Genomic DNA, 69,255 nt, shown 5'->3' on the forward strand with positions numbered 1-69,255 from the left:
GACAACCTGGGATAACAGCGCTACCACAATACTGGAATGGGACGGTCTTGGCTTACTAATTAGGTCATTTTGGTTCGGGAGTAACTTACCGACGGGGCAAGAGGGGAGTCGAGCTTCAATGGTGCCCAGGCTATGAGGCTTGGTCTGCGTACCCCTCGAGGTGGGTACCATCGTTGCATTGCCTGAATCCTTAGGGGTTACACCTTACCAACGTGTCCTTTGTAACGGCCTCGTAGTGGGTTTGCTAGTCATCTCACCTAAGGAAGTGTGATGAACAACTAGCGTAGCTCACGACTTGTGGGTAAAGATGTGCAACCTCTGCAGAGTGTAAAACTGGTATACTAGCCGTGCTCACGGTCATGAGCGGCCCAGATCCAACTTTTGATTAGTGGGGTTATCTCCTTCCGACGAGGGGGGTGCCTCTCGGGATTACCTTGGTGGTTTCGGTTTGGTTCTCAGTAGTAACATGATTAATTTTGATTAATTACTATATAACTGGGTTTATGGTAATTCATCAACTTGTAGTTAATAGCTTTAATAAAATTTTGTCAAGACTTAAAAGCTAATGCAGTCAGTCAGTCAACCTTAGAGCCTCATAGTTTGTGTTATACTTGTTGAGTACAAGTTGTGTACTCACTCTTGCCTACTCTACTCTTTTTCCTCTTGGGGATACTTTACTGCTGCTCAGTTCCTGCCGACGCGAGGGAGTTCGCTCAGCGCTACCAGGACTACGAGGACTTCTAGGCGTTTCGTCTCCCAGTCGACATCCCTGTGGCGCCCTGCTTCCGAGAGACTTCGTATATGTTTTTACGCTTCCGCATACTCTGTATCAGACATTTTGTCATTAATATAATAAATAACATTCGTATTCGCTTTATTATATCTTTTTACGTGATATGTGCTGTGATATACTGTTCATTCTGTTGTATATACGTGTGACTTGATCCTGGCACGTATATGATTGCTCGGTTTATGTCCTTTTATAAACCGGGTGTTACAATATATCATGTGCTATATCTGAAAGAACATCTAGACTCATTTAGTTGTTGGTTGATTAATGACATATGGTTTAATAAGAATGATTAGAAGGTATCACAGCTGATATATACATGAGCTAAGTCAAGGATATGAAAGTTGAAAAGCGGCTATTCATTTAATATTTTATCTTTTCAAATTGAGTTTAGGAATGTCATACTATCAAGATGGACATGAACTCTTACAATTTTCTCAAGATGTAATCCTATGTTAATTTTTTTTTGCAGAATCAATCGATTGGGGGGGTCAAATGAGCCTCCGGACGAGCATTCACCGGCACCGGCAGTGTCGCAGTGGCCACCTAGCTGATTTAGAGTTGTTTATGATATTTGTTCTATAGACTTGTTGTTGGACTAGACTTGTTTAATTAGTTAGACTTGTGCTTGTTGAACGTTACACTTATGGCATTGATGTTGGACTTATACTATTTGTGATATTCGTGCGACGTAACGTGAGATATTTGTGTTATTATGTGATGGATGTGACTTATATATACTATATTGCTTGTATAGAATGTATATATGCTTTCTTTGTGATGATGAATATAGTTATTACATAAAAAAATAGAAAAAATACAAAAAAACAACAAGCTTTGCCGAGTGTTTTTAGTCTGACACTCGGCAAATCAACCATTTTTCTATTTACTGGAAACAGATTTGCCAAGTGTAATTACCTAGGCACTCGGCGAAGTTTGAAACTTCGCCGAGTGCCAGACGCGTGGCACTCGGCAAAGATCCAAACTTCGCCGAGTGCCACGCGTCTAGCACTCGGCGAAGTTTCAAAGTTCGCCGAGTGCTGCAGATCTGGCACTCGGCGAATTTTGGATCTTTGCCGAGTGCCACGAGTCCGGCACTCGGCAAAGTTCCCCTCCCCGTCCTGTCCCGTTTCTTTTTTTTTTTGCCGAGTGCGGCGTGGCACACGGCAAACGTTTGCCGAGTGCCCGAGAAAAGGCACTCGGCATAGCCGGCTTCGCCGGTAGAAGGCCGTATGCGCTTCGCCGAGTGCTACACTCGGCGACTTCTTTGCCGAGTGTTTTCTTGTCTTTGCCGAGTGTCTCTGGCACTCGGCAAAGTAGGCGAGTCCGGTAGTGAGCAATATAGCGCAAATGGTTACAGGCTTACAACACTTGTATTATTTCAAGGCAGTGCAACTAATAAAGCTCAACAAAAATGCTATGTTTACCGGCTAAACCCTCTGTAAATAGATAGCTGAAAACCACATACTTTTTTCTTTCTTTCTTTCAGGGTAGTACTTTGATTGTGACACGAGTTACTAGAGCAAAAGCAGCAAGGACACATTTTTCAGACAAAAACCTTTTTTTTACTCGGAATAGGATTTCATTCAACCGAAAGCTCGGTACAATCACCCGCTGCCTGTTTGGAACCAAATTTTTTTCAGAAATCCCTATCACATCAAAAGAAGTCTTACTATTTTATAATATTAAATAAAATCTATTTATAAATATTTTTTGACATCTGAGTGTTTTTTTGCGAGACGAATCTAATGAGCCTAATTAATTCATAATTTACTACAGTGATGCTACAGTAACCATCCGCTAATCATAGATTACTATACCTCATTAGATTCGTCTCGCAATTTAGCTCCAAGGTTCTGCAGTTAGTTTTATAATTAACTTTTATTTAATACTTCTAAATACTAAAAATTCCAGGGACTTCAAAAAAATCCCTAGAACCAAACAACCCCCAAGTTCTCTAGACCCTCCGGTACACTGTCCCAAGACAGGACGACAGACGGATCACACGTACAACCTCGAGCAGCAAGCTCATGAGCGACGCTATTACAAAGACGAGGACAGTAATTAATAGAAAAAGAGGTGAAGTGAGCTGCAGCCGTCGCCTTGATCTCATGCACTAGTCCCCCCGTCGGCGCCAACGAGAAGTCCGACCCACCGATTGCCAGCTTAAGTAACATAGAGTCTGTCTCTGCTATCACCGTAGACATTCCCCGTTCTGCAGCAGCCCTCACTCCAGCCAAACACCCCAGCACTTCAACGTGAAGGGCGTCCAAAGCATTTGGGACAGGCCCGGCACCTGCATGGATTACTCTCCCCTCTGAATCTCTGATGACAAAACCCCATCCTCCCTTTCTTGTGGTTGGGTTGTAAGCGCCGTCAGAGTTGATCTTTAGCATGTCTCCAGCAGGTCTCGTCCACTTCTTCCGTTGCACTGGGCTGCTAGTGTTCCCTTTTTTCGACATGTTCAAAAATTCCTCCACCTGGGCTCTGATAATGAAAGTGATCACTGCTGGGTCCCTGCTTCGTTCTCCTTCCCTGATACGATTTCTCTCCAACCACCAGTGCCAAAGCAGGAGCACCACTGTTAAAAGTTCTTTTTCCTCCAACTCCCAGATCGCCAACAGCATCTCCCTAGCTGAAGGTAGCTCTGCCAAGCGACTACGCAATTGCTCTAGGTTCAGATCTTGCCATAAACATTTCACAAACTTACACTTACAGAACAGATGGCATCCATCTTCATCAAGTCTGTTGCAAACCACACATCTGGTGTCTATTTCCATTCTTCTTCTTTTCAGATTAACTCTTAAAGCCAGGCTATTATGACCTAGTCGCCATAAGAAGTGTTTGATTTTACCCGGGCAATCCAGCTTCCAAAGTTTCTTCCACACTATGTTCTCCCTATTTTCCTCCTGCGAACTAGAAGAGCCAATTCTCCCATCTTCCAGCCATAAGTTTTCCCTGTGAACCTTATAAGCTGATCTGACCGAGAATAAACCCCTACCATCAAAGTGCCATGCAATGACATCGTCCATGTCCTGGTGGACTGGAATTGCCTTAATAATTTCAACATCCTCCTCCCAGAAAGTTTGTTCCAGCAGATCATGATCCTCTTGGTATCCATGGATCTGCCCATATGTTAACCTTTTCTCCTACTTTGCAAGCTGACCAACCTCTAGGGCAGGTCAATTCCTACCTGCAGCCTGCAGGAACCTGCCCAATTATTGTCCTTGTTTCATCAGTGGTCCACAGTTCTAACAATAGTGTTGTTATCCAGATCAGAATTTATGGTTTGTGGTCTATGAAACTTGCAAGATATACAGAATTTCATTGACCGACCAATGCCCAATGATAGCAGTAGTAGTATTAAAAATGGAAGTGTGTCTGGCTGGAATTGAAGAAGTAGCTGTGTGCTTGCCAACCACCTTGTTCCATCGGTTGGAAATCAACAATGCAAAATGGAAAATGAAACAATTCATTTTTTCAAACATTAAAAAGAAATCACATCTTGATTCTTGCCTCCCGTTACAAATTTTTAATAGACATGTGAAACAATTGGTACCGACATTTTAATTTTCCTTACAATGGCAAACTTGGTTGCCAGATATTGTATCTTATTCGATCCAGATGATGGACTTCATCGGAGATATAGAAAATAGAACCTTAAATTGTCAAAATGAAACAAAAATGCGGCAATAACAAACTCTTCAGTAGGCATTTCAGGATACAGCCTTTTCCTTGTTCATGCTTTGTCTGCTTCCCTGTTTTCCAACTATGCCAACTAAATTGACATGAGGAACCCACCATGACCCAAGAACAGGTAAGACTAAAGATCTGAGCTCCAGCTCACCACCAGATTGCACTACTTTTTTTTTGTTAGTTTGTTTACGACTCCAGATTGCATTATTGTCTGAACTTTCAAGCACTCGGCCTTGCAGTCCGTACTTGTCCATGATAATCTGCCAAGGATACCTAATTCTGGTCTGACTGATGGCCCTACACATGTACTTATAATTAAACATTAACCAAACATTCTTCCAAACAAAGCAATCCTACGTGAATAATCATGTGGGAAAAATAAAAAAATTGATGTTTTTTTTGCAATGTGGTCCTTTACCATTTTCATTTCAAAAGGACCTTATCCAAGCATCAGTACATATGCTCCTCGAAGATAATAAAGGTGCAAAGTGGACGTAATGTGCAGTGATATTCCTTGCTGAAACCGCGTGGTTAGGAAGTTTCCTTTCACCTTTTAATGGTTCGAATGAAAGGAACCTCCTGGTTTAAAGGTGATGCCAAAGTAAGCAGGTTATGTGCACGGCTAAAAGAATTGGAGTAAACTTTTAATTAATCTATGAGAATTGGAGTAGTGCTAGTGGTTAGATAACTCTAATCGATACTCCGCCCCAGATAAAGATATGATGCTTGATGCATTACTATACGAATATTTTGTAACTTAACAAAAATCTGAATGCCCGTTGACTTTACTAGGGTGTGTATTGTCAAAACCGTATTTGAAAACATTTCTAAATGCATGTTCAGGCCATGTTTAGTTCCCAAAATTTTTCACATGCATGGAGCATTAAATGTAGTTGAAAAATAATTAATTATACAGTCTAACTGATTAGCACGAGCTGAATCTTTTAAGCCTAATTAGTCCATAATCGAACATTATTTGTCAAGTAATAACGAAATGTGCAACAATACCAAAATTCAAACTTTTTCACCAACTAAACACACCCTCAGTTCATTAGGAATATTTTGCAATTCTAATCAGTTTATTAGGCGTCGACTGTACTCAAAACATCTCTAAATGCCTGTTCAATTTATTAGGATGTGTGATGTCGAAACAAGATTTCCATCGCAAGAAACTATCATTTTCCGCCCTCTTCCGGGGTTAACGATGCGGCCGGACAAAAGCCGAGGGGTTCGAAATTTGAAATGCCTTGTGGACCAGGGCGAGTACGACCGGTCCGGCGTCTAGCTCCAACCTGCCTCCAAAAATTCCCCATGAACGTGACTAGTGTTCAACGCTACACTGGGGAGGGCAAAGCAAAAACATCTTTCAAGCACTGAAACTTTCAGATGTGACCCTTGTGAGCATACCTGCATGCTACTACCTATTACGAGTACTGCTTAATTTGAACTGAGAAAAGGTACTAGCAGCAAAATATCTTTGAAGGCGTGCGATTTAGCCAAGTGCAGCGCATCGTCGAACTTTGCCGTTTACATATATTTTCCAACTTTTTCGAGTGTTGAGATTTACTTCAAGAAATAGGGTGGTCCCGACATCGTATCATTCCACTCTTGGACCTGCTGTTTGCTTGCTTTCGTGGAACGCTTATCGATCTTTGTCTGAGGGTGTGTTTAGTTTCCACAAAATTTCCAAATTTTCCATCGCATCCCCTATCACATCGAAATATTAAATATAGCAAATGACTCATGCATGGAGTACTAAATGTAGTTAAATAAAAAACTAATTGCATAGTTTTAATGTACGTTGCGAGACGAATTTTTTGAGCCTAGTTAGGTTATGGTAGGACAATATTTACCACAAACAAACGAAAATTGCTACAGTGTGCTACAGTGACTGATGCGATTTTTTCTCCCACCTTTTCCCCTCATCTAAGCACAGCCTGAATGTATTTCGTTTTTTTTCCTGGGGTTTTGTCTGAAACTCTGAACGTGTTCCTCTGCTCCTTGTTCGCGATGTAGACTACTCGTGCGTCCCCACGTGCCAGGCCGTTGGAGCAGTTTCCCACCCACCATGGCCGCAGCTACCCCGCTTCCTCCACCTGCACACGCCTCGCTCCTCCCCACGCCTCTCCGGCACCGCGGCGACTCGATCATCGCATTCGCATGGTGCATGGTGCCAAGTTTTTTTTTTGTTTTTGAAAAGATGGAGGCAAGTTTTTTTTCTTTTTTTTTTTTGAAAATGAATGGAGCCAAGCCTTGCCGTCCTCCCCAGCAACAACCCACGACTTGGGCAACAGCACGTAGGCGACGTGCAATTCGACGAGCGTGTAGGATTTTTTTTCTATTTCGTTTAGAGTTCAAAAAAATCCAAACCGCTCCTAATTAATTACTCATACAGTGCTAATACAAGTGGCAAGAATACCAGTAATTAATAAAAAAACGAAAATGAGATATTTTGGCGAAAGGAAGAGGCGCTAAACTTGCAGGCGTGGAGGACCCCGACCGTAAATACGGTTAAATAAAGGGCGGATTTAAAAACACCGGATTAATTAATCGGCTAATCTCTCTCTCTCTTCCCCACCTCTTTCTCTCTCACCACCCTCCCCCCCTCGCGGCGCGGCCTCGCTAGTCGCTCCCCACCTCGTTCCCTCCTCCCTCCCTCCACGGCTCCACCTCCCCACCCTTCTCGCTCCGCCCCCCACGCGTCGACGGCCGCCGCGGGAGAATCCCGAGGCCGGGATCGGACCCCCGCCCGCTCGCCGGACTCGCAGCCTCGGCCCTCGCTCTCCGCCTCCGCGCCCAGGTTGGTGGGCCGCGCCGTCCCCCCACCCCCTCGCCATTCTCTCGAGATGGGCGCGAACGCCTCGGTTCCTGGCCCCGCGTGTTTCCCTCTCGCCCGTCCTCCTTTCTTCCTTCCCGTTTGCGTCCGCTGCGGAGTTGCTCGGCCTGTAGCTTTTGTTGGTAATCTCTTCGTTTGATCTCTCTGTGCTGTTGTTGTTTTTTTTTTATGGATGGATTTGAGGGTGAATGTGTCGGTGCTGCGTGTGGGTGTAATTTGCGCGCTGCTATAGAGATTCCAGGTTTTCGTGGCGCGGGATTGCGGCGTTGTTTGATTTCGTTGTCTTTCCTTTTCTCTATCTGTCGCTTTTATTTTTCCCGGATTCGCTGACGAGATCACGAGCTGATTGCCCAATTCGCAGGTCCAATTCGCCCCGCGGCGTAGGAATCCCGTCCTAGATTCGATCGAGCGGCGGCAATGCCGGACTCCGCATAGCCGGGAATCGGGCGCTGACAGGCACCGCGGCGCCGAGACGAGATGGGCCGTTCCGGCGGGCGGCGGCGGGACCGCATGCGATGGAGCAAGCTCTACACCTTCAACTGCTTCCGGGGCCACCACGGGGAAGCCGGCGCCGAGGGGCCCTCCTCCGACGGTGCCGGCGCCCTCCGCGGGCCGGGGTTCTCGCGCGTCGTGCACTGCAACAACCCCGGCCTGCAGAAGCCGCTCAAGTACCCCACCAACTACATCACCACCACCAAGTACAACATCATCACCTTCTTCCCCAAGGCCATCTTCGAGCAGTTCCGGCGTGTCGCCAACCTCTACTTCCTCCTCACCGCCATCCTCTCGCTCACCCCAGTGTGCCCCTTCTCGGCCGTCAGCATGATCGCGCCCCTAGCCTTTGTTGTCGGGCTCAGCATGCTCAAGGAGGGGTTGGAGGACTGGCGCCGATTCATCCAGGACATGAAGGTGAACAACCGCAAGGTCTCCGTGCACAAGGGTGATGGTGAATTCGTGTATCGGCACTGGGAGGAACTTTGCGTCGGCGATGTGGTCAAGGTCGAGAAGGGCCAGTTCTTCCCTGCTGATTTGCTGCTGCTGTCCTCGAGCTATGAAGATGGCATTTGCTATGTTGAGACGATGAACCTGGATGGCGAGACGAACCTCAAGGTGAAAAGGTCACTTGAGGCCACGCTGCCGTTAGAAGAAGACGAGTCATTCAAGGATTTCCAGGCAGTGATACGCTGCGAGGATCCCAACCCGAGCTTGTACACATTCACTGGTAACTTTGAGTATGAGAGGCAGGTGTACGCCCTTGACCCGTTTCAGATACTTCTCAGGGACTCAAAGCTAAGGAACACATCCTTTATCTATGGAGTGGTCATCTTTACTGGCCATGACAGTAAAGTCATGCAGAATTCAACTGAGTCACCATCCAAGAGGAGCAGGATTGAGAGGAAGATGGATTTAATCATATACATTCTGTTCACTGTGCTCGTCTTGATATCACTCATCAGTTCAATCGGTTTTGCTGTGAGGATCAAGTTAGATTTGCCTCACTGGTGGTACTTGCAGCCACAGAACAGCAATAAATTGGATGATCCATCACGCCCTGCTCTTTCTGGGATATTCCATCTAATCACAGCACTCATTCTTTATGGGTATCTGATTCCAATCTCACTGTATGTCTCAATTGAACTCGTAAAGGTATTGCAAGCACATTTCATCAACCAAGATATTCATATGTTCGATGAAGACACTGGCAATACTGCTCAGGCCCGTACATCAAACTTGAATGAGGAGCTTGGCCAGGTTCATACAGTCTTATCGGATAAAACTGGCACTTTGACCTGCAATCAGATGGACTTCTTGAAGTGTTCAATTGCTGGAGTTTCATATGGTGTGGGTTCAAGTGAAGTTGAAATTGCCGCTGCAAAGCAGATGGCATCAGGTGCTGATGAAAATGACATGCCTTTACAAGATATATGGGAGGAGAACAATGAGGATGAAATCGAGCTGGTAGGAGTCAACTTTAGTGTTGGGAACAACCGAAAACCCTCCATTAAAGGCTTCAGTTTTGAGGATGACCGTCTCATGCAAGGGAACTGGACCAAGGAGCCAAATTCTTCCACACTTCTACTCTTCTTCAGGATACTTGCTCTGTGTCACACAGCGATACCAGAGATAAATGAGGCAACTGGTTCTATTGCCTATGAAGCAGAATCACCTGATGAGGGTGCTTTTCTTGTGGCGGCCAGGGAATTTGGGTTTGAATTTTTCAAGCGAACACAATCAAGCGTCTTTGTCAGGGAGAAACACACTTCTTCACATGGCACAATTGAGAGGTTACACACCAGTATTTGCTATTCTGTATGTGCTAATTTGTTCCTGTTCCTTATTATTTATTTGTCATAATGCGTAAGTATAATTTTAGGGAGTTCAAGATTCTCAATCTATTGGAATTCAATAGCAAAAGAAAACGGATGACAGTAATTCTGAAGGATGAAGATGATCAAATTCTTCTTTTTTGCAAAGGAGCAGACAGGTAGGACTTCTCTACCAGTTTTTATTTCCTTTGGTGATGCTTATATATGAATTTAGCTAAGCCTCAGGCCATCTGCATTCATATTTTGATGTTTTATTTGTTAAAGTGATAGCTTAAGTCCATCTTAAGTAGAAAATAAAAATAAAAAAAACTCGACCTGCGAGGGAAAAAAATGCCCCCATGGCATTGCACTAAGAAGAAAGAAATCTCAGCCCAAGCCAGCCGATAAAAACCCCGAACCCCGGCTTTACCCTATATGGCCGCACCGTAACCTGTGCCGACCACGACCCACTGGGTTAGCGACAACTGGAACTACCCCTGGTAGGAAGGCCCAAACCAACCACATGTGCCACAGGCCGGCGACCTGCCACTATTTTTTAGGTTGCCAGCGATTTTTTTTCCTGCCACCAGGATTTGAGCCCTAGTTGGTGTCTTAACTGGGAAGCTTACCACTACACTACAGGAGTGTTGGCTCTTAAGTAGTAAATTGTACATTTGATTACTTAAAAGGTTCTGTCAACATGTTTGGCTGTCTATATTTGCTACTTTTCACCTCAGCTTGACTATCCTTTGCTTGTTCTTTGTTCCCAATGAAACAGCATCATATTTGATAGACTGGCCAAAAATGGAAGGATGTATGAAGTTGATACGACCAGGCATCTGAATGATTATGGTGAGGCAGGCCTGCGAACATTAGCTTTATCATATAGGGTGCTTGAGGAATCAGAGTATTCTTCTTGGAATGCTGAGTTTGTTAAAGCAAAGACCTCTATTGGGCCTGATAGAGAGTTGCAACTTGAACGAGTCTCTGATTTGATTGAAAGAGAGTTGATCCTTGTCGGTGCAACTGCAGTAGAGGACAAATTACAAAAAGGGGTAAGAAATATTGATGGACATTTCACATGCTATTAATTGCTTTGAGTTTTTCTAATTTCCGTGTTATGCCATGTGCTGTATTCAGGTTCCTCAGTGCATAGATCGTTTGGCGCAAGCAGGTCTCAAGATCTGGGTTCTGACAGGTGATAAAATGGAAACTGCAATTAACATCGGGTATGCTGCTGCCAAGTGGAAAATTTTCCTACACAGAACTATTAGTTGTGAATAATAGTTTATGATGTTTCCTTTTCTTTTTCAGATATGCATGCAGTTTGTTAAGGCAAGGCATGAAACAGATATGTTTGTCTATACCCACTGGTGATCAGGTAGCCCAGGATGCAAAGAAGGTATCTTTGCACAACTTTTTTTCTTCTTTTTACTGTTGTTTCTTTTTCACTGTACACGGCTTTAATCTACATGGTAATTCTGTTTATGATGGGCTTTGATTTCATCTTTGACAACTGAGCAGGCTGCAAAGGAGAGTCTCCTGTCACAAATCGCCAATGGGTCACAAATGGTCAAACTTGAGAAAGATCCAGATGCAGCATTTGCTCTAGTTATTGATGGAAAAGCTCTGGCATTTGCTTTGGAGGACGACATGAAGCACATGTTCTTGAACCTGGCAATAGAGTGTGCTTCTGTCATATGTTGCCGTGTGTCTCCAAAGCAGAAAGCACTGGTAGCTTCACTCGTTGCCAACGGAATATCTGTGTTTGCTATATAAAACAATGTTGAGTTTGCTCTCCTTCACTTTGTAGGTGACTCGACTTGTCAAAGAAGGTGTAGGACAAACCACTTTAGCAATAGGTGATGGTGCAAATGATGTGGGCATGATTCAAGAAGCTGATATTGGAGTTGGTATAAGTGGGGTAGAGGGCATGCAGGTCAGTTGTTCAGGTTATCATGATTCAATCCTTATCTAGTGTAGTGCTACTTTTAGATAACACCAAGGATTGGTGACTAGGTATGACTAACGTTGATCCTTTTGCTTTACCAGGCAGTGATGGCTAGTGATTTTTCAATTTCTCAATTTCGGTTTCTTGAGCGACTTCTTGTCGTCCATGGACATTGGTGCTACAAGAGAATTGCCCAAATGGTGCTTCCTGAAGCACTTTTATTTCTTACATTTCGTTGCATCTTATTCCTGTATATTTTAAGTGTCTTTACCAAGTCTTCTTTTCATCGAATTGCAGATCTGCTACTTCTTTTACAAGAATATTGCCTTTGGGCTTACAATATTTTACTTTGAGGCGTTTGCTGGGTTTTCTGGGCAATCTGTATACGATGATTGGTTTATGCTGCTTTTCAATGTTGTTCTTACATCGCTTCCTGTTATATCACTTGGAGTGTTTGAGCAAGATGTTTCATCTGAAATCTGCTTACAGGTATACGATAGAACAGCTGACTTTTTTTTAACCATTGCTTTGGCATGTTTAGAATTGAAATGAAAGCTTTGTCCTGGAATGTTTTTTTTTTTTTGGGGGGGGGGGGGGGGGGCGTTAAGACCAAAGAAACTAGTGAATTAATGGAAACCCAAAAGATCACTTGCTAACCTTGTTTCTTGAGAGCCACAGTCTGATAGAACCACAACCATTTGTGACTGGGTGATCAGAAGATAATTTTGCACTCAGATGTTTATCATGTGTTCCTTCTTGGTCTAGCTCGCATGCTACACCAAGTATAAAAACACAATGATTTGATCTGGCTAAGAATATAAAAGAAAACTAAGAAAAATCATGAATCTTCCTTCAATCGACAAGAACTCAATCGTTCATGTTACTATGATTTGTATTGTTTTGGTTAGGCATAATGCGACCTTTGGCTCTCCTTTCATGCCAACTATTTTTTGTATGAATCAAATATTATTACCATCAAAAGATAGTTTCAGAATAGAAATAGTTTGGTGTGCATTGAATACTTTTCCTCATTCTATGTTCAATAGAATTCTGTCCCAGTAGTTAGATTATCTGCTTCAGGTATTCATGCACTCAAATAAAGTGCACAACTAACTATATGGTGCCTTCGTGGATACTATTGTAAAAATAGTTTTGAAATACACAACAAATTGTAGCGAGTTAGATTATCTCAATTGTTGATGTCATGTCGGGAAACTTGACTGATGTTTTCAACATGTCTGAAACATCCCACATGTTTAGTTTTTTATACAATTTAATGCAAATTTATGTGGCTTGATGTCTTCCTTCAAGTAGTTTGTCTACCATAGCATCTACTCCTTTGATTGGTTGTCAACATTGCTGCTTTCTAACTTTTTCGTATATACTGACATGGCATGATTTACATTTTGCAGTTCCCAGCACTATATCAGCAAGGGCCAAAGAATCTTTTCTTTGATTGGTACCGGATCCTAGGATGGATGGCGAATGGCCTCTACTCATCTTTGGCCATATTCTTCCTCAACCTCTGCATATTCTATGATCAGGCAATTCGTGCTGGAGGGCAGACTGCAGACATGGCTGCAGTGGGAACTACCATGTTCACCTGCATCATCTGGGCTGTCAACATGCAGATTGCTCTAACAATGAGCCATTTCACATGGATTCAACATCTCTTTGTATGGGGCAGCATAACAACTTGGTATCTCTTCATCCTTGCCTACGGGATGACACTGAGGTCCCGCGACAACTATCAGATCTTGTTGGAAGTCCTTGGGCCAGCTCCCATATACTGGGCAGCAACGCTTCTGGTGACTGCTGCTTGCAACATCCCCTACCTGATTCACATATCCTACCAGAGATCATGCAATCCACTTGATCACCATGTGATTCAAGAGATCAAGTACCTAAAGAAAGATGTCGAAGACCAGACAATGTGGAAGAGGGAGCGGTCGAAGGCCAGGCAGAAGACGAAGATTGGTTTCACCGCTAGGGTCGATGCAAAGATCAAGCAGATCAAGGGGAAATTGCATAAGAAAGGTCAATCCGGTCCGTCCCTAACAATTCATACAGTATCATAGGAAATCTTGGTCTCCTGACAGTCTCGTTGACAGTAGTTTCCACTTTGTTTGCTCTTGCAAGGCAGTGGTTTTAGCTTCATTGAGCTATATAGCAAAATTCTTTTCTTTTTTCTATTTCTTTATTTCTTCCCTGGGATTTTTTTCTCTTTCTCCATTTCTGTAAGAAATGTTGGGGGTGTAATTGGTGGTGTTCACCCTAGTAGAAGCTCCAAAGCCAGCCGTGTAAAAAGTATAGCTCCGTTCAGTTGGGAAAACAACCTATTGAGATAGCTAACAACGTATGTATATCTGCAATTTTGATTGTTGCCTATTCATGTATTGTAGTTGTTTGACATCCATGTTTACTGTGGACTGTGGTGCTGATAATAGTATTCTGTTCTTAATGGTCTGTAGTCTATATAGAAGGTGATGCACTCTACTCGCGCTAGGCATGATGTTGCCTCACCTAGCCATAACTGTTGGTAGCAAACAATACCATCTGAAAGTTGGCAACTTCAGGTTTCCAAAAGTGACTCGACATTTCTCATTCTGAAGTCCAAAGACAAAGTAGTTAACAGAAGTTATAGTGTGTGTTCAATTAATTGCCAAAATTTAACAAGCCTTAACTTTTCACAGTAATCACTAATTGATTGTTCTTCACCACAGTTCAAGGCTAAGTCCAGTAAATTGTATCATGGTGTTATGTTGAAGACTGCTATGTCACTAGGGTAACATTAACTAAATGTGTGGAAACAACTACTCACTGCATTAGGCCAATTTAAGTACAGGTTTTAAGAGCATGTCCATCAATAGTGCTCAAATCAACTCACCCCGTACTTTTAATATAAGTTATCCCGGCTCAGAGGGGAGGGCAGCCTGGGCGACGGCCCGGGGCCCACGAAGGAGGGGGCTCAACATCTAGTATGTCGTAAGTAGTATTATTTAGTTCAACTCGGAGTATACGAGCAAGGCACGCAGCTAGGTACGCAGGTCTTCCGACAAATATTAGGAGTTACACGTGTGACTGACAAATATTAGGAACAATTTTTTATGCTGAAACAATTTGTTGTTCCAGCAATATAAAAATCGTTCCATGTTAAAAAAATATTTCAATTTTCTTATATTTACCATGAATTGATATATTAGACCAACCAAACTTCTTACTTTCGGCCCATCTTGCCTAACATCCACGCGGCCTCCGAGTAGCGCCCGGTCTTCCGGACTTCTGCCCTTCCGCACCGCGATCCCAACTCGAAGTTTGTCATTTCGTTTTCATCTGCTTTTGCCCGGGGCCGGCATCGGATGTTCTCCTTCTCCACCAGACACTGATACCGGAGACCGTAGCCCGATGCACTCACCCACACGCAGGCCGACTGATGCTGCGGCACCATAGCCCGCGCGGGCATTTGTTGTCTTGGCGTTAGCACTAGCGCTCTAGTAGTATTCTGCCATTTTAGTTTGTAATACTAATATTTTTCTTTATTAATTTCTATTTTATTTTAATTACCATCATAAATAAAAAAGTTGGGTTAAAGGGCCTATAGTATCGGCCTTGCCCTGGGCCCTTGAAAACTATGAACCGGCCCTGAATATAACAGGGTGTCCTTCCTTTTTTCTCATTTTATTCATCTGTCACCTGACCTATACCTCCCCCTTCTGCTCACTCGCGACTGGCCTCCCTTCCTCCTCTCCTGCCTCCCAACTGCCGCTCTCCCTTCTTAATCCACTCCAATCGCTGGATCCGTCGAGGAAGATGGCTCATCTCTCATAGATTCGAGGCTTGGATCGACCTCCTCTGTGACCTCGAGCTCCACACAAACAGGTCAGGCGAAGAGTGGTCTTATCGATTCAAGGGGAAGCAGGGAGACTGTATATCGCTCGTCTTACAAATTGATAATCCATAAGGAATCTTGTGTGGGCTGTTATCTACAATTCGGTCCAATATGTAAGCTTTTCATTTTGTCTTCAATTTTGCTGGCCCGTCAGCCCAAATATTTTTTTCTCGCAGCATCCGAGACCTCCACCCATCCTTCCCTTGTTGTCACACTTTCTTCGTTTCTTTTTCATTTCTTTTTCTGTCAGCCGAAGTAGGGAAATGGTAACAAAGCCTAAAGTACGAGAATAACAGCACAGCCTAAAGTAGGGAAGCTGGTAGTTCATTTTTCCTCCGTTACCTGTTCCTTCTTCCATTTTTTTCTTCCTACCGTCACTTTCACTTTTCCTTATCATTTTGCTAATCTACTTAATTGATTTATTTTCTATTTGTTTCTTCCTCTTTTATCTTATTTACTCATTTAAACATTCTTCTAATTCACATGTATATGTCTTTTCTATTCTATGATTCCTGCTATTCTATTTTTCATATAGGATGTAAATAAACTCACAATGGATTATTTTAATATTCATAATGCGTGTTCATTCTAGTTCCTACTGCCTTTTTACTTATTATTTATGTAAAAACAGCCAGCCAAAATGATTAATTGGAATATTCGGTAGATCCTTTTTTTCTGTGCCAGGAACTAGACTTGAACTGGTGACACGAGTCCTATGCTCTACCAACTGAGCTATTCTGACCCTTTCTTGTGCATCATCCTAGTAGAGTATTTGCATCTATGTCAATTAAAGGGACTAAAAAATCAATAAAATATTCCATTCGAGACTCAAATGATGGATAAGCATGATAACTTATATGCTGTTCTATATCTCCATGAATCTAGGAACTTTTGCTTGCATTGCATTATTTGGTCTACTGTTTTCTAAGAGCAGCGTGTCTACCAATTTCACCATGGCGGCTAACTTCAAATAATAGTTAACTTAAAAGAATAATAGTTATTTTCTAGCAAATCGTCGAGACTGGGAGAGGCCATAGAATTTAGGAACATTAGAATTTCATCATTAATTACAAAGAATTTTGTATTTTAGAAAAAATTATAGAATAAAAGCTTTACACTCTTATTAATACGATTTACCATTTATGAATTTATCTTAAATCGCGATCTTTTGGCTCAACTTTATCCTAGTTTTGCCGAAGGAGCAACCCCCTTTTTCACCTTGAATTGGTCCAAATATGCAGAATTTCTTAGTTTTCGTGGAGGATACAAAAGTGTAAAGGAAAATCCATTCATCAGACGGGACATGAGTCCCTAATGTCGAATCAAGAGATTTGTTGTGGAATTTGTCAGTTAAGTAAGGTAACAATGTACTAAAAAAAAGTATCTAATCTAAAGGACTCATTTTCATTTTTAGGATTAAACAAAAGGGTTCGCGTAGAAGAATTTCAATTTTAGAATCGAAAGCTCATAATATAAGACTTCTCGGCTCTTATCCATTTTTTTTTGGAATGAATACATTGGCGGATTGTTTTGAAGTAAACATATATGACGTGTAGTATATTTGATATTACTCTCAAAATAAACATCTAAATTGACTAGGTTGGATCGGGTTTAAAAAATCAGTGGGTTTACGGGTTCAGATATTGTAGGATCAAATTTGTGCTTATAAATCCAATGGGTAGGACTTTATGCCCATTAACAAACTCAAATATCCAAAAGTTAATCCAATCCCATCCTCTAATCTAATTATATCAAATTATAATGGAGTAAAAATCCATGGAATTTCAGTACCTACTGCCATCCCTAGTGGAAAGTCAGTAACCCAGCCGAACCACCGCAAGCATCATTTCTATATGCGCTGTACCCTCCACTGGCTCCACCCTCGCCGCCATCTCCCACCTCTATCCCCCCACGCCCTCACGCTCTCCCCGAAGCGCCGCCGCTAGGGTTTGCTCCGCCAGCCGTGACCCGTGAACCCTAAACCCTACTGCTCTGCTCCCTTCCCTACAGCGCAGGCGACTACTCAGCAATCTAGCTGCTGCGCTTAGCTCCCCGCCTCGATCGAGAGCTAGGGTTTCACTCGCCCCCAATCTCGGGTGGTTTCGGGCCGCCGGCGACGCGGCATGGCGGGGTACGGGGATGAGAACCCGGACGCCATGAACGGGTACGAGGAGGAGGAGGAAGAGGAAGAGGTGGAGGAGGTCGAGGAGGTCTACGAGGAAGAGGAGGAGGACGGGGACGGGGAGGCGGACGACGGGGCTGCGGTGGCGGCCGCGGAGCCTACTGAGATGAGAAGCGGAGGCGGAGGTCGAGGCATAGCGGAGGTCGTTGGGGATGCTGACGCCGGTGGCGAGGAAGGGAGGGATGCGGATTCTGGGGGCGGCGACGCCTCGGGGTGAGTTCCTTGGGCTCTAGGTTTATTGTTTGGTCCGGTCAGTTGGATTGGACTAGGTGTGGCTGATAGTTTTGGTTTGGTGCATCCTTGTATGCGCTTTTGCAGGAAGATTTTCGTAGGGGGTGTAGCCTGGGAGACCACCGAAGGTAGCAAGCAATTATTTTGGGGATCTGCTAAATAACAGGCTGTTTTAGTTTGTATCTAGTGAAATGTTGCAGTCACGTATAATCTATTGTGGGTGGAAAATATAGTACAAAGTAAAGAATAGTTAGTAGGTACTTTGTCAGTGAAAGGAAAATTACTCTGTAACATGTTGCCCTGAAAAGATGTAGGTGTTTTGACGTTACTTATTAACTTTTGAATTGAGTTGCATGATTCACTGAAACAGTATGATTTTGCTTGGGTAGGCTAATGTATATGTCAAAATCTCTATGAGCCAGGAGCTATAACTGCCTTCTCATACTGAGCGAAGCATGCCCATACTTTGTTTCATGTTGGTTTTCTAACTGAAATAGTAACACATAAACGGTGGAATTTGATGATTTGAGAATACTTAGTTAACTTCAGAAACATAATATGCCTTCTTTATATTTTAGGAGTTATAAAAAAACTGCTACATAATTTTTTCTCTAATCATTAAATTGTTTCTAAGATGTTGTTCGAGGCCTTGTCTGCTTATTATTTTTCATTCTGATCAGATCAGATATATATTGTAATCCAGTATGCATTTTAATGCATGTAGCCATCATAAACAGCTATTACTTTCTTCTTTGTTTCTTGCAATTATTCAGTGACGTCTAATTGCTGATAATTGCCAACACTCGTGTAGTGTAGTGGTAAGCTTCCCAGTTGAGGAAGATACAAACCAGGGTTCAAATCCTGGTGGCAGAAAAAAAAACCTCGCTTGGCAGGGTGCCGGCCTATCTGTGGTTGGTTTGGGCCCTCCTACTAGGGGGTAGTTGCAGTGGTCACTAACCCCGTGGGTCGTGGTCGGCCTAGGTTACGGTGCGGACTTATAGGGTGAAGGAAGGATTAGGGGGTTTTCTCGGCCGGGCTTGGCTGAGATTTCTTCTTAGTGCAATGCCATGGGGCCGGTATTTCCCTCGCTGGTCGTTTTTTTAGTTGCTGAGAATTTGTAGTATGCCCAATGCCCTGTTTTAAAAAACGTTTTAAAACTACGTTTAATCTTGATTAAACTCTAAACTTTGGCCTAGCGTTGCGTTTAATCACAGTGTCGTTTAATCACAAAAGACATTTAATCTACATTTAATCACAAAAATCTCTAAACCATAGGCTAGCGTTCACCTAGCGTCTAGCGTTTTTTAAAACCTTGGCCCAATGATTAACAGTTTGTCTGATGAGTTTGCAAAGATGTGCTGAAATGCATATGGTTTGAACTGTAGATCAGGAAATGTCTTTTATTTGAACAATTGAATGGCAATGAAGTGGAGGCATGCCTTGATATTTAATATTTATTTTCATTTTGTGTTTATTGATGTTCTAAGGTGGAGTTGGCTTGTCCGGTGCTGTATTAATAGTTATTTGTCAATTTTGTATTCTGATCATGGGATTGCCAGTGTTAATGTTAAACTTTAAGTGTACAATATTACATGGTCAATGATCTGTAGCCTTTAACTATAATTGGTTATCAACTTATCATCCGAACCTGTTCTGTAACTGTCTGTGAGACTTTTATTAAGCATGCCACTCATTCAAACCTTCTTATGGTATGCTGGGGGCCTACTATCGATAGGAGCTAAAGAATCATTATATCATTATAATATAGATTGCTGATCTTGTGACATGGATTCGATAAATTTGTGTTCTCTTTATATGTTTTGCCTCAGAGTGGAACTCATTTTTCTGCTTGTATTTCTAATGCTCCATTTGTTTGCATGCAGAAACGTTCACTAAGCATTTTCAGAAGTATGGTGCAATAACCGATTCCGTTATCATGAAGGACAAGCATACGAAGATGCCTCGTGGATTTGGATTTGTCACATTTTCCGATCCATCTGTGATTGATAGGGTTCTAGAGGATGAACATGTCATAGATGGAAGAACGGTGAGGCATATATGTTCAACATCCAAAAGTCGTGAACTTAACTTTGGACTATGTTCTCACTTGTGTTTTATATTTATCAAGGTTGAAGTTAAAAGGACTGTTCCAAAAGAGGAAATGTCAACAAAAGATGGTCCTAAGACAAAAAAGATCTTTGTGGGTGGTATCCCGCCATCTCTTACTGAAGGTTGAGACTCCGAAGCATTTTTCTTTTGAGAAAAAAAGCTATCTGACCAGTGTGTCACATAATATTCTCAAATATTAAGCCATAATAACTTAATTCCCAAACATTTCAAATTGTTGGGTCTTGAAACTATTTGTTTCAAATGCAAAACATGACTGATATGATCTTTCCAGATAAATTGAAAGAGCACTTCTCCTCATATGGGAAGGTGGTTGAGCATCAGATTATGCTTGACCATAGCACTGGGCGTTCACGAGGCTTTGGATTTGTCACGTTTGAAAGTGAAGATGCTGTTGAAAGGGTTATGTCACAGGGGAGAATGCACGATCTTGGAGGGAAGCAGGTCAATTTCTTCACCTTGCAATGTGTTGTTCCAGATACTAAATATCATCAACTTGTTAGCAGCTTTTAGGTTTAATTGGCAAGTGCTAATTTGCATGTTGTTTATAACTTTACTATTGTATTTTTCATTTAATTCAGTTAGTAATCTTGATATATGGTTTTCTGTCTGTACAATATGTTACTGATGTGTTTGGATTTTGGACATTGTTCATTATTTTTAGGGCCATTTGTGTTCTTGATATTTTGTAGTGTAATTATGATTTTACCCTCATTTTTCTTAACTTTTGTAATTTTACCCTTACTATTCACAAGTCAACGTGATTTTGCCCCCAAGTCAACAGTCAAAACAGGGGCAAAATCACGTTGACTTGTGAATAACAAGGGCTAAATCACAAAGTTAAGGAAAACGAGGGTATAATTACATGCACTGCAAAGTAGGGGCAAGAACACCAATTTCTCTATTCTTTAAGTACAAAGGACAGAGTTTTATCTGCAACATGCAGTGTGAATGTTGTTGGTCTGATACTTCTTTTTGGGAGTATTGTTTATGGTGCTAGTTCTATCATTCTATGTACAAGGGTGTGTACTGTTATTCTGGCACCTTGGCAGTATGAGAGATTACTATGCATTTTAAGGAGAAGGCTACTAAAAATGCATTATCCTGGACTCTAGCAATCAGCACTAAACAGTTTAAGCACTGCTCTTGCATAACCCCTTTTCCAATAGTATACTCCTTTCAATATAGCAGAAAGAGCAAACTTTGTGCCTTGAGACAGCAGTTTTCTCTTCCATGGGTTTAAGGTTTAGGGCTTTAGGATTCAGGGTATAGTATGTTGTTGTAGGACATACATATGGTAAGTTCTATGTTGTAAATTTCTGTATGCCAACAGTTTAAACGGTTGGTGAGCTTGTGCCATCTGAGATACAAGATAAATGGCCCAAAGCACATATTTGTTTGATGATGGTAATAATAATAACAATTAGTACGGCAATTAAATGAATCAGGCCTTGTATGGCAACAAGTTAGAAGTTTATCCGCATGATGTCATTACCAGGATCACATGACCTATCTGCATCATATGCCAGGATCACTTGGTATCACTTAACATTGTTCACACTTCACAATAATAACTTAAAAATATTCCTGGTTAAGGTTGTCTGTGGTACTTTCTGCATGCAACAACTCCTTAGTACTAGAGCTAAGTTAATTAAGGTGCATTGTTTTCTTTTGGTTAGAAGCTACATAAGGCTTATAATATTTTCTATTGTATTCCCTGTTTTAAAAAACGTTTTAAAACTACGTTTAATCTTGATTAAACTCTAAACTTTGGCCTAGCGTTGCGTTTAATCACAGTGTCGTTTAATTACAAAAGACGTTTAATCTACGTTTAATCACAAAAAACTCTAAACCATAGGCTAGCGTTCACCTAGCGTCTAGCGTTTTTTAAAACCTTGATTGTATTTAAAGCATCATTGCAGCAGGAGTTTGCTCGAAAACTGTTTTGTTTACTTCACCAACCGCTTTGTAATTTTGTAGGTTGAAATAAAGAAAGCTGAGCCAAAGAAACCTGGCGGTGGTGATTCAAGCTCAAATGGGAGATATAGTCGTGGGGGTGGTGGTCACCGTGATTCTTACCGTGGCAGTGGCGGTGGCAGCTCTGGGAGCAGCAGTGGCGGTGGCTATGGATATGGAGGTGGCTACCGATCAGCTGCAGCCTATTATGGCAGCACAGCTTATGGCGCATATGGCAGAGGATATGGATATGGCAATACTGCTGGCTATGGGTCTGGTTATGGCTCAGTTTATGGTGGTTCCATGTACGGCGGTCCATATGGTGCATACGGGGCATATGGTGGTGCCTATGGAGGTGGAGCATATGGTGCACCAGGAGGCTACGGTGGTGCAGGAGGATATGGTGGATATGGTGGGGCTGGAGGCATGGGTGGTGGTGGCAGCACTGGCGGTCGGGGCTCGAGGTACCACCCTTATGGAAAATGATCATCGATTCATAGCGGTTTTCTAGGATCTGATAATAAAGAGTCCTATATACCTTACCTCATTTCTGCTACTGAGAAAATGGAACGTTCCATTCAATTCGCCTGAGTCAGCGGCGTCAGAACATTTTTTTTCCTGGAACTTAGCGTTGCACTGTGTCCGGCAAAAGATTGTAGGCTATAGTCGCTGAACCCTGAACTACCCCCCTGAGCTTTCTGTAGAAGCTGCAGCAAAAACTCTTGTTGTATTCTTGTAGCCTGCTATGAATCTTAGAACCCTTGAACCAAACTTTGTGATAGTAGACATATGGTGTGATGGAACATATGTATGTCGATGTAACATTCGCTCACTGATCGGCTGACTGTTGCTATCTCTTATATGTGGAGAGAAGCTTCTGAAAAGGATTGGACTAATGCTTCTAAAGTTTTAATTGGATAGTCTGTAATGTTATTGCATTTCTGATCTGAATACATGTTATGTTATTGCAGGTTTGATTTTATAACTTTGATGAAATTTCTAGAAAAATATACAAATAGATACAACATCTTATTGGTATTGTATTTATTTGGTATTGTAGGTGTTATTATTTTTCCTATATAAGATATAAAAGTTACAAAATTTTGACATAAGACAAACAATAGTAAAATTAGGAGGAACTAGAAAAAAATGATGCGTTGTTGGTGCCCTTGAGAGGCCCATCATGAATGTATATATCCGCGCTTATCAAGTTTTGTTCTAAGGTCAATTTTGATTTGGGTTGTTAAATGTATGTGTCGTGGTTCTAGAAGGAGGGCCACAGCCGGGTGGCGGAATGCACACGCCTAACCCAATAGGGTGGTTACCCGGGGAAGTGCAAACAATTCCTCAGATCAACTCACGAAGAAAGAACACACGAGGATTTAGAGTGGTTCGGGCCGCCGGAGCGTAATACCCTACGTCCACTGTTTGGTGTAATGCTCTTAGTATGAATGAGTCTATCCTCTGCCCAACTGGGGGCTCTTTTGACCTGAGTCCTTCTTTAACGGGCGTCTCCCTTTTATAGAGCAAGAAAGACGCGTACACAGTCGTTGTACCCCGACAGGTGGGCCCAACAAGGATGTATACTGTATTAAATAGACACTAATGGTGCTACAACGATGGTGAATCTCTTGCTGGATACATTTCATCGTCTTGTAGACTCTCTGACCGAGGAGGGTCTTCTCCTGTCCCATTGGCGAGGAGCCGTTGAGGCTGTGTAGGTTGCGGCGTAGACTGTTGGGTCTACCGTGTAGGTGTCATAATGGGCGAAGCCGAGCCGTCGTATCCAACTGGCATAGTAGACTGACATACGCGGCGTGGGTGGCGCCAGCGACTGCACTGTGCGTCTTGGTAATACGCGACCAACAGTGCAACATGGCAAAAGCCGCTTCAGGCTCTGCCGTGGCAGAGTGTAGTTCTACCTACTGTATTGAACGCGGTAGGTAGGCGTGGCTTCCAGTGGAAACCACGCGGCCCTGCGCGCGTGCCCGCCCCTGCAGACACGTGGCGGCTCCGGACCAGCCTCAGGCGGGGTGTCGGTTCCACCTCGCTGAGGGGTCCGGGACTCCGCGGGAGGTCCGAGGCCCCCAGCTTGTTTTGGCTGACGACACGTGGCATCACCGGACCATCCCCAAGCGGGGAGCGGGTCCGGGGCCGTTTGCCGGGAGAGTAAGGCTCCGGACCACAGGGGTCCGGCTGCTCGGCCGTCAGGGCGTAGTTAAGGATAACTACGAGACTCTTGCCTAGACACAGCAAGAGGGGGTACCCCAGTCCTGGGATACCGACAGTGGCCCCCGGGCCCACCTCGGGAGAGGTACGAACCCGAGGGTGGGCCCACCATCATAATGTGTTTCCACGCAACTTGGCTGTGTCGGTGTGCTCATGTCGAGAGCGGGTCCTCCGGACCCCTTTGGAGACCGGAACATCTGTTGCCAGATTCTGGTACTAGAGCGCTCTCCATAGGGCGTCGAAGGTGTAGGCTTGGGGTACGGAACCAAGCCAAGCGGCTACACGGATCTCGGACCACTGAGGGAGCGAGAATCACTTCCCCGGACCTAGCTCCTGGCGACCGTGGCGAGCGGTCTCCGCCGGAGCGGGCCACCGGAGTGGACTTGAGTCGACCGGGGCGAGCGGTCTCCGCCGGACCGGGCCACCGGAGTGGACTTGAGTCGACCGTGGCGAGCGGTCTCCGACGGAGCGGGCCATCGGAGTGGACTTGAGTCGACCGTGGCGAGCGGTCTCCGCCGGAGCGGGCCACCGGAGTGGACTTGAGTCGACCGGGGCGAGCGGTCTCCGCCAGAGCGGGCCACCGTAGTGGACTTGAGTCGACCGTGGCGAGCGGTCTCCGCCGGAGCGGGCCACCGGAGTGGAGTTGAGTCGACCAGGGCGAGCGGTCTCCGCCGGAGCGGGCCACCGGAGTGGACTTGAGTCGTTGCTGACGATCCCATGAATTACGCCACCGGACCTTGCAGCAAGGTGTAGTAAACCAGGCCTTATACTAAAAAGGAGCCCGGGACCTCTAAAGACAGCAGTCTCAGATACTAGGGGACTCGTAATAGGGCAGTGAAGTACGTAGGCTTAGGGTACATTACCAGGCTAAGCTACGCGGAGCTTCTCTACCCTAGGATACGGCACCACTTCTCCTGAGCAGGTCCCTAGGGGTCCGAACTGCCTTCCAGCTAGAAGGGGTGTCCCCACCTGACCACAAGTCAGCAACTTAACTTGGATCGTTAGTAACTAAAGAAAAGACCCCGTTTGGGAGAAAGACACAATTAAAACACGGATAAGTGTAAGCAAGGTAGAGTTCAGATAAGACTGAGAAAGCAATTCTCCTTTATTGTGGTTATCGTGGTGTTCATCAGAGGTCGGGATTACGAGGCCGGGCTTCTACCGCTCTGGACCACTTGCCGGCGTTGCCTGTTTGTGCGATGCAGCCAGAGATCAGGTTTACAAGGGCGGACCTTTACCGCTCCGGACCACACGTAGGCACCAAGTTATTACAAGGATGTACTCTCTTAGTCCTATCTAGGGGTAACCTACGGCCGCCTTCTGTAAGGCATGCACACTCCCAGCCGGAGCGGAATTGCCACCTTTGGTTTTTCCATAGTTGTCGGAGGCGGAGGCATCCTGGACGTGCCTGAACTGCATCATCCAGCATCACCTCGGGAGCTCGGGGGGGCCCTTCCCTGCCTAAGAACTGTCATATGCCTAGGTAGCATGGAGACGAATTCTTTGGCTTTGAATGGGAGTGGCCCAACCGCCGCCATCTGCCGCCGGAAGCCAGCCCGATGATCGCTCATCACGAGCTGGGTGCTCATTTGGATGAGCACGGAGCATGGAGAAGGGCGGTCATTCGCCGGCTCGATCTTGGTGCTGGCGTTAGGCCCCCGCGCCTGGTGGCGAGATCCTGTCTGCAGCAACACCAAGAGAGACTCGGTCCTGGCGAGGGAGGAAACGACGGTAGACTTCCCCTGGGCCACAGCGGTCGGCTCCAGGCTCCATATTGAGAGAAAGCCTTGAGCCGACGCCATGCCGTCGCAGGGGAGTCCTGGTGGTTGCTTGAGAGAAAACCTTGAGCCAACGCAGAGGTGTTGCAGGGTGACACACATCAGGTATCTCCGCTGAGCGCCGCCGCGCCGGCTCTGAGGTGTCGCAATGGCGACGCATAGCAGGCGCCGCTGCCGTGCGCCGCCGCACCGAGGGCATCGTCGTCTCAGCATCGTGGTATGAGGCGTTGGCGACGCCATGCCCCTCTTCATCTTCTCGTTGTTGTTGCAGAGGATGAGCTCAACCTCAGGGACGAGGAAGTGAGCGGAGATCTGACCGACGCTTGCGCGTTCCCCACGGACGGCGCCAGATGTCGTGGTTCTAGAAGGAGGGCCACAGCCGGGTGGCGGAATGCACCCGCCTAACCCCAGAGGGTGGTTACCCGGGGAAGTGCAAACAATTCCTCAGATCTACTCACGAAGCAAGAACACAAGAACACACGAGGATTTAGAGTGCTTCGGGCCGCCGGAGCGTAATACCCTACGTCCACTGTTTGGTGTAATGCTCTTGGTATGAATGAGTCTATCCTCTGCCCAACTGGGGGCTCTTTTGACCTGAGTCCTTCTCTAACAGGCGTCTCCCTTTTATAGAGCAAGGAAGACGCGTACACAGGCGTTGTACCCCGACAGGTGGGCCCAACAAGGATGTATACTGTATTAAATAGACACTAATGGTGCTACAGCGATGGAGAATCTCTTGCTGGATACACTTCATCGTCATGTAGACTCTCTGACCGAGGAGGGTCTTCTCCTGTCCCATCGGCGAGGCGCCCGCTGAGGCTGTGTAGGTTGCGGCGTAGACTGTTGGGTCTACCGTGTAGGTGTCATAATGGGCGAAGCCGAGCCGTCGTATCCAACTGGCATAGTAGACTGACATACGCGGCGTGGGTGGCGCCAGCGACTGCATTGTGCGTCTTGGTAATACGCGACCAACAGTGCAACCTGGCAAAAGCCGCTTCAGGCTCTGCCGTGGCAGAGTGTAGTTCCACCTACTGTATTGAATGCGGTAGGTAGGCGTGGCTTCCAGTGGAAACCACGCGGCCCTGCGCGCGTGCCCGCCCCTGCGAACACGTGGCGGCTCCGGACCAGCCCCAGGCGGGGTGTCGGTTCCACCTCGCTGAGGGGTCCGGATAGTATATGGGGATCCGGGACTCCGCGGGAGGTCCGGGCCCCCCAGCTTGTTTTGGCTGACGACACGTGGCATCACCGGACCCTCCCCAAGCGGGGAGCGGGTCCAGGGCCGTTTGCCGGGAGAGTAAGGCTCCGGACCATAGGGGTCCGGCTGCTCGGCCGTCAGGGCGTAGTTAAGGATAACTACGAGACTCTTGCCTAGACACAGCAAGAGGGGGTACCCTAGTTCTGGAGTACTGACAGTATGTGTGTGAGTTGTGGACTGTTGAAATATATTTATGGATTGTCTATACGTTCTTAGCAAGAAAGTTTGTATGTGACAGTTATCGTAGGTGTTAATGCTGTGGTATATACAGTGTGTAAATGTATAAGACGATTCAACCCGTCACTGATACACATTAAGGGAGTTGGTTTTGTAAAAGTCTAGAGGATTTTGTGTGAATTTGATATTCATGGAGTATGGATTGGTTTTGCTAAAAACCAGAGGATTATTCATAAAATTGCCATCTATAGAGTGTGTCAATTTTGCTAAAATTCAAGGGGTCTTTTATAAAATTAGCATTAACAAAGTCTGAGGTTGTTTTTGCAAAATTATTATACATGGACTTTTTCGGTTGATTTTATCGAAGTTTGAGATGTTCTTTTTCAAAATTTAAATCAGTTTAGAAATTTGGGATGACGTGGCCGTCTTCCTAGTGTAGGGAATGCATAAGAAATTAGTAGGAAAGAAGATTATTTATTGCATTACTTTTCTCCTGTGTTCCAAGTAGACCTTTCCTTTCCGAACAAATAGAATCATGTAGTTTGATTAGGCTGAAGTACTAGAGATTTGGTGACAATGTCACCGGCTATGGGCCACCGTATTCCTAATACGATCTATTACGGTTTAACAAAGTAGTTGGATGGAAAAAATGCTACTGTGCAGCTACTGTAGGGATGCTAAGTGGGGTGGCAAGGGTCTAAAGATTTTAGTTGAACCACGAAGGGTCCTTCATGATTCATTGCCACCCATGCCTGGGGCCCGCAGCTCCCCCGGGCTCGTTGCACTTGCAGCGCCCCCGGGCCACGCACGGTCTGCGAGCGACGAGAGATGCCGGGGGCTGTTGCAGCTGCAGGGTTGTTTTCGCGCTTGGGGTGGCTATTGTCATGCACATACACTCGCTGGCTGGCATGATAGCGATGGACAGTCTACCTAACCGCGTATAAAACTCAGTATGTTGTGAGTATACGAGTTGTAGTGTTTAGTGTGTGTAATCGCAAAAAAAATATTTTATCTTCTTGTTCGGGGAAAAGAAAATGTAACGATTTTAACACGGGCTCTTACCCCATTGGAAAAAGCAGCTTTCGAGATCTCGTCACCTGGGCGAATCACTTGAACCCGAGACATTTTCGAATCTCGCACGAAATTCACAGCGTGGCAGTTTGATCCTTGCGGATGCGCGACAAAAGTCGCCAAGGCTGTGTTTAATGGAGGGAAAAGATGTGAAAAGTCACATCGGACGCTGTAGTATACTGTAGCACTTTTCGTTTGTTTGTGGTAATTGTTGTCCTACCATGACCTAATTAGACTCAAAAGATTCGTCTCGTCGTGTACATCAAAACTATGCAATTAGTTTTTTTTATTTACCTACATTTAATGCTCCATGCATGCGTCATTTGCTATATTTAATGTTTCGATGTGATGTCGATGTGATGGAAAGTTTGGAATTGGGGGAGTTTTTTTGGAAACTAAACACAGCCCGACGCGTGAACTACCAACCCACAAGTAAATTCGTCCGTTTGTTCCGGGGAGATTCGTGACCACGCAGAGACGGCAGATCGCCGTCGCAAAGTCCAAACGCGAGACGTCTCGCTCGCTCGGTCCGGACACCAGGCTCGCGCCATGGTGTCGACATCGTCGCTCCACGCTCGGAGGCCGGGAACCCCCGGGTCCCGCGACACCGCCCCCGGGTCGCCGAATCCCCCGCGGGCGGGCCGCTGGCCCCCGGGGCCCACCGCGCGCCCCCGTGACCGGGCCCTCTGCCCGGGCCGGCCCACCGCTCGCCGCGTGGGATCGGATCGGACGGGTGACGACATCCTCGCCGCGCGGCAGGGCCCGCCCCCGCCGCCGTACGCCCGACGTGGAGCGGTGGGGGGTGCCTGCCTTCCTGCCTGCCTGCCTGCGGCTGCGGCTGCGGCGGCGGGGCTCCTCCCCCATCCTCTCTCTCGCCGCCTCCGCTCGCGCGTATAAAATGCACGCGGACTGTTCGAGAAGGGGCTGCTCGTTTTTTTTTCCGCATCAGCAGAAGAAATTCCGCGGCGGCGATGCCGTTCTTCGAGGTGCGCGCCACCTGCTCCCCTCCCCTCCCAATCTCATCCTCTCGGAGCTCGTGGCGCCGCCCCGAGCTCGCCGCGTGTGCTCCGTTCTTCGGCATTGCGTTACTCGCTTTTCTTCTCGATGCAATTGCAATCCGTGCCACGCCCCCCCCCCCCCCCCCAAGTTTCTCCCCCGCTGCTCAGGTCGCTGGATTGCGAATCCGATTCGCGTGTTCTGGTTGAGAATTCATTCGGGCCTTGCGCCGCTGTGATTGCAGGGAATGATGGAATCGTCGTACGTGCCGTACCTCCGCGCGCACCTCCAGCAGATATCGGGTAAGCAGAGCAACAAATTCGTCTCTCTCTCTCTCGTTGTGATTTTGACGCGGCATGCATGGACCGCTTGGTGATGGCAGCGTCGTTGTCCACGGCGAGCTGCGCCCCGCCTGTCGCCGAGGAGGAGGAGTGCCGGGACGAGGCGGCGGCGCTGGGGCTCAAGATGCTGGCCATCGCGGCCATCCTCGTCTCCGGCGCGACGGGCGTCGCGATCCCGCTCGTCGGCCGCCGCTGGCGCGGGCGGGGAGCGGCGCCGCCCTCGTCCTCCTCCACCGGCGGCTTGTTCGTACTCGCCAAGGCGTTCGCGGCGGGGGTGATCCTGGCCACGGGGTTCGTGCACATGCTGGACGACGCCAACGACGCGCTCTCGGACCCCTGCCTCCCGGCCGTGCCCTGGCGCCGGTTCCCGTTCCCGGGGTTCGTCGCCATGCTCGCCGCGCTCGGGACGCTCGTCGTCGACTTCGTCGGCACGCACATGTACGAGCAGAAGCACCGCAGCGAGGAGGAACAGGCCGCCGCTGCCAATGGCAGCTCGCGAGAGGACATCGCGGCGGCGCTGCTCGAGGATGGCGCGCTCGCGGCGAGGGGCGACGTCGATGGGAGGGACGGGGGAGGCCACAAGGAGGACGCCATGCACATCGTGGGCATGCGCGCGCACGCTGCCGCGCACAGGCACAGCCACGCGCACGGGCGTGGCTCATGCCATGGAGGAGGGACATATGACACCCACGCCCATGGCCATGGACACGATGAAGAGCCGTCTCAGTCTCGCCACGTTGTTGTCTCGCAGGTATGATCCCGAGCTTGCATCCTACAAACAAAACTCATGCACGTTCTCATTGCTCGGGTGGCATGATGAAGTGGTGATGCTTGCTTCAAGCTTTACTAGAGTGGCATTTCCCCTAGCGATGTTGCAAAGAGTAGTTACATTAATGGAAGCTATATTCATGCATGTCTCCATGCTCACATCGAGTTTTTTTTTTCTTGGTGCACTATATGAATGTTTTCGAGGAGTTCTCGTTACTATTACAAACGAAGAGCAGAGATATGAAATGTGTGATATCTTTTAGTATGGTGAAGATGCTAGATGGCAAGGCGTCAATCTTGCAGTATGATGGGTACTGATATGCTCTATTGTTGACCAGGTTCTCGAGCTTGGGATTGTGTCACACTCGGTGATCATTGGCCTATCGTTGGGCGTTTCACAGAGCCCCTGTACCATCAGACCTCTGGTTGCTGCCCTCTCCTTCCACCAGTTCTTTGAGGGCTTTGCATTGGGTGGCTGCATTTCTGAGGTTAATATCTACTTCCTTTTGTGATTTGTGCCAACAATTATTCCTTGAAGACAAGTGGACGTGCTCGTGATTTGTGATTTGCTTTTCATTGTCCGACAAACTGCAGGCTCAGTTCAAGAGTTCCTCTGCACTCCTGATGGCCATTTTCTTCGCCATCACAACACCTGCCGGGATCACTGTGGGGGCAGGCGTCGCATCGTTCTACAACCCCAACAGTCCGAGGGCGCTGGTGGTGGAGGGCATCCTGGATTCCATGTCGGCCGGTATACTGATCTACATGGCCTTGGTGGACCTCATTGCTGCTGATTTCCTCAGCAAGAGGATGAGCTGCAACCCGAGGCTGCAAGTTGGTTCCTACATTGCGCTGTTCCTTGGTGCCATGGCCATGGCATCTCTTGCCATCTGGGCTTAGTCAGCAGGATGGAAGTGAAGCAAATGCTTGAGAGGACCTGCTTAATTGAATTACATAGCAGCAGGTGCTCTCTAGCTGCTTGTTAGTTGTAATTCTTGGTGAAAATAGGGGGCAATTTTCTTCATTTTCCTTTTCTTTTCTTTTTCAATATTCTTTTGTTTGTTCACTTCATGATGGTGGGGGCCATACAAGTCAGTCCCTGTTTTGATCCTGCAAAACAAAGTCCCTCTTTGGGATGGATTGTCATGGATAGAGGAAGAATAATGAATACAGTTCAGGGAACAAATGGTTCTTGGGTTCCCATCAGTATTCGCAGATGTATACTAAACTGAAAATACTTATCAGGGCTGTCTTGCAAGAATATTTCTTAAGTATGAAAGAGTGTGGATGTTGGAAATTGAAGTGTTGGATCACTGTTGTTGTTTTTTTCTTTGAGGCAAATTGCCCATAATTACTTTGACGTATAGCTTCAGGATCAGGTTTGGTTCTGAAATCTCTATACTACGATTCGCGCACCAAAAGGTGCGACGTCAGCGTGCCACGTCATCGAAAAAAATCTCAGCCGTCGATCCGGCCACGAACGGCCAGCGGCATGCCGAGGCGTCCCCACTGACCCACCCTCGCCCGCGCCCCCCGACCGGCTCCTCGCCGGGCCGCCCCGGCCGCTGGTTGTCGCTGCGTCTCGGAGAGGAAGGAGGGGCCGCGCGGCGCCGCACCTCTGGCTTCGGGAGCCGGCCGCCGCCGGTCCAAAGAGGGGAGGGGCCCACGGGGCCGAGACTCCTCGCGCCCGCAGACCGCATCCCCAGCTCCGGTCGCCGGCCGCTGCCTGGCCATGGAGGAGAAGGGAAGGGTGTCGCGCCGACCCACGGAGTGACGGAGGGGAGGGGAGAGCCCGGGCGCCCGCCACGACACGGAGGGGAGGGGAACGGGGTTGCGCGCACCAGCCACACCCCCGGCCCCGGTCGCCACCCGTCGCCGCGTCACTCCTGGCCCCGCGCTGCCTCGGCCTGGCTGGCCCCGTGGTCGGCCGACACTAGCCGCGCCCGCATGGACAGGTGAAGGGAAGGCCCGAGGGGGCAGGGAGCCAAGGAACAAGCCGATGGCTGCTGGCCTGCTGGTCTGCTCGTTGCTGCTTCAAGAGGGAAAAGAAGAGAGCGTGGAGATGGAGGCGTCAGAGAGGAGAGACATAAGGATGAGGATGGGACGCTGCTGTGTGGCTGGGAAAGAAGGAGGGGCTCACGGGCTCACCGGCTGAGGATAAGGCCACCTGTTCCAGGACCATCTCTTGGTTTATCTGAAAGTGACAAACAATGCATAGGTGATCGTAGCTGCATAATGGCCCGACATATTTTGGCTGACCAACCACAAGAATATATACAGGCTCAGGTTAGCTTATAATTTCTCAATTCTGTGCATCAAGCAATAACGACCCCAAGTTTCAGGTACAATTATGATCTGATTACTTTATACAACTGTGTTCTATATGGGCACTATGATTTGCTAGATAATTAGCATCTACTTCTTTTTCCAACTTGAGTTAAAAATTAATTGAAGCATAACCACTGACTTTCCTATTAACATAGGCCTACACCAGGGGTCAGCATTGAGCCCTTATTTATTTGCTTTAGTGATGGATGAGGTCACAAGGGATATACAAGGTGAGATCCCTTGGTGTATGCTCTTTGCTGATGATGTGGTGCTAGTTGACGAGAGTAGGGCAGGGGTTGATAGGAAGTTAGAGCTGTGGAGACGCACGTTAGAGTCGAAAGGGTTCAGACTTAGTAGGACCAAGACCGAGTACATGATGTGCGATTTCAGCGCGACTAGGCATGAGGGGGGAGACGTTAGTCTAGATGGACAAGTGGTGGTCCAGAAGGATACTTTTCGGTATTTAGGATCGGTGCTACAAAAGGATGGCGACATTGATGAAGATGTTAGGCATAGAATTTCAGCTGGCTGGTTGAAATGGCGGCAAGCTTCTGGCATCCTTTGTGACAAGAGGGTGCCACAAAAGCTAAAAAAACAAATTCTATAGGACAGCAATTCGTCCGGCGATGCTATACGGTGCTGAATGTTGGCCTACAAAAAGGCGACATGTCCAGCAACTGAGTGTAGTAGAGATGCGTATGTTGCGGTGGTTTTGCGGGCACACAAGGAGGGATAGAGTCCGGAACGAAGTTATTCGGGATAGGGTCGGAGTGGCACCAATTGAGGAGAAACTTACCCAGCATCGGCTGAGATGGTTTGGACATGTCCAACGAAGGCCTCCTGAGGCGCCGGTGCGTAATGGGGTTCTTGAGCGGGTCGACAATGTAAAGAGGGTAGATGTAGACCTAAACTGACGTGGGATGAGTCGGTTAAGAGAGACCTTAAGGATTGGAATATCTCTAAAGAGATAGCTTTGGATAGGAGCGCTTGGAGACTAGCTATCAATGTGCCTGAACCTTGAACTTATTTCTTTCGGGTTTCATCTGTAGCCTACCTCAACTTGCTTGTGAAAAAATGCTATGTTGTTGTTGTTGTATAACTTCTCCGATTTTCCCTGTTTGTTCTAATTAGTATCTCTGCACACACTTATTTGGCTGGTGAGTGTTTCTGAAGGACTGATTTAGCCAGTCTACTAAACACATTTAACGTCAGCTACAAAAAATAGTTCATATGCATCAAGATAAATAAATAAAAAGAGAAGATTTAGTGTTCACACATTGAAAACGAAAGTTTCAGATGTTTAACTGGATAAAGGGAACCACAACAATATATGTGTTAGATTGTAATTGGAAAGACATACCTTGTTGAAGAGCTTCAACAGTAGATTGAAGAAGCTGGCGCTCCTTTTGTAGACTTGAAATTTTGCTACTGTGGACGATTAATGGGAAAATTTAGCAGAAATATAGATATTTTTCCAGAGAAAAGTAGAAATATAGATACATGAGCTACTTATGATTTTACTAACTCGTGTCAAGTATCACAGCCCTTCTAAATGCCAATGTGGACACATATGTGAATTCCTGAAAAATAAAATGCACAAAAGTTGCCAATATCCAATGTCCGGTTAGTAGCTTACAAGTTCAGGTGCCTTTAAATTTCAATTTCATACAACATATTCTCTTCATGCCAATCATTATAAAACCTATAAAAAATTTTCTAACTGTTGTCATCGAAAACCATGGATACATCCACTGGCCACCAGAGGCGGACCCAGCAGGTAGTCCAGGTAGGCCTGGGACTACCTAGATTTTGGCCCAACAAACTAACTGATCAATTAGAAGTTCAGCCCACCAGCCCTTTTGGTCGCATACCCACCCCTCTGCCCGATGGCCCATCCAACCATTCGTCATTCACTCATGCTTCCACGGCGCCAGGCTCTAGAGCCACGCGACGCCCTAATGCGCGGCGCGAGTGCGCGACTGGCGAGCAGGACTTTTGCATCTGCTCTAGGTACTCGTCCAGCCCTCCATGCCACGCTGCTCGATCCAGACGCCATGAGCCAATGACGCTGGAGCGGCAAGCGGCCGTGAAGCTAGCAAGAGCTGTAAGCCTAGTCCATCTTTTTCCTGCTTCTGAATGCAAACTGCAAGCGTGAATTCAGTTTTTAATTGGTGTGTCCGTTGGCATTGTTGTTGATTCTATTCTCTGCAGTCAATCTAGTGAAAAATCATCTGAGAAATTTAGGAGTCATTTGTTTGGTCATTTTTAGTTGAGCTTGATATTTGAGAATGACAGTTAATATTTTCAAGCCACTATGAAGTGTAAAGATAAAGCTTTAACATGTGTTCCAATTTTTTTACAATGTAATTTATGCAAGTTTCAAACTTATATTTGCTGAAGTTAAAGTATTATGAGACCTTTTCTAAATTAGTGATCGACTTTTATGGATTTTTACATGTAAAGCGAATTGTTAATTGTTGGAGAATAATACAAGTGTATTACCGAATTGTATATTTGACTATACTAATGACATTGGTTTTTTTTCTAGGCATACTCTAACTTCAAATCCTGGGTCCGCCGCTGCTGGCCACCAGCGGGCAGCGGCAAAGCCACGGGCTTTTCTAGTGAGAATGACTGGATTTGTGTTTCTGTGTCACTGCTGCACATTTTCTCATTACTTTGAGTAAACAGAACATGTATTCATAATCTTTCTCGGCTTGCATGCAGGTCTGGTGAATATGGGTGTTGCATCCTCATCACTTGTTGGTTCAGTCAGTGACTGGCTAGAATCCACTTGCCATTTTCAGATATCAATTCATGTAAGTTGAAAACTTTCTTAGAAATCATATTTATAAGTTTTCAAAATCTTGGAACGTTCATCATCAGTAGATGAGTTTGTATTACGATTTCATACGAAATTTTAAGTCCAAACTCAATCCCATTTGGGAGATACAAACATGACAATAAATGGACGCACATATCTGACTACTTGTGTGCATATGTGCACGAGATTTGTCATTTTTGCATCTCCCAAATGTGATTGATTTGGGACTTCAAATTTTGTGTGGAACCATAACACAGCCTCACATATGGATGATGATTTGTTTTTAGTTTTTTCACTTATAGATATATTTTCTATGGAAACACTAGCCAGTTTCACTGGGTGCAGATATGCACCTAGTCTTGTATTTGTATACATCAACAAAGACTAGCTAACATGAGAACAAAAAATGATGTGTTCTTGTTTCTTCCAGCTGCTTTTAATGTGCTGCTCTTGGACTTGTGAAGCTCGTTCAAGTCGAAGAGGCATGCAGTTGCTGCAGTGGTGATAACTTCTCTGTTCATTGTTCACTGAATGTCCAGGGATCCTGTGAGGCCGGGAGGGAGGACCCATTACCATTACCTGCTGCACTCACGTTGCACGGGAAAGTCTGACGACTCTTTGATTAGTTGCGACCTGCAAACCTGCTGCAGAAATCTGGCTCTACGTTCGGAAGGAACTCAAGCATAAGTGGGTTGCCAGGTAAAACGGTTCTTATTGTTTCTTTCGTCGCACCAGATGAAGTGTAGATGAGGATGAAATAGGCAGAGTTTCTTCTAATTTGTGCTCTCCCAGTTCTTGAGCTTCAAAACTAGATGACATATACTACTTAGCCATCATGTTTATTACCTGGTCACATGTCCTGTACTTCATACTTTAACTGCAGAATCAAACGGCATGCTTACTCATACATATCCTGTACCTAATAGGCAATGGATAGGGACAGAATAGGGAGAAGCTCCAATGGAAGACTCCAGCGAGTCTCTGAAGGCCCAGTGACAGCATGATACGACTGCCACTCGATCAGGTGGGTATCCGGCAACTTTGTGGCAACTTTGTCAGACAGCGAGAGGGTCTCTCTGCAGTGTTTCAGTGATTGCCCGTGGAGGAATCTGCTCTCCCGGTGTCCTGGCAAGCACGGGCGCGCGGCCGCACTGCACGGTGGTGTGTCAGTATCACTTGGCAGGGAATACGGGAGCCAGCCATCATGGCCTCATGGACATCAAGGACTTGGGTGTGCAGTGTGCTCGAGCAGCACAGAGATGGATTCGGTTCTGAAAGTTTTTGACGTGGTCATGGCATTTGGTTCTGAAAACTGGAAGAGCCAGCAGATGAAGCATAGCTGCCTCATGAGCAACACTCAGCAATTGGAGAGAACAAATTGCCTTGCTTCATCCAAGTTTATCTTCATAATTTTTTTTTGTTAAAGGGGTGCTGTCATGAAATTGGTTGCTCCTGCAAGTTGCCGGAGGTGACGATGACTGTATATCTTCAAGTAGATGTGGCCTGCAGAGTACTCTACAAACGACACGTGAAGAAGGGTCATTGGCAATCTTTCCTGCTACAAGTTTTTTTGGAAAGCTTCCTGCTACAAGTTCCCTCCTTGAAGATCAAGAAGATCAAATCCTGCAAGGCCCGGCAGGGGCAGATACATGAAATAAAGATAGGCGCGGGTTGCGAAGATGAGGTCATCTTCTACCTCGGGCCAATGGTGGATTTTAGATGTAAATCTATGGGGGTTTATTTTCCTTTTCTTCCTCCTTTCTCTTTTCTTCTTCTTCTCTTCCTCGTTTTCACCATTCATGGTTGAAAATTGTTTGGGGGCTTCGGGGGCTCAGCTCCCACGCTAGATCCGCATCTGCCTCCAGCCTCTCGCATTCTTCATCCATGGTGTCTAAAAATTAGAGAGGTTAAGGAGGATCCATGGACTCGTAGGTAGTAGGGGAGCTCGAGCCCCCTAGCACCCCCTTAGATCCACCACTGAGGCCTAGAGAGTGTGTTGTGTTCTTTAGATGAAAGTCATGTGCTGCATTTTCAGGTACCTGCGTTCACTCGTGCTCCATGGTGACACTACGAAACTGTTTGATCAAATGGGACTTGCGAGTGCGCTTTGGGGAGATTCCTCTCATCGTTTGTAGACAAAAATGCAAACTGAGTGCACTGTCTGGTACCACATGGGTCCAAACTCCGTAAACGCAAAAAAAAGTCACATCGAATATTTCGACACATGCGTGGAGTACTAAATGAAGTATATTTATAAAACTTTTTGCATGGATGGGCTGTAAATCGCGAGACGAATCTAATGAGCCTACTTAATCCATGATTTGCAACAGTGATGCTACAGTACCATCCGCTAATTATGAATTAATTAGCATCATTAGATTCGTCTCGCGATTTACAACCCATCTGTGTAAAAAGTTTTGTAAATAGACTTCATTTAGTACTTCAAATTAGTAAAATTCTATCGCAATTTTTTTTGCAAAACATCTGAACAAGGCCATGAACGATGTGTTCTTCACTTTTCCTACACTTCAGCAACTAAAGTCTGACTGGATACACATGATTTGCCCTAAATGTTTTCTTATTATTTTTCCAGAAGCTACTGAACCTTATCAGGTGTGCATTGCAGTCAAACAGGTAATGAAATCTTCAAGGGAGGATGAAGACAGATGCGGGAGAGGCAGTAGCACTGAACTCTCAAGGCGGACTCGGGAGGAGGCTGTGACAACAAAACGACATGACGTGGCTGCCACCCAGGACAGAAGGAAGAATCTGGCACGCCGTTTGGTTCAAGCACACTATTCCTTAGCGCATGCAAACCGTGAAAAAAAATTTTAATACATGAAATCCAGAATGAAGTCTATTTATAAATTTTTTTCAAAAAAGTTGTAATTTTTTGCGACAAATCTAATGACAGTAATTAATTAATTATTGATTATAGTGATGCTACAGTAACCATTCTTTAATTACGCGGTCAAAGACTTTATTAGACTTTTCAGGATTTCTAGCGCAAGAGTTTGGAGTTGGTTTTGTAAACTGACTTAGTTTGACACACTTAATTAATGATCAAATTTAACTACAGTTCAAACTAAACAGAGCACTTGTTGGCAATTTGGTGAGACAATTCAGGGCAAACAATGGACCTGCAGGCGTGTCAGTTGCCACGCGTGAATCGGAGGGATATTCTTCGCCCCCTGCCCAGAGCAACAGTGGCAGCGTCTGTTTGCTAGGAGACGTGGCAGGCTGGGTGGCCATGATGAACACCGTCGCCTCTTCAGATAGAGGTGAGAATGCGAACGTGTTTACCGCAATTATTCGACACCATATCTGTTAAAATATAATTATTTACTCTTATATCCTTATTTGTGTTTTATTCTAATGTACATGTATCACAACGAATGTATCGGACTTTGTTTTTCCATTACTTTTTGCTACCTAATTTCAGACCTTACTTGAAAATATCCGGCAGCATCTAAAAGTTATCTGTACAACTAAGAACAAACAATACTCTCCCCATTCCAAATTATATGTTATTTTAATTTTAGTTTTATTGTAAGTCAAACATCTATAACTTTGATCAAGCTTATAAAAGATCGTGCAAATTTGCACGATACCTGAACACACTATCATTAGCTTTCTTATGGTAGATTTAATGAAACTACTTTCATATTGTAGATATTATTATTTTCTATAAATTCGGTTCACTTTGATATAAGTTGAACTAAGAACAAACCTAAAATAACAAATAATTTGAAGAGGAAGCATTATTTAATATTACTAATGATAAAACATAGTTGAAACTATACAAAAGTTTTCTCTAGAAATAATGATAACAATAAATAATTTTAATTTTAACATTACTAGACATAAGCACTTTAGTTCATCTATTTCTTGAGGAAATTATTTTATGTAGTTTTTAAATATTCCTAGATAAATATTAATGTATTTATAAAAGATAAATTTATTTATAATTTTGTTTATTTTGTATTTGAAATTGTCAAACTATTTTATTGATAAATATGCTACTTATACACATACTTGAATCCCTATTTTTTATAATTATTTTTTTTGTTATAACACAATCGATAAAGCAACTAGGCACGTCCTATCTTATAAATCTACAAAATTTGCGATATTCATTTTCTAAGCATTTGAATTTATATTAGCTTAAAATATATTAAAAATGCTATCTAAATCTAATTTATGTGAATCCGATGCGATTTCATCCGTACTTAGGATCTGTTTGGCAGGGCTCCATCTCCGGCTCCCTCGGCAGGTCCTGCTTGAGCCCTACCAAATGCTATGGAGGTGGAGTGGCTCCATCCTAAATTGTGAGAGCTGCGAAACCGGCTTTATCTGTGAGAAGGTGGAGCAGGCGGAGCCACAAAAACCAGTTCCGCCTGCTCTAGCTCTGGCTCCGCCCCTTTTGCAGGGAGCCGGAGCCCTCCCAAACGGGCTAAAAGCTCCAAACAAAATGTGGAAAGGAGGAAAACAGAGTTTTTTCATTGAGACTAATTCAAACCTAGGACACTAGCAGGACATAAATGGAGAGACTCCACTACCCCTTAATCTATACTATAAAAGTTGAAACAATTGAAACTCTTTCTCACCAAGATTAGGCCCACCGTACCCCTCACGAAGGTCCCACTTGTCAGGCCAAAATGTTTGACGAAAAAATGTGGAGACCCATTTTTTGATACAAGGAAAATGTTTCTACCCAAAAGCTAATACTTTTTTCACCAATAATTTTACCATACCCATTCTTTTACTTTCCATTGTTTTTACAACATGCGATCAATTTTTTTGGAAACACAGTGGTTAACACACGTTGGTAACTTTCTAAAATTCCTCTCCGCTCATTGCTTTCCATTATTGGTACACTAGAGGATAGATACAATGGTTAACACATGCGCTGGTTGGTTCCTAAAATTTCTCCTTGATTGACCTGGTTTCCTAGCTTCTACCCTTACATGATTTGTCTAGCCCCCTCACCGTTGATGCAATTGGTGCAGCCGGCCGGAGGTAACTCCCTGTTCAGTTTTGTTGAGCGATCATGCTCCCGATTGCCCTGTACACCAAAGCCGCTGAGCTTGCCTTCGTCAATTTGTTTGCGGAGTATCTCTGCCTACTCAGCCTGCAGTTCCGGTCGGCCGCCGCGCTAGCTTGGTAGGACGCGGAGTTTGTCCTCCTCGCCGCCCTCGTCATCGAGAACACCCCTTCCGCGAGTCCCGTTGTAAGAAGCGGGCCTCCGCCACCTCTGCCGCCGCTGTTGGCAGGTCCAGATCCAGCACCAGGTAAATTATTGGTTCGACGGCGTCTTGAACTGGGGTGATCTTGATCGGCATCCATCTCGAGTGGCAGGCAGCAGCATCAAATCCACAATGTAAGTACTTGCCTCCCTGCACACAATCAAAACATTCTTTTCTATTCTTCATGAAACCATGTCATTCTTGGACTGGATCCTATAGATTCTTGACATATAGTAAGATGCAATGTCTGTTGTGATTTGAAACTATGTGCTTTTTGATGAGTAGAGGATCATATCGGACAAGAGTGTTGCAGATCACGCAGGTGAATGAACCCTATTATCTGCTGCGCCTATTTGTGTAGGTGTGTTTTCTAATTCTTTAAATTTTTTTTCCAATGCAAACACATATGGAGTTCTAAGTTCTAAATTTTGCAGAAATTTCTTGATACATCATACATGAGAATGGCATTATCTGTAGTTGCTCCACAAATTGTTACTAATCCATGACTTGGGGAAGTGGTATAGCAATCAAATCATATAGATTACTTATCTATAATAATGGTAGCCTAGACAGGCAGTACTAGCTGTATGAATCGGCAGTTTTTTCAGGTGAGCGCAGTAATCAAAATTTCAATTGGCTCTACATTCCCCCCCTGCTATCGCGGTTGTTCACTACCCTGATGGCCTGATGTTGCTGCAAGTGCCAGTGAAGATGCAGCAGGGCAATAGATGGGATGCATAGTGTGCTGGTTCACCAAGTTGGTTGCAGTAAGGTGGTGAACATTAGTCGCAATATGTAGTTTTTAACAAAAAAAAAGGAAAGGAAATGCTTCCATACGAGTCCATAAGATGTTTGCGTGAGCCTTCAAAAAATCAAAATTAACAAAGGATCTTAGCACAAGCTATCATTTAATATAAATTTGGATTGGAGTGGATTGTTACATTATTAAAAAAATATGTTTTTTTGTAGTTGTTTGATGTAATCTAATTATTTTTAAATAATTTTTATTTAAACACATGCCTGTGGCACATGCATCTCTACTAGTATTCATATAAAGTCAAAAGTGAATGGTCATTTTTTAATAAAAGAAATAAGATATTAATTGTGGAAGTTACCTCCATGGAGACCTGAAAAAGGGCAAAATAAAAGGAAATAAAAAAACTTAAGACACAGAAGGAATTTAGAGTGTGTTTAGTTGGCGAAAAAGTTTGGGTTTTGGTACTGTAGCACATTTCGTTGTTATTTGACAATTAATGTCCAATCATGCACTAATTAGCCTGAAATGATTCATCTCGTATGGATCAGTTAAATTGTGTAATTAGTTATTTTTAACTGTATTTAATGCTCTATGCATGTGTCCGAAAATTTGATGTGTTGGATACTGCATGAATTTTTTTTGCAAACTAAACACTCCCTTACATACTAAATTTTTGCCACACGTTCGTTGACCTCGAGAGTAGCGAGCAGTCATCAGAAATCGCCACACATTCGTTGACCTCGAGAGCACCCCTAATCTGCTTTGGCCAGAGATTGACCTCGAGAGTAGCTAGCGGTCAACAGAAATTGCTAACTATTATATAATACTTCCTCGATTTCCGTATTAAATTATTAGTTATTTTAATTTTTTTAGATTCGTAATTTTTACTGTGTATGTGCATATGTATTAAATCTAGATGCATAGTAAAATTAAAAAAAATCTAAAAAAGTCAAAACAACTAATGATCTAGGATGGAGAAAGTAATAAAGAAAGGTGGGAACTCATAAAACTTCGACACACAAAAAAAGTATTGTACTCCCTCTAGATTGGTAAATGAAGTCATTTTGGATATTGACACAATATGTAAAAATAATTTTGACCACTACTCCCTCCGTATCCTAAATAGAAGACGTTTAGGACATGAGTTAGCATACCAAGGAGTGGTTAATTAGGGGTAATTTTTCCATGTTTGCCCATATTAAATAGGGTAGCGGGTGCACTCTAGTCGTAAACACATGCATAGCTCAATTGGTTATGGAAGCTGGTCCCGAGGCGTGGGGTTGCCGGTACGAGTCTTGGTGGCCCCAATTGTTTTGCTTTTGCATGCGCCGGGGACGTGCACAGTAGCATGCAGGCGCCGGGGACATGCAGGTTTCGATTTTTGGATGGGCGGGTGCGTTGGTTTCGACCTGGCGCGCTGGTTTTGGATGGCCTGGCACGCTTGCTAGAATGGCCGGGCTCGACCTGAATGCTCCACTAGAAGAAGAAGCCGATGCATGGCTTGACCTGAACATTCCAGTAGTGCAACCAGAAGAAGAAGCCGATGCCTTTGTAGATATCGGTAAGTTTGCTTACTTGCTTCATTACTTCCTTGCTTTTCGATTGAGCATGTTTGTTTTGTTTTACAAGTAGAACATGATGTGGAGGCTCTGGCGTGAGCTCCGACTCAGGCGCGAGCTCCGACTCAGGCGCGACGGACTCCGGCTCCTCCTCCGCCTCCATGAAGTCCGGCGTGAGCTCCATCGTCGAGTCCATGGCGGCGACGCAGCAAAGGCGACCGACTCCGGAGACTCTTGGCGAGGTGCAGTCTGTGCGGCCCAGCGAGGAGACGTGCGGTGTGGGCGGACGAATAGGTAGGAGAGGTGAGCGTGGTGAGCGATGCGGTACCGGTGATTTATTCGCTATTATGGCGTGGGGCACGCCGGCACGGGAGTCGAAACACACAAGGGCAAGGGCGTCAAAACAAGCGATCGCGAGCCAGAACGACTTTCTTTTGCCAAAATGTCCTAGGAGCCGGAACGACTTCTATTTAGGAAACGGAGGGAGTATCGGTTTGCTATAAAAAATTTATAAAATATAGATAATATATATTTTTACGAAACTATATTTTAAAATAAATTTACTTACATCGCTTCTATTTTTTAAACTCAATCTAAAAAAATTATTTATATTTAATATTTGACTTAAAACAAACTCAAAAGACTTCCTCTACACAAATCGTCCAGCATGTGACGATGCGTGACCCACGCGGGGACGTCGTCAGGCTCAGCAGCCTCAAATGGAGCCCGGCTTGACTGATCTTCCCGAGTCAATGACACGGTTTAGTCAGTCGGTTGGGCGCTGGATCTGACGGCACGTATAGCTAGTTAATCAATTAGTTAATTAACTAACTCTCCGGACAAGGACATGGTACAGAAAAATATCGTTTGCAAAGACCCCATCAGCCCACAGAGAAAGCAAGCCGTCGCTGCTGGGGCTTCTGATCCGGACGAATGATTCGTCGCCACGCCGCCAGCCCAACCAAGCTATTGGCTGGAACGGAACGGCGCCCGGGCCGGCGTCGTCGTCATGGCCTTGCGTTGGACGGATTACCTCAGCAGCGCGTCGCCGGAAGCCGCGGCGAAGGCGGCGTTGTTGTCATCATGTGATTGTAGGGTTGAAAACGAAAACAAAATTTTTTGATTTCGGGAACCGTTTTCGAGATTTTACCGAGATTCTGCTGTAAACGAAAATGAAAACGGCTACCAAAAATACAGAAACGAAAATAATATTTTTATCCGAAACTGAAAGCGAAAACGATTTCAGTCTCTACCGACTGTTTTCGAAAATTACCGTATTTATCCGGTAATTTACCGTCGGTATTACCGTATTTGAAGCCCAGTCCATCATTGACCGCCGATATTACTTTGGTGTGATAATATGAGTACTAAAATATTTTTATATTTGTAGAATGAATATTCAGAACTGGTCAATGATGATTATGCGACAAGTGATGATGATGACATGCATGAGATTCAGCTGTAGACATAGACAGCCTGCGGCCCTGCACTAGCACTATTCTTAATGGCATATTAGTCTATATTTAAGTCTCTATTTGAATTTAGTTAATGATCATGTATGGCTATGTTACGTATGCTGTGTGTAATTTTATGTCATACTATCGTGCATGCTACTATGTGTCAGTTATCACGAATTGGTTCGATATTCGGATTGATATCTTAATCGAATCTTCACTATTTGCATATGAGATGTGTCAAGTCATATAATTAATGTTATGCTTTATTGTTTGATACGTTTATCTTTTTTTAAATACCGCTTTGATGGGTTTCGACCGTTATCAATGTGTTCTCGACCGTATATTTCCGTTTTCGAAATTACCGGAATACCAGCGTCGTTTTTGTTTCCGAAAATACCGTATCGTTTTCTTTTTTTATGAAAAAATGTGAAAGCGAAAGTGGTGGAGTCTATCGCCGATGTTTCCGACCGTTTTCATCCCCATGTGATTGATTTGGGCTGGTGGTGGACAGCTTCATTAGTACTCCACTAATTAAACTCTGTCCCTGATGGCAGAATAGCAGGCGACACATGAAGCTCTGCGCCTCTACGGCCACCAAGTGTGAACAGGGCATGCCGCTGCCGTTGACATGATTGACTGACGAGGTGAACGAATGGGCTGCTCGGGATTGATTGTTTCGCTTTCAAAATGTGCCGTATTAATGTAACAACCCAAATGTAATTATCATGTTAAGCATTGCATCATGAGCATTCTTGTTAGTATTTATAAAAATTTTCATACTTCATTTGAATGCATTTGAATTTAATTTTGAATTATTAATGCATTTTGAACTTATGCTTGTGAAGCAACTTGCATTTTCATTATATGACTTATGTTGGGAATTATTTTGATAAATACTACTTTCAAAATTTTGAATTTAGGCAATTTTTCCCGGATTTTAGGAAACCATCTTGAAGCCAAACAGCTTAGCCGAAAACCTAGAAATAGCATTCCGGGGAGAATTTTCATTTAAAACATACAATACTTTTTCTACCAATTCCAAGCAAAATGAGTTGCTCTTGATTTATAGTATTAACACAAAAATTGGTGGAATTTTTAGAGGCCTTAAAGATCAGTTTTGGAGATTGGAGAAAAGAAAGAAGTTTATGTACAGAACTAAATGGTACGTGACTTGTTCGGTCCGGAGTATCCGGGGCTGAACCCAGAGTATCCGGATTTGGCGAGTTGAGTACGTGTCAAATACACAGCCCTTAGATGCCACGTCCCCCTTTTGGGCCCACGTGTCAGCTCGAGCTCTTCTACACCTGGGAACCCCTCCCAGCCTTCTCTCTCTCACCCTCCATCCACAGAACACTCTCTCCCTCTCATTTCTCTCTCCCCCAACCAAGCCATGGAGGAAGCAACACTCCCTCATCCAATCCACCCCACCCTCGTCGGAGTTCGACGGAGGATGACATTGATGAGCTCCTCCATCACCTCGACCACCTCTTCCTCGCCGGAGACCATGGGGGAGAACATCCCCAAGCTTCTTCTTCATCTTCCCCAAGCCCTCAAGGATGAACTCGACCCGATCTACACCAACGCCGCTCTACTCCAACAAGTGGCCCCTTGCTTGCACCCTACTCATCACCGGTGAGCTCCCCTCGCCGTTCATCTTCCTTCTTGTGCCCTCAATCAAGCTCTCTAGCTCATTCATGGCATTTCACCATTGATGATCTAGAGCTTCGAAACCTTAATGCATGTCGATTTTAGCTACCAAAATAGACTCCCCACACTCCTAGGAACCTTTAGGAACAAACTCCATCCCAAACCGTGGTCGGAATCGCCGGCGGCGAGCTCACTGTTCACCGGCCAGAGTTTCTGGGCCTAAACTCGGAGTTTCCGGGTAATTTCCGGAGTTTCCGGATGTTCTTCCGGAGTGTCCGGGTCCGCGAAGTCCGGAGTATCCGGGTCCAATCCCGGAGTATCCGCGAGGGAAGCTCACCGGTGACGAGTAGAGCACGAGTCAGGGGCCACTTGTTGGAGTAGAGCGGTGTTGGTGTAGATTGGATAGAGTTCATACTTGAGGGCTTGGGGAAGATGAAGGAGAAGCTTGGGGATGTCCTTCTCCTTGGTCTCCGGTGAGGAAGAGGTGGCTGAGGTGGTGGAGAAGCTCGTCGGCGGCGTCCTCCGGAAAAGCTCCGGCAAGGTGGAGGGCTTCAATGGTGGGGGAGAGGTGAGAGCCCCTCCATGGCTTGGGGTAGAGAGAGAGGTGTTGAATGAATGAGGGTGAGAGAGAGGGCAGGGGGTGTCCTGGTGTTATGGAGTTCGGGCTGACGTGTGGGGCTTGTGGGAGCACGTGGCAGCCATGTGATGTGTGTTTGACACGTATTCAACTTGCAATATCCGGATAATCCGGGTTTCGTCCCGGATACTCCAGACTGAACAAGTTATGTAACATCAGTTCTGTACATAAAACTTCTTTCTTTTCTTAAATATCCAAAACTGATCTTCTAGGCCTTAAAAAATTACACTAATTTTTGTGTTGATACTATAAATCAAGAGCAATCCATTTTGTCTGGAATTGGTAGAAAATCTATTGTAGATTTGAAATGAAAATTCTTCCCGGAATGCTATTTCTAGGTTTTCGGCTAAGCTGTTTGGCTTGAAGATGGTTTCCTAAAATCAGGAAAAAATCACCTAAATTCAAGTTTTTCAAAGTAGTATTTTATCAAAATAATTCTCAACATAAGTCATATATTGAAAATGCAAGTTGCTTCACAAAGCATGGGTTCCACAAGTGCAAACAATTCAAAATTAAATTTAGATGCATTCAAATCCAGCACATAAACTTTGTGAATGCTTAACAAAAACTCATGATTCAATGCTTAACATGATAATTATATTTGGGTCGTTACAACTAGCATGGCGCCCTAATAGTTCCATAGTTCCACATATTGATGGAAAACCCATGAAACTTACATGTAAACAAATGTGGTACACCTACAATTCGGGGGGGGGGGGGGGGGGGAGGGGATGTGCTCTCATCTTTCCATCATGGAATTCCCTGATTCCTACTCGTCTTCCTAATTCGTTATCTTTCTTGGACATCAGTAATTTTCACCACCAGATGAGGGTATACAGAACGCCTTCTTTGCTCTCTTCTTTGTTGTTTAATATAAAAATTGTGGCAGCATCAATATGGGTTTAACAAGTAGTTGGATTTGGATCGGACGACCGGATTCAGGCGTGGACAGATGTATGGCCGCTCAAGTTGACAAAGAACCCATGAGAGCAAGGACAGCCCGAGGCCGAGGTTGTTATGCTAACCTCCCATAACGGGCTCACACGACACACAGGTCCCAACCGGTAGGTGCCTCTCCTCATTTCACACACAGCACGGCACTCCTGATTGGTAGCAGGAAGTGTCCCGGCTGGTAGGTAATGTGTGTGTGCTGTGGAGATGCGTGGACAGTGGCCACCCAGGTTGCTGGCACCACTCAAAGGGACACTCGGACCGACCATTTCTACCATTCATGGGTCTGTAGTATGTGGTGGTGGAGCAGGGAATAATGCACAGCCTCAGGCCATACAGAGCATCATCTTTTTCTTTTTACAACGACATGAAATTTTTTCCTGACTTCTCGGTGTCAAAAGGAACATTAATGTTGGATCCTACCTTGTTGCCGAAACATTAGATTGCTTGCAGTACATCAACATACAGTACTTTACAGATAACTACGACTAGGGTGATGGGATATATGCTCGGACTAGACACTATTAGAGCTGATATTTCTGGTATCCAGATTGCAATCGGAACATGCCTCTACCAAACCTCGATGCCGAGTACCAACTACCAGCTGCTTAGTTTCTAGTGAGGGGTGTTATTAGCACCAACTGTTCTGTACGTAGTGGTGTGTGCCACGCCCCAACTGCAATCTCTTAGCAGCAGCACCAATTATTCAGTTGTGTTCGTGTTGCCTACCAGCTGCAATCTTGACTCTGGGCAGTTGGAGGATGCAGCATTGCTGCATATAGCAGATTCGGAATTTGTTGTTTTAATCTTGGTGACACACCTAGATTGGCTGTACACAATAATTGATACTAGGGAAACAAACAGTAGCGCCTGAGGAGTGATGAAGCATTTTTTTCCATGTTTCCTTGCAACAAAATGTCTTATCTTAGTATGTATGTTTGAATGTTGAAAAATTTATACATAGAAAATATATACCTATTTCTAAAGTAAGGTTTCCATCCAAAATTTTAGTTTGGACGGTCTATTGTGTCATTGGCAAGTGGACCTTACAACATCTTTTAAACAGCAGCTAAAGGCTAGAATAGCCCCCAACGTCACATGAAGCTAGAGACCAGCAGGTTTTCCCTTATAATTTCCAACTTCAAAATCTTATATGACAATTTTCTCATAATGGAGTCCTTATGAAAAGCACCGCTAACATTTGAAATGGAATTAGCTTTCCTGCATCGTCCATTGGAACCCTTCAACTAATTGATTGCCTACTGTAGCACCTTGGTACTTTGCAAATCCTCATAAAATCATCACTAAGAAAAAAGATGTGTGAATTCACTCCGAAACACCTGTCTTTAAATCAAATGAAATATTTTTTTCTTTTACGAAATCCTCATAAGAGCACCACTAAGGATTAAAGTCAAAACTCTTCCTTCCTGCAGCCACCCACAGAAGTGAATTCACAGAATAATCCTACTTATTTGGAACCATAAAACTCTAGATAAAAAGACAACCTAAAACATCACCTTTCTAATTATCCATGTTGTTCCAATGATTTAACATTAGCATCTACACGATTTAGTATGTACACTTATACTTCCTTGTAATATTTTGATTCAAAAATCCTAGACGACACTTTCCTTAGTGTAGGCTCCTCACATAAAAGCACCGCTACATCTGAAACTGAACCTGTTTCATGCTTCGATAATATCTCTCAAACAATGAGTCAATGATAGTTTGTGCAAACCTCTTTCATTGTAATTTTCTAATTTAAAAAAAAATAGACAACACATTTCTTAGTGTGTAGTCTTCACATAAATGCAGAGCTAAAATTTGAAACAAAACATGTTTTAATGCACTACTTGTCGGAACCCTCCAACCAGTTCATTGCTTCCCTTCGAAGAAGACAAAGCGTCCAAGCATAGCATCTAAGTACTTTGCATGTATTTGATATTTTGATCTTATCACAAACAACCTTTTAATTTCACCAAATTCTCATAAAAGCACCCGTAGCAATCAAAACCAAGCCTCTTCCTTCTCTCGAACACCCACTAGAGTGGATTCCCACATCACTGAAACTTATGGCATCATAAACCTTTCTAGATAAAATAAAAACCAACTCAAACCTCACCTTCTAGATGAGCCATGTCATTTCAATAATTAGATATGCATCTCCTTTCCACAAATGATGAATCTTCTCACAACTTTAATGTTAACATCTCGTGTGACGAAAGTGTATGCACACCTCTTTCCTTGTAAATTCTGATTTCGAAACCGTAGGTGACACTTTTCTTAGCGTAGAAGACTCACCGAGAAGCACCACATTTGAAACGGAAGCTACTTTCACGCACTGCTTGCTGGAACACTCCAACTAGTTCATTGCCCTGTTCGAAAAGAACAAAACATCATAGTATAGCATATAGGTGCTTCACAAATTGTATGAAAACAACCTTTTCTTCATAGGATCCTCATGAAAACACCAGTAACAAGCAAAATCAAGACTCACGTTTTGCATAACCAAATGCAAGAATAACTAAATCCACACACCATCGGAACTTATGGCAGCCCAAACATCAACTTCTAGATGAACCACGTAATTCTATAATGAGATATGCACTAGCCTCCACAAGATGATTCTTCTCACAGCTTCAAAGTTAACACGTTGCACAATGATAGGCCGTATACACATCCATTCCTTGTAATTTTCTGATAGATGTTGGAACTGTATATGATACTTTTCTTAGTGTACAGTTTTGATAGAAAAGCAAAGCACCCGCCAGCATTTGAAACAAAAACCGCTTTTGCAAAGTGTTTTGCATAACCTTTTAACAAGTTTATTGCCTCATTCGTAAAAAAAAAGTTTATTGCCTCATTCGTAAGAGACAACGCGCCCTAGTGATCATATGATACTTTGCACATATGTCATTCAATCACAAGCAACCTTTTCCTTTCACGGAATCTTCGCAAAGAGTAAACCTAACAGCTAAAAATCAAATTTCTCCCTTTGTGCAACCATGGGAATAGTGTAAATATACATTGTACAAATTTACATATCTAATTGTGTTGTGTCAAGTGTAGAAGTACCACTCATCGACTATGAACATCTAATTCATAAACAAGAAAACAACATACACAATCCACGGACAACAGAGATTGAATCCGTATCATCAAAGCCGTTAGCTTCGTATAAAACCGTGAATAAAATCCTCAAGAAACCTTTTGAGAAATTAGAAAAGAAAAGAAAAGAAGAGAAGAGAAGAGCAATCCAAAAACCCACCTTCCATTTGTCCGTTTCCCTGTTCGGCTGCAATTAAATCCAGCTGCGGCTGGCTGGTTCCGTTTGGACCGCAGACAGACAGGACGGAAGAAGAGGACAGCACGGCAACACACGGCGATTGGATTGGCAACCCCACGGGCTCAATCGTTGGGCCCCGCCGGAAGAAGAGGACAGCTCGAGTTCGAGCCCGAACGGAACCAGCCAGCCGCGGCTGCGTTTAAGTGCAGCCGAACAGGCATCATGTGCGCGAAACGCCTCCACCTCACTCCCATGTCCCATCTCCTCTTTAAATAAACCCCACTCTCCCCGCCCCCTTCTTCCCCACCACCACCTCCTGTGCCATCCCCGTCTCCTCCCCTTCATCTCGCTCCTCGCCAGAACCCCACACCCCCAGCCGGATCAAGGCGGCGCGATGCTGGAGGAGGCGATCCCCGCGCTGTGGAGCGCCGTCCACGGGTTCTTCACCCCCGCCGTGCTCTTCGTCGTCCTCAACATCGTCATCGGCACCATCGCCGTCACCTCCAAGGTCGCCGCGCCGGCGGCCGGCGCCGCCGAGGAGGATGGCGCCGCTGCTGGGGCGGGCGCCGGAGGCGGGCAGTACCGGAAGCTGTCTCGCGTGCCCTCCATGGCGTTCGGCCGGCTCCGGTCCTTCAACCTCTCCCGCTTCGCCGCGCCCGCGCCGGAGCCCGCCGTGGTCGGGGCGGTGGATCTGGAGTACGAGCAGGCCCCAGCGCCGGCGGTTGAGAAAGACGAACCCGTGGTCCAGCGGGTGGTTGAGCCGGAGCCGGAGCCGGAGCCCGAGACCGAGGAGGAGCCGGAGCGCGAGCACGAGGACGCGCACGCGGCGGCGCACGTGGAGAGGAGCTGGTCGGAGGCGGCGGCGCAGGCGGAGCTGCCGCGCCTCCCCGCGCGCCTGCTCAAGTCGGCCAGCGACCGGTCGGCGTTCGCGCACTTGGAGGCCGACGAGGTGGAGGAGACCGTGCGGGCGGTGGAGGCGCGGCGCCCCGCGACGACCAGGGAGGGGGCGCGCCGCGCCCCCGCGGCGGAGCCGGAGCCCGAGGAGGAGGCGGAAGAGGCCGGCGCCGGCGGCGAGGTGGACGCGCTGGCGGACGCCTTCATCAACAGGTTCCACCACCAGCTGAAGCTGCAGCGCATCGAGTCCTTCATCCGCCACCGGGAGACCGTCCGCCGCGGCCAGGCGGCCGCCGGGGGCGTCTAGGCAGGTGGCAGCCCGAGCCGACCAATGGCGCCGGGCTAGATGCAAGACACCGAGCTGCGAGAGTGAGAGGGCAGAGGAAGAAGACGAAGAGAAGGCGTGTGGGAGGATTGGAAAGAGGAGGATGGTAACTCGATCCGGTCCTCGTTCTTGTTCCCCCCGATCCGATTTGGTTTCTTTTCTTTTTTCGCGTTTCCTGGTGGCTAGCACATCGTAGCTCCATGAGTTTTGGATAGAGCCCCGCGCAATGTGGGCATCCTCATCCTCATCGCCACGGGCATCGCATCTTGTGAATGAACCGATAAAGGAAGAACAAGCAACCCGTAGCTAAGTAAGTTGCTGTAAATTATCGTCTGTCTTTGCAAGTGTGCCTAAAGCGTCCGCGAGTTCTTCACACTCTGCTGAATGTGGATAGCGATTGCGACGCTTGCGGCCGAGCACGTCGTGCGGTTTCGGCGCCACCAACCCAGGCTCCCTGCTCTGTCTGGAACAGAGGAGTTTCTACTGCTAGAGCAATGGCGCCGTTCCCCTGCTCTGGGAGGAAACTGTTCCAAAGCGCGAACTAGCATCGGATTAAGTTATGAGCAATGTCCAGTCACCGGGCCGTAATCTCTATCCTAGTGATGCAGCAGGGGGGAAAGATAAACGACGATGGTTAGCAAAGCAAATCTGTTTAGGGGCACTGTTTGATTGGGTTGCGCCAGTGGCGATTAAGATAAGCAAGCCACCGGCGATCCTCCGACGAGAAGAGATTCGCCGGGAAGTGTCCGGGTGCGGACAAGCGTCGCCCTGGCCGGCTCCGGCTCCCGGCGCCGGAGCGCCGCCGGAGCTGTTGTTTACTGCGCCGCATCTGGAGCTGTCTCCCTGCCACCGCCCCCGCCCCCGCCGTCGCTTTCCCTCCCCCGCTTTCTTTACTCCCGCCCGCACATGGCCACCGGCCGCACGGCCTTGGCCGCACTCCCCAGGCCACCGGCTTCACCGGTGGTGGTGACACGACGCCTGCGCCGCCGTATAAAATTTGGGGTCTCGCCGCCCGTTGGTGCTCTGCTCATCTTCCTGGCCGTTGCCTTCAGACACTCCAGGTAGCAAAGGCCTGGAGACCGGAGGGCAGTTCATCCAGGGAGTGCGAGGCCGATCGGTTCGGTTCATCTCCTGCTTTCATCAGAGTTCAGAGAACTGAAAGGCGTCCTGTTGCCTTGCGGCGCGGGTGGGTGGGGTGGTGGTTCTCGCGTTCCATTCCATCATGGCCGTGCTCGTGCGATGTGGACGCTGATCTTTGTGCCTGTCTGACGCCTGCCCTCACTCGGCGTTCAGCAATGTGCGGTGCACATGCGAGCCGTGGCATCGGATTCTTCTTCCCTGTTTGTTGCGAGAGAGCGAAACGGAGTCGGATTGGGATGGGAGGGGCCTCTTTTGACTAAGACATCCTAGATAGACATGGCGCCTTTTTATTTTTCTGATAGTAAAGCGGCGCCTTTTCACGACACGCCGGTCACCGGATTGGGATCTAGGAGTAGATGATCAATGTTCATCCTCGTACTAGGATCGAAAGGTTGCAGGAAGACGGTGATTCCTTCAGCGGAAGAGCGGATATTTGTCCAGCGTACTCTTCCATCCTAAAAGAATGCAACTTTCATTTAAATTGAAACTAAATACTAATAATAATTTAAACTTTGAATAAATTTATAAAAAATACTATTAATATATATTTCATACGAAATTTATTTGGAGATATTAATGTTCATAATTTTTAAATAAATTCAATTAAATTTAAAATTATTTGATTTCTCGAAAAGCATGAGTTGCATTATTTGGGATGGATGGAGTACGTTTGGAAGTGGAAGGATGACCACATGGCTTCCAGTTCGCAGATGATAAGACCCAGCTAATCATTTCCTAATTCTTCGTCCATCTTCTTGGGAGGCACAACAAATCTAGAGTTTTCTTTAGTTAGGAAAAGTTGATGATGTTTGTGGTGTAAAAAAAAAGATGGACTCTGTCACCGTGGATCTTTGCCGTGCACCATCATTGCACAGGATCCACGTCATCATGGCCTACCGCCAAGATTGGCGCCGGCGAATGACGAAGCCCGGACGGAGTCGTCAAGATTGATAATTGGCATCGTTGTCCTCCAACAAGGGCATTTGAGCAAGTTCAAGTTGGAATTTGAAAACGACGCATCTAAATATGTTGCTTGATGACACACACTGAAAAACCAAACATAACCCGCATGGAGGACTCTCGAGCGCCTTTGCTGGGTACAAATTAAATTTAAAATCTTGAATCAACACCTACCCACAAAGTGATATACGTGCCACCTGCAATTTTCTTAGACCGATCTCAGTGGGAGGGTTATAAAAGTGTCATGAGTATTAAATTTGACGATGTGGCGGAAAAGAGAGAATGTGGAGTGTCATAAAATATAAGAGGAGTGTCATCATCATGACACTCTTCCGACTCGATTACCTAGTTTACAGTTTAGGTAATCATAAGATTACACCCACACTTAGACTGGCCTTAGAAGAGGCAATGCAACCAACCCCAAGGAATGGTATAGCAGTTCTTTTCTTTTCATGAAAAAGACGCCGTACAATAAGAGATCCTCCAAGTACAGCTTGTCTCGCAAAGAAAGGAACGTACCTACATTAGAAGTGAGTAATAAAATAAATAGTTTCGAATCACACGGACCTTTCCATTATGTGAAGTCAGCCTTCTCGGATAAACTTTTCAGTAAAGGCCAGGTATCTTTTTAGCTTGCTAATGCGCTGGTGCCTGCGGTCGTTGTCGCAATGTCACCTCATGCACCTGCAGATAGCGAGTTCACAAAGATTTTCGATATAACACAATGAGTAAAATAGTCCTCGAACTTGTCAAGGTATGTCAGTCCGGTCCCCCAACTTATAAAATTAAAAATTTAGGTCCTTAAACTTGTTATGGTGTGTCATCCCGGTCTCTAAACTTAGAAAACCGAAAATCCAGGTCCATGCAATGGCTAAAAGTGGTTTCAGACCATATTTTTTGTTCAAAACAAATCCAACAAATAATAGATATAGTTTTTAAACCATAAAAATATCTCCAAGCGTATAAAATTCTCATGAAAATATTTTAAAACTAATTAGAGCTCATGAAAACATTTTTGGAAACTTCTAAAATTAGATTTAACTCTAGAAGAATGTGAAAATATATTTTCACATGATATTTTTATGAGCTCCAATTATTTTTATTTAGGCTCCATTGTATCTCTAGTATTTTTTTTGGAATTTTTGAAGAATTTTTGGAGCTCAGAGATACTTTTATGGTTTAAAAATTATATCTATTATTTGTTGCATTTGTTTTTGAACTAAAAATATGGTTCGAAACCATTTTAGTCATTGTATGGACCCGGATTTCTAGTTTTCTAAGTTTAGAGACCGGAATGACACACTCTGACCAGTTTAAGAATTCGGAATCCTACTTTTATGAGTTTAGGGATCGGGATGGTGCACACTGACAAGTTTGAGGACCGGCCATGTATTTTACTCTAACACAATCATCCATTGAAAAGGTGCTGATGCTTTCCGTCTTATTCTACAATCGCTACAAAGTTTTAAGTAGCAAACCGCTCTGCCACTAACAGTATTCTTGATGTCAAAATGAAAACAAGGAAACCAAGCAACGGCATAAAACTTTTTTGACTTACTAGAATTTTTTTCCCAGTTAGTATTCTTTCTTCAATAAGAAATATTGTGATGTGTCCCTACGTGCTTTGTTTCGGCCGAAAGCAGATTAACAGAGCCATAATCCACATATATACTCCTATGTGATGAAGGAACTCGAGAGGTTAACTCTTTTTTCTACTCCGTATGCGAAACTGGCCGGCGGCATGGCTCGCAGAATCACAGCCCGGCCCCGTCAGCCGGCACCAGCGTTTGCTGGGAGAGCAATGCAGTGCTGTATACCTGTACTCTGCGAGCGAGGGCGTGTTTAGTTCGCGAAATTTTTTGAGTTCGGCTACTGTAGCACTTTTTTTATTTGACAATTAATATCCAATCATTGACTAAATAGACTCAAAAAATTCATCTCATTATTTACAACTAAACTGTGTAATTGATTATTCTTTTAAACTACATTTAATGTTTTATGCATGTGTCCAAAAATTCGATGTGACGAAAAATTTTAAAATATTTTTAGAACTACTCCCTCCGTCCCTTTTTAATAGCCGTCTTCGATGTGCGTGCCACAAGTTTGACTCGATTTTTTAAAATATATATACAATATTTATATTTTAAAATAAATTTATTAAAAAAACTAGATTAAAAGATCTATCTAATGATATCAATTTTGCATCATAAGTATTATATATTAAACACAGTGTTCATAAAAATGAAATAACCCTTGAATAGGGCTTGAATTCTCTGTCCATACAAATTTCCACACATACATAAATATCAAGACACTAGATTGTCTTATGGATCCCAATCAAAAATAAGTTGAAACAAAGCTTCTCACAAGAGGCTGAAAGCTTGTAAGCTCTATTTTTGTTCCTGGTCATGTTGACTGTGTGGCTGACTCCAATAAAATTACAAAAATAGGACTGCCTGAAAACCATTATAAGGTCAGAAGCAACATTTAAATTGGAAGTTACTATAGTTGAAAAATAAAAGGAAAAATTAGCTCACCAGCTAGGGATCAGATTTTTACAAGTAGGCAAGGATGGACACTTCAGTTATTTCTTGCCAAAAAGATAGATGCTGCAAAAAACAACTTCAAGTGTTCAGACAATTGCAACAAGCAGTCAAGTCTAAGACATACTCCCCACATACTCGAAAAGAATGTCGTTTTGGACAGCGACACAGTCTCCAAAGCTTAACTTTTACTGCTTATTTTTATAAAAATATTTATTGCAAAGCGATATATTTATACTTTTGTGAAAGTATTTTTCAAGACAAATCTATTCATATGATTTTTGTATTTTGAAACTCAACAACTTAAAAGTTATTCATGATTTATGTTCCCAATGTTTGACCCAAACTTTGTCCAAAACGACATTCTTTTCGAGTATGGAGGGAGTGATTGTTTTTTTTAGCGTACTAAGACATAATTGTTGCTACATGTCCATTTTATTGAATTGCAGCAAGCAGTCAAGTCTAGACATAATTGTTGATATATCACATCAGACACAAGCACATATGTTAAAAGATAATAGCGTAATACACATTTCCATTTATTGTAAAAGGTACAACGGACAAATGCGTTCATTCAGTGATAACTTACCCACATGGATGCCAAATTGATTCACTGCAAACATAGGTTTAGAAGTCAAAGAAAAAACAGAAAAGAAGTTAAAGTAGGTCAGGGTATAACTGACCCACAGAAGCACAGAAGAGACATATCAAAGATACTGTCAAAATAACCAGAAAAATTTCAAAATTAACTCAATAGCTAATCAAAGATAGTACAAGTACTCAATTGCATAGAACACATGAAGCACAGAAGAGACATATCAAAGAAACATAGGTTTAGACTTTAGACACATGAAGCAACACTACCTTAGAATTCTCTACCGCCACAACTATCATTGCTGAAACATGCAAAGGAATAATACTGAAAGCTCAACTAATCAGAAAAAAATCCTTTAAGAGTTCAATTCACCTCAACACTCATCGAGAACATATGGTAGAAGCATCATCATCAAAATCTCCTCTTTTGTTTGAGATGGACAACAGAATCAACATGTTACCATTATCAGGATCAACTGCCCATGCACCTCTCCTTTTCTTCTGGCTGCAGCTTTACAATTCATCAAAAATTTAGACAAGTAACTATGTAGGTCCTTATGCAGGAATGCACTAAGATTTTAACGCTGCTTACCTTTTTGGCTCCATGACACGGAGTTGAAGAAGAAATGGGCTGAATATCCTGAGCTAAGTCGCTTTCCTGAAAGAAAAGTGATTCAATATTTCAGAAAATGAAATGCACTTGAACTGTCACCATTAGATATGGATGAAATAAGATGAACATATAAGAGAAGAATTCGACAGTTTTAGGGAAACGTCTCAACAATTCCTGCAACCAAATAAATTTTCCATGAAAAACAGTAGTATATACTTTTGCAATTGATTGCCACATGCAGCAGTTTCACAAACTACTTTTATTATGGGTAGCAATAGGCCTTCCTCATACTACTACAGTTCACGCAAGCAGACAACTCCCTGGTACTAGGCTTGCTACATAAGAATACTAATTAGAAGAAACAGAGTACAGGCCAGCTTAGACAGTCATCGAGATCAAAGTAAAAGGGGATTAATCACCAACATATTTAGTTCAAAAAGTGCTAGCTCCCATTACCTTTTTAGCAAGAAACATGTGTACTAAAGAGTAGCTAACATGGTTTAAGAGTTCCAAACTGTATTCACAAAACATAGAAGGCAGTATCACATTTTATCTAATAGCCAGATGCCCTAGCAAAGTAGCAATCCCACATAAGAAAGTAGATATCACATCCCACATAAATAATAGATAACCTGACCCCAATGCATAAGAATCAAAATTCGAAAGTCTCAATCAATGTTTCAGTACTGAAAGTCTAATCTAAACCATCAAAGGACGGAGGGAATAGGTAAACATACATATCTAGTTCCTCCAGAGTGTGCGATTGAGGGCCTCATTATATTCCTGCTCATGCATAAATATAATTTCCGCAATCAATCAAAGAACAAGTATGTAGAGTATAATAGAAAGCCAACTAGGCTATTCCCAGTTCAAAGAACAAGTTAGTGCATCCAGAATTTTGGGTTTGCAGTACGAGCACTGTGCTACAACATTTCATCGAACATTTAGGGTGCAGGAGAAATCCAAGGTCCAAACCCAGATGATAATCCGCACAATACCACAAGCTCACAAAGATGCTGTCATTTTCCACAAGCTAGCCACGAAGCATTGCCAAGAAGTCCAGTCGAACTGGTTTAAATCCCTATATGCTTGGAACACAACATCAGCACCTAACTCCTATCGGCCACCATGACCCAGCCCTGCAGCTCTGGGCACAATCTAACTCGAAATCGAGCAATCAGGTGTACGAATCGTTCAGGCCCTTCAGAAGAAATCGATTCCACACCCAGTTTAGCAGTCCAATCGAGAAATTGAGCACGATTTTTTTTGGTGATCGAAGGGTGGGGTGGGGGTTCAAGCTGGGAGGAAGAAGTGAGGAACAAACCTGACATAGCATCCGGATGATCACCATCACCGTCAGTGCGAGGAGGTGACGCCGCATCTGGACCTCCATGGATTCGTCCCTCCTTGGATCCATCCTGCTCGGAGGAGTCTACGGCGGCTGGTAGCCTCCCTGGATGGCGCACTCCACCAATGACTAGGGTTAGGGGGGGAGAAATGCACAACGGAGCGTGGGAGAAGCTGACCGAACCTTCGAGGCACAGGAGCCCATACCCATGGCGGCGCACGCGTAAGATCCTGGAAGTGCGCGCGTGGATGATTCCATCACCGGCGGCCGCATGGAGGATTTGTGCCTGCCGTTGCCGGATGTGAAGCGAGGTGGCGGCGCTAAGGGAAGGAGACGCAAGGGCGCAGCTAGGGCTAGGCCCGTTTCGTGTCTGTGAGCGGGCAGTGCGGATCGGCTCCAGGGCACAGATCCGGTGAGGGAGGACCGGATAAGGAAGGAGGGCGGCGTCTGGCAGGCGGCGGTGGGCCGGCGGCGGCGGCGGCGCCGCAGAAGAAGGAGAAGCAGAGGGGGCTTGGGGGTGGCGGCGCTCGGGGAATCTAGGGTTGAGAGGGAGGGCGGCGGCGGGGGGGCTGTTTTGGGCCGAGTGAAAGGCCGTGGTGGCCCAGGCCCAAGTTGTCCACACAATTTGTACTCTCGCTGCTCATAGATCTAAATTGGTGAAGGATGTATAACTGTGCGTCACCTATATATATTGCTATATATATTGGGACGTGCAACTAATTACACGTCACATTTGTATTTCATTATTAGTGACGCGCGTTAAGGTTGACCGTCACCACTAACTAATTAGTGACACGCGTAAACATTACCCATCACCAATATATGCATATCAAAATAAGACAAATTGTACTCTTTTGCATTGATGGCGTTTGCGATATTTAGCCGTCATTAATCTTAAATTCGTGACGTGTAAAGTTTTCACGTCATATAGGTGTCTCCTTTTAATGTTTTTTACGTAGTGGTTCTCCAGTGTGAACCTCAAGTCCAAAACAGAGTTTTTTCGCAGTAGTATTTTTTTTAGAACTTTTTCATAGCAACTCTTTCACTGTGGGTTTTTTTTCCTTCTCAGCTGCTGCGTTAGTAGAAGCAATGCTGAGTAGTGTATGGGATGTGTAGATGCAAAACATTGTCCAAAGTCACGTAGTCATGCTCGTCACAAAAAACCGTCTTTTTTTAGACCTTGTTTAGATCACTTTGTATTTTAGATTTTTGGAAGTGAATCTTCAACATTTGAAGTATTAAATATAGACTAATCACAGATCTCGTCTGTAAATTACAAGACGAATCTAATGAACCTAATTAATTCATCTTTAGAGCATATTTACTGTAGCATTACTGTAGCAATTTGGTGTCTATTCACGTCCTAATCAGTCTCATTAGATTGGTCTCGCAATTTACAGTCCATTTATGTAATGCGATTTATTTTTCGACTACATTTAGTACACCATGCAAGCAAGTGATTTATAAAAAAAATTACATTTTGACTTTACGGATGAGCCTTATTCTTCCCCGTTTGAAGCCCCAGAAGCAAGCAAAAGCATGCGGGCAGGGCGTGGCCGTTGGGGAATGCCGCGGCGGTGTCGGCGCGGCACGAACAAGGCGGCAAGATAAAGAAAGAAAGAAAGCAAGCAAGCGGCGGGCCTCCAGCCAGACCTCCATCCAGTTCCAGTAAAACTGACTCCAACAGATGATCCAAAGGGCGACCTATACCCAAAATAGGTTCCGCACAGTACATTTGGGTGTCAAAACCGCGCTCCAAAAGACGACCCAAACACGGGACCCATTTTGCGTCGCCTGCGAGGCGGGACACAAAGTTGTGTCGGCTCCCCACCGCAACCCATTCCTCTGGCGCGCTCCCCTCCCTCCGCGCGCACGCCATGGCCTCCTTCGCCTGCTCCCAGCTCGAGCTCCACTCCGCTCCGTCTCTCGCATCCACCCACCCGAGCTCCACTCCGCTCGAGCCGGCCGCCGCATCCACACCCGAGCTCCTCCCTCTGCAAAATGGATTCGCGCGGCGGCGGGGCGGACGGGTCCCAACGCCTCCTCCCCAGCCGAGGGATCAGCGCCGCGGAGGCGAGCGCGACGATGACCGAGTTTGCGGCCGACGACAGCAGCCGGCCCGCCGCCGCCGCCGTGAGGCCCGTTCGCGCCCTTGCTCCGCCGCCGGAGCAGCCTCGAGCACTGCACCACCAGGCGTCACGCGCCGCCGTCGGAGCCGCCTCGAGCTGCTGGAGAGGGAGCCTCACTCCACCAGGCCGCGCCAAATCGAGCCGCCCCACCGCAGGCTCCGCGGCGGACCCGACACCGCGCTTCGCCGCTCGCGCTGCCACTGCTCCCGTCGCCGTGCCGCTGCTGCTCACCTCAGTGCCACTGCGGGCCGCCGGTCGCCGGAGATGGAGGCCGCACCTGGCCTCGCCGCGCACCGCCATCCACAGAGGCAGCAGGGGCGCGAGGAGGCGACTGCAAGATCCCGTCGTCGTCGTCGCCGGCGAGGAGCCGGGCCGTCGCGGCACGGGTGGGAGACGGCGGCATGGAGATGGGGATAGCTAGCGGAGGATGGGTGCTGCTGTTGGAGACGAGTAGAATATGCATTCCCTCGATTTTACTGTGCGTGACCCAAACCCAAGAATGAGTCTCGTGTTTGCCCAACGTTGTTGGAGACAGCCTAATCCAGTTCACTCCGAGCCCGAGCCCCGTTCACGGGCGGGACGGGCACGCGGGCGATCGGGGGGCGAGCTGCGCGCACGTGCTCTCTGGCGCAGAGAGCACGGGCAGCGGATGGGGGTAGCTGGATCGCAAGCGCACAGCAAGATCGGCGCCGGGGCCGGGCTTGAGGGCGGTGGCCTGTCGCCGGCAAGGAGATGAGGACCTGCCGTGCTGGGATTGGGAGTGGGGGACCGGAGGGAAAGCTGCACAAGCACTTGCATACATGCGCTTCGGTTTCGGTGGGAGCAGGAGCACAGCAGGGTTGCTTGTCCGAACGCGTTCGGCCTGGGCCGCCGAGGCGCCGACCGGACCTCTGATCGTGTGACCGATCGGCATCCGGTGCAGTGTGCCGGTGTCTCGGCGTGGGCACTGGGCAGCAGCGTTCTCGTGTTGACATTCATTTTTTTTTGTGCGGGGTTCCTAGGTCATCATGTTTAGTTTCCACCCCCATAAAACCCGTAAACAAAAAAAACATCACATCGAATGTTTCGACACATACATAGAGTACTAAATGAAGTATATTTACAAAACTTTTTGAATGGATGGGTTGTAAATCGCGAGACGAACCTAAGGAGCCTACTTAATCTATGATTTGCAATAGTGATGCTACAGTAACCATTCACTAATTATGGATTAATTAGCATTATTAGATTCGTCTCGCGATTTACAACCCATCTGCGCAAAAAGTTTTGTAAATAGACTTCATTTAATACTTCAAATTAGTAAGATTCTTGTACAAATTTTTTTTTTGCGTTTCAACTAAACAGGACCCTGGCCTTGGAAAACCTACAAGTCCAGAAAAAAGAACAATGTGGGCTATGAATTAAGTGCCTGTGTGAATTTAGCATACCTCAGCTCATCTGGTTAGGTTTTCATGGTGGAACCTTTGCTATCAAGAGTCAGCACGCGTGCTTAGGCCAGTCCCAACCCAAGAAATCACTAGTAGTTTCTATACTTGTCATGTCATATAGACACTATTCATAGAAACTATACCTCTAATGGATAGTTTCTTCAAAATAAATTGCTATCCAATCATATCTCTTCTCTATCCTATTCCTCTCCAATCTTCTCTCTTTTTGTCTTGGTTTTCATGTAGACATGATTTTGTTGCATGAGACCTGGTTTCTTCATATTTTATCTTCTCTCCCCCGTTAATTTTGCTGCCACTTCAGTTTTTTGCTTAAATGGCAACGTATTTAATGCTATGGAAACCAGCTGAGCTGGAGGGTTGGGACTGCTCTTATATTTCTCTGATTCTGACCTTCTGGTGTGTTCAAACTTCAAAGTGATCGTCCATCTCAAGATTGTTAGGGTTTAAGCAAGTTCTTATGGGATTAGTATGCGTGCGTGTACATAAGTGTTTTTCTATACCGTTAATCCAAAAAAGTATGGTTCAGAAAGAAAATTGAGAAATGCCATATATCTATGGGCCTAAAATCATATCTTCGATTCAGACCATTTGGATCAAAATGTACCCCGAATTTTCCGGTTCTATTGCGTCAGGGGCTCGTTGGGCTTGGCCGACGAAGGGAACAGGCCGTTGATGCCCCATTTCATCGGACGGCCCATTCAATATCCTCGATCGTATTTCCCAGCCATCGGATCCCAAACTGACGGCCCACTAAAACCCTTGCGGACGGGATCCCCTTGCGGACCGTAGGGGACGGGATCCGCCGATCCGGGATCCATCCGCCTCTCCTCTCTCCAGAAATCGGTCAGCTCATCTCGGCGCCACCGAAGAGACGACGCGGCCGGCGACCACAGCGGCAGGCGGCAGATCCGGCGGAATGGTGAGTCCTCCGCTTTCTACTCTCGCCCGGATCCGGGGCTCTGCTTGCGAGCCTGATGTGCTGAAGTGGGGGGATTGTGTGATTGAGTGTCGCAGGCGGCGAAGGCGATCTCGAGCCCCGTGCCGGTGGAGTGGTACCCGACGCTGGCCGTCGTCATGGTCTCCGTCGGACTCATGCTCACCGCCTCCTTCTTCATGTGAGTTGCCTCCCACGACATCTGCAACTGTACCGCCCCCGTGTACCTTGCGATCTGGCGCATCGGTTGCCTCAAGTCCTGATCTGTTCGGATCTGATTGTGATGTTTTAGCACACAGTTTTTCTTTTTGATCGGGTCTTGAGCTGACCTGTCTGCCCGTTCGGATTGGAGATCTCATCTGTTTCTACCATGTGTTAGCTAGTTTGATCTATCATCCCGAGGCCCGAGCGATGCGTTTTTGGTCAGTGCCATTGAGGTTTTTAGGATGTTGGTTGTCAGTTACACAGGAGTTGTGCTTACCTTGATGTTGTGAGTCGAGCCAGTAGATTTAGGATTGGTTGAGGAACTTGCAATCGTGTGTCTGTAGTGTCACTGACTCACTGTGGTAGCAGCGTCCAGAGAATTTTTATGGAATTGAGTTCTTCCTAGCTGTGTAGTAGGTTTTAAGCCCTGTAGCATTTGATGTTGGATGGCATGACAGTAACACAGGTGTTGGTGCTTACATTGATTTCATGTATTGGGCCCCGTGGGTTCATTGATTAAGAAAAAAAAATCTTTTCCGGTGGTTGCAGCAGCAAGCAGTTGAAATGATGGACTTGCGCTTGGGCCCTTGCTAGTTCTTTAGTTCATTTTGGAGTCTATTAACATTTCACTCAGGTGGAGGAGGGATTATCCTTTTGTTTTGTTGAATTTTGGATCCTGGGTTTAATCCATGTGTGAAATCTCAGTTTGGTTGTTGCCTTGCTGGAATGAAAGCACCATGTAGGAAACTTGACATGATTTATTCTAGGAAAGTGCCATACCATGGTTGGTTAAACATGCATGATTTGACTAGCTAGGGGTAACTTCCTGGTTATTATGGTTTCATGGGCCTTTGATTGACCTTAGACAATAACTCTGACCAACTAGTGCCACTTATCGTTGAGGGAATGTGGGTGCTACTGACTATCTGTGTTTTGTGTGAATCCATGGCTATCTGAATAATCATGTCCAGCATAGTTAGCCCTAACTAATTCAAAAAAAAAAGCCTAGCGCTTGTCATCACAACAAGACTTTTGGTCATTTATTCTTCTCAAATGTAACATGCTGGCATACACTCCCTGTGTTGTATGCATCTACTTTGATATCCAATATCGCCTTAAATCTCAAATAGCACATTTATACTTTTCGTCTTGAACACTTCAATTTTCTTATACTGTATATCCGATCAATGTAGTTTATTTAGGTTTGTCTACTCCACAATATAACAAAACATGACTACCACTCGCCAGCAGGTTCCTGCCTCCAGCTCAAGTATTTGAGCTGTCTTGCCCAAGATTGCATTAGCAAGTAGCAGGCTATTGGAATTGCTGAATGTTATCCCAGGACTAAACTGGACATCTGTTTTATGAGCCAGTTGCTTGCCAAATACTCCCATCTTATCCCAAATATAAGTCCATATGGCCTTCTCCTAAATTCACAAAATATAAGTCCATGATAACTCCAATTCACCTTTTTGCCTCATTTTTTTTTCATATCTACCCCTTCTTAAAATGCACATTAATCAATGCAATAAACTTGCTACCCATCTTAACTCTTATGATGATGGATTGGCAATATGTTCGTTCTACCAGCCACCTTAATTCTTATGCTCAATTCCAAACAGACCTATATTATTGGAGGGAGTAAATGAAATCTTGTTACTGTTAAGACAGAAATAATTGTTCAAAATAAGCAATGGCATGAACTATGAATACTGTGTGAATGCTGAACCAACCATATTTCAAATTTCAAAATAGACAGTAAGAGTTCTTGTTGAGCTTAGATGAGGAGAGCAAAATATCTACAATTATTCTTCACTAATGTTTGGTATATTTCAGTTATGAAGCAACTTCATCCAGGCGGAGCCGTAGCCTGGCAAAGGAGATCACAACAGCAGCTGTTGCTTCTGTATTTCTGGTAAGTGCTATACAGATTTTTGGTTGTCTTGCAACTCCTTAGGGTGATCTAGTCATGCCTATGTTTTCTTTAATTGTTCTGCAGGGCTTTGGGTCTTTGTTTGTGCTTCTTGCAAGTGGTGTTTATGTCTGATCACTGGCTATGCAAGACTATTGTTCTGTTCTCCAGCCGTAGTTGTAGAGTATGCCAGGTTCTGAAACTGTGCTGCCCTGGCCTCCTGGTCGATATGAAGTCATATGACATGTTTTAGATGGAGCCCACTAAGCTCGAACATTCTTGTGGATTTTTGCCCTGGTCTCCGATATAATGTCAGTCGAAACACTTCATCTTGCTGGTTATCTTTGCCCTGCCTCATTTACTGGTTATCTTTGCATAACCAACATCATTATCCATATTTTGCTATTAATTGTACTTCCTCCGTTTCAAATTCCAAATAGGTCGTTTTAGTATATACGTAACAAAAACTATGTACTAGGTTTGCTAAAATGACCTACAACTTGGAATAGAGGGAGTATGCTGTAAAATAAGGCCAGTGCATTTCGATCGATAATAGAGGTATAAGCACTGAATAGACATGGCTGAGCTTGAGGTCTGAGGACGTTTTCACGAAAAGAAGAGACCATGTACTGCCAGAATTCCATGGCATCAAGAAACATGCCACCAATCGATTGAGATGAGAATTAGGTTTGGGTTTTTATTTAGATGGTGGGTACTACACCCGATGCACCATCCTCTGGCCTTCGAAGCTACCGAAGGAAGAAGTCCATTTATTTTTTCCGTTCTTTCATTGTCGCCGTAGTCCGGTTTTAGTCCTTAAAAACAGGGCAACTTTGACAATTCAACTATCTATACCATGCACTTTATGTTCCTGATAAAGGGCCTGCTTGGTTAGCTATTGAAATGTGAATATATCAAAATGTGAAAATGCCAATTTTTTTTATCAATTTTAGAATAACATTTAGCGGGCTACCTTTTGGATACCAACTAAGTGAGTGCCAAATTTTATAGACGTGCCCATATTTTGGTTGAGCAAATTTTGGTCAACCAATCAACCTCAAAATTTAAAAGTAGTTTTAACTGACATGGTGTACATGTGGCAGTGGAACCTACCTGCCATAGTCCACCTCACCTCGTCGTCTTCCTCCCTTCATTCTACCATCTTCCTTGTCCTAGCTTCCTCGTTCCTGCAGATGGCCACGTTTCTCGATTCTCTCATCTTGCCCGTCAGCAGGATCAAGCATTCAAGCGGGATCAGATCCTGATGCGGGGGCTTGCCCGATCTTTCCGTGTAGGATATGGGGATAACTTACCCGTGCAACCTGACGAACCGATGGCACCAACAGCTACTCGAACAGCCACATGTGACAAATGACTTCGTCCAACTACACGCTTTGGTCGATGCCTAACCTGAACCACGCAAGGTAGAGATAATGCTCTTGCAAATCACAAAGAAACACAAGAACAAATGGTAGAGAAAACTCCCAATCCTCAAGGGGGCAGCTATGGCACAACCCTAAGGACAAGAGCACTTGGCTTCTCTATTTTCTGAGTTCAATTCGTGGTTAGGGTTTCTATCAGGTGCACAGGTGATATTTATACTAGGAACATCCCTCCTAGCTGGGCCGGAGGCCTTACAAACTGGCCCATTCCAAAAACACATGAGTTGGAACAGTTCACGGGCTGGTCAGATCGGACCAATCCGAACTACCTCGCTCAGATCGGACCAGTCCGATTGTTCCAGAACAGTCTTCACGAAAATGGACATAACTCTCTCCATACAGCTTCAATCAATGCGCTGTTTGTTGCATATGAAAGTAGACTTGATAAGATTTCCATCCATGTATAATACATGGGGTAGAACCTTATATAATGATACAGAATTCACCGTGAAGCTGGAAGTCAGATCGGACCGGTCTGAACTATGTGGTTCTGGAACAGTCTTCACCAAAATAAGCATAACTCTCTGCAAACAACTTCAATGGATGTGCGGTTTGTTGCATATGAAAGTAGACTTCAAGACGCTTCCAACGGTATAGGATACTCATGGTGAAACCTTCAGAATTGGTACAGTTCTTGCCTTGAACTTCTGTTGCAAAATCTAGTGCCATCACAGGGACTGCAACTTGCTCTCTATCACTTGGACAGACTTCCCATGGCCTCCTCTTGGAACCTAAGGACAAGAAATGCACTTCCATTAGGCAGTAAAAAATTTTTAGTTGAGGCATGTTCACATTCATTAAGTACTAGATTCACCTCATCTTGTAGTAGTTGTGCTCTGGCTCGAGTCAGCGGTCCTTTGTAGACATCGTTATCTTGTCCTTCATGTGGGCTATCTTGTTCATCACTTGGGATGTCCTCATCATCCTCACCTTCTTCAAAAAGAGACGACCTCGACTCTGATTCTTCTCCAAAGAATGGAGATAAATCAGCAACGTTGAACGTGTTGCTCACTGCATAATCATCTCCCGGAAGCTCAATCTTGTAGGCATTGTCATTTATCTTTGCAAGAACTTTGAATGGACCATCTCCACGGGGCAGCAGCTTTGATTTTCGTTTCTCTGGAAATCTATCCTTCCGAAGATGCACCCAAACAAGGTCTCCAGGTTGAAAGGTCACCCTTTTACGGTTCTTGTTTGCCTTGGCAGCATAGAGCTTGGATTTCTTCTCAATCTCTTGCTTGGTCTTCATGTGGATGCTCTTCACATACTCAGCTCTCTTAGAAGCCTCCATATTTGTGCATTCTTGGAGTGGAAGCGGCAGCAAATCAAGTGGCGTGATCGGTATCAAACCGTACACCACCTCAAATGGGCACATTTGTGTGGTAGAGTGGACTGCTCGATTGTATGCAAACTCAACATGTGGCAAGCAATCTTCCCACACCTTTAGATTCTTCTTGATCATTGCCCGCAGCAGCATGGAAAGTGTGCGGTTCACCAC

At 45.2% G+C, this 69,255-nt stretch overlaps 5 protein-coding genes and 2 long non-coding RNA genes across 19 annotated transcripts; 6 read left to right on the plus strand and 1 right to left on the minus strand.

Moving 5' to 3' along the window:
* The first annotated feature begins 7,042 nt into the window (after positions 1–7,042).
* On the plus strand, positions 7,043–13,995 carry LOC120670528 (probable phospholipid-transporting ATPase 4). 2 transcript variants are annotated; one of them, XM_039950648.1, is made up of 11 exons: positions 7,043–7,286; positions 7,684–9,607; positions 9,697–9,807; positions 10,407–10,683; positions 10,769–10,857; positions 10,943–11,030; positions 11,153–11,362; positions 11,442–11,567; positions 11,681–11,779; positions 11,877–12,068; positions 12,992–13,995. In XM_039950648.1, exons 2-11 carry the CDS (start codon positions 7,800–7,802, stop codon positions 13,655–13,657), a joined length of 3,666 nt encoding a protein of 1,221 aa, XP_039806582.1. In that variant the 5' UTR covers positions 7,043–7,286; positions 7,684–7,799; the 3' UTR covers positions 13,658–13,995. The 2 variants fall into 2 exon arrangements, with proteins under 2 accessions (XP_039806582.1, XP_039806583.1); XM_039950649.1 differs by lacking the exon at positions 7,043–7,286 and adding an exon at positions 7,316–7,444.
* A 3,319-nt stretch (positions 13,996–17,314) lies between these two features.
* LOC120670529 (heterogeneous nuclear ribonucleoprotein 1-like) lies at positions 17,315–22,902 on the plus strand. The gene is made up of 6 exons (XM_039950651.1): positions 17,315–17,863; positions 17,969–18,009; positions 19,765–19,928; positions 20,010–20,112; positions 20,283–20,452; positions 21,989–22,902. The coding sequence occupies exons 1-6, from the start codon at positions 17,592–17,594 to the stop codon at positions 22,448–22,450; spliced, it is 1,212 nt and encodes a 403-aa protein (XP_039806585.1). The 5' UTR covers positions 17,315–17,591; the 3' UTR covers positions 22,451–22,902.
* A 6,266-nt stretch (positions 22,903–29,168) lies between these two features.
* On the plus strand, positions 29,169–38,550 carry LOC120670532 (zinc transporter 10-like). Of its 2 annotated transcripts, XR_005673230.1 has the most exons (9): positions 29,169–29,460; positions 29,715–29,772; positions 29,853–30,562; positions 30,918–31,067; positions 31,174–31,543; positions 35,635–35,726; positions 36,271–36,430; positions 36,669–36,755; positions 38,358–38,550. XR_005673230.1 is itself a non-coding variant. In XM_039950653.1 (5 exons), the coding sequence occupies exons 1-5, from the start codon at positions 29,446–29,448 to the stop codon at positions 31,477–31,479; spliced, it is 1,239 nt and encodes a 412-aa protein (XP_039806587.1). In that variant the 5' UTR covers positions 29,169–29,445; the 3' UTR covers positions 31,480–31,881. The 2 variants fall into 2 exon arrangements, 1 of the variants encoding a protein (XP_039806587.1); XM_039950653.1 differs by lacking the exons at positions 35,635–35,726; positions 36,271–36,430; positions 36,669–36,755; positions 38,358–38,550 and having other exon boundaries at positions 31,174–31,881.
* Positions 38,551–38,833: 283 nt separating this feature from the next.
* LOC120669030 lies at positions 38,834–44,970 on the plus strand. 3 transcript variants are annotated; one of them, XR_005672661.1, is made up of 5 exons: positions 38,834–39,012; positions 40,712–40,750; positions 40,845–41,111; positions 41,263–41,338; positions 44,684–44,970. It is a non-coding gene; the product is annotated as an uncharacterized LOC120669030 (long non-coding RNA). The 3 variants fall into 3 exon arrangements; XR_005672659.1 differs by having other exon boundaries at positions 40,712–41,111; XR_005672660.1 differs by having other exon boundaries at positions 40,741–41,111.
* A 6,531-nt stretch (positions 44,971–51,501) lies between these two features.
* LOC120670533 (pathogen-associated molecular patterns-induced protein A70-like) lies at positions 51,502–52,863 on the plus strand. The gene has a single exon (XM_039950654.1). It carries the CDS (start codon positions 51,666–51,668, stop codon positions 52,470–52,472), a length of 807 nt encoding a protein of 268 aa, XP_039806588.1. The 5' UTR covers positions 51,502–51,665; the 3' UTR covers positions 52,473–52,863.
* A 3,924-nt stretch (positions 52,864–56,787) lies between these two features.
* LOC120670534 lies at positions 56,788–60,229 on the minus strand. 9 transcript variants are annotated; one of them, XR_005673233.1, is made up of 6 exons: positions 59,872–60,229; positions 59,665–59,793; positions 59,078–59,123; positions 58,320–58,385; positions 57,128–58,232; positions 56,788–57,046 (listed from the first exon to the last, which is right to left on the minus strand). It is a non-coding gene; the product is annotated as an uncharacterized LOC120670534 (long non-coding RNA). The 9 variants fall into 9 exon arrangements; XR_005673236.1 differs by having other exon boundaries at positions 57,128–58,238; XR_005673237.1 differs by having other exon boundaries at positions 58,320–59,123; positions 59,895–60,229.
* Positions 60,230–64,019: 3,790 nt separating this feature from the next.
* On the plus strand, positions 64,020–66,656 carry LOC120670763 (transmembrane protein 258-like). Its single transcript, XM_039950907.1, has 4 exons — positions 64,020–64,184; positions 64,280–64,380; positions 66,240–66,318; positions 66,403–66,656. The coding sequence occupies exons 1-4, from the start codon at positions 64,182–64,184 to the stop codon at positions 66,448–66,450; spliced, it is 231 nt and encodes a 76-aa protein (XP_039806841.1). The 5' UTR covers positions 64,020–64,181; the 3' UTR covers positions 66,451–66,656.
* Positions 66,657–69,255: the final 2,599 nt, after the last annotated feature.

The sequence above is a fragment of the Panicum virgatum genome, chromosome 4N (assembly GCF_016808335.1).
Source record: "Panicum virgatum strain AP13 chromosome 4N, P.virgatum_v5, whole genome shotgun sequence".
In the NCBI taxonomy this organism is placed as follows: domain Eukaryota; kingdom Viridiplantae; phylum Streptophyta; class Magnoliopsida; order Poales; family Poaceae; genus Panicum; species Panicum virgatum.

What these genes read in the sequence shown, in the direction of transcription:
- LOC120670528 (XM_039950648.1), top strand. Translation starts at nt 7,800, where the DNA reads ATGGGCCGTTCCGGCGGGCGGCGGCGGGACCGCATGCGATGGAGCAAG. An exon ending in AGGACAAATTACAAAAAGGG is followed by an intron (nt 10,684 to 10,768) that starts GTAAGAAATATT and finishes TGCTGTATTCAG; the next exon opens with GTTCCTCAGTGCATAGATCG. An exon ending in GTGGGGTAGAGGGCATGCAG is followed by an intron (nt 11,568 to 11,680) that starts GTCAGTTGTTCA and finishes TTGCTTTACCAG; the next exon opens with GCAGTGATGGCTAGTGATTT.
- LOC120670532 (XM_039950653.1), top strand. An exon ending in GCACCTCCAGCAGATATCGG is followed by an intron (nt 29,773 to 29,852) that starts GTAAGCAGAGCA and finishes TGGTGATGGCAG; the next exon opens with CGTCGTTGTCCACGGCGAGC. An exon ending in GCCACGTTGTTGTCTCGCAG is followed by an intron (nt 30,563 to 30,917) that starts GTATGATCCCGA and finishes ATTGTTGACCAG; the next exon opens with GTTCTCGAGCTTGGGATTGT.
- LOC120670533 (XM_039950654.1), top strand. Translation starts at nt 51,666, where the DNA reads ATGCTGGAGGAGGCGATCCCCGCGCTGTGGAGCGCCGTCCACGGGTTC.
- LOC120670763 (XM_039950907.1), top strand. An exon ending in CTCACCGCCTCCTTCTTCAT is followed by an intron (nt 64,381 to 66,239) that starts GTGAGTTGCCTC and finishes GGTATATTTCAG; the next exon opens with TTATGAAGCAACTTCATCCA. An exon ending in CTGTTGCTTCTGTATTTCTG is followed by an intron (nt 66,319 to 66,402) that starts GTAAGTGCTATA and finishes ATTGTTCTGCAG; the next exon opens with GGCTTTGGGTCTTTGTTTGT.
- LOC120670529 (XM_039950651.1), top strand. Translation starts at nt 17,592, where the DNA reads ATGGCGGGGTACGGGGATGAGAACCCGGACGCCATGAACGGGTACGAG. An exon ending in GGGGGCGGCGACGCCTCGGG is followed by an intron (nt 17,864 to 17,968) that starts GTGAGTTCCTTG and finishes GCGCTTTTGCAG; the next exon opens with GAAGATTTTCGTAGGGGGTG. An exon ending in ATGTCATAGATGGAAGAACG is followed by an intron (nt 19,929 to 20,009) that starts GTGAGGCATATA and finishes ATATTTATCAAG; the next exon opens with GTTGAAGTTAAAAGGACTGT.